This window comes from Physcomitrium patens, chromosome 2 (assembly GCF_059467195.1).
Source record: "Physcomitrium patens ecotype Gransden chromosome 2, ASM5946719v1, whole genome shotgun sequence".
Lineage (NCBI taxonomy): Eukaryota > Viridiplantae > Streptophyta > Bryopsida > Funariales > Funariaceae > Physcomitrium > Physcomitrium patens.
Window position 1 is genome coordinate 13,062,728 of NC_143411.1, and position 71,939 is coordinate 13,134,666.

The window sequence follows — 71,939 nt, forward strand, 5'->3', positions numbered from 1 at the left end:
AGATAAGAAATTATGGAATTAAATTAATATTAATATTATAAAAATATTTAAGGAATTTTTAGAATTTATTTAGAATTTATTTAGAAATTTTAGAGAAATTTTTAAGACTTTGATAAAAATGAGTTTTACTACTTTGGGAGCCATTATGAAGAAATAGAGTAAGATTTGAAGGCCATGCAAGTCTCCTATGCTAATTGGATATTTTTGAATACTACAGTGAAGTCAAAAATGAAAAAATATTGGATCTACTAGTAGAAAATAGAAAGATCAGTAATTAATGTAGTCTTTGTAAAAAAAGAGGTTAACAAATCCCATGTGGATTACAGCACCTTCAAGGTAATTAAGAGGATAAGACTAAGGCCTTGTGGTCTTTTAGGCACCTATACACAATACATGTGAGTCTTAGTGAGGCTCAAAACCTTGATCTATAAATAAATTATCCTTGAGATAAAATATTTTTATTTAATTTTTATTTATTTACTTATTATTTTTAAATCTTTATAAATTATTTATAATAATTCAAATTTATATGTTTCTTACACTATTAAAAATATTAAAAAATTAAATTTCTAAAAACATATTTTTATTTTTTACTTTTTACTTTTTATTGGATGAAAATTTAATGAACAAATTATAGCAACTTTTAGATTGTGTAATTCCTTGATATTTTTTATTTAATTTGTTTTATGTTTGATCTTCTTTTGTTATTGCTATTTACTTCTTTCATTTCACACCACCAATTAAAAGCAACTCTTAATTGAAGCCATCTTGTAATTTGGATTGAAGGATAAAATTTATCTTCACAACTTTCTTCAAAAAAAAATATATATGTTATACCATTAGAAGTTGTTCCTATCTCTAATAAAATCACCAAATATCAAAAGTCTCTTCTAAGATTATGATATCAAATTTTTTGTATCTTATTATATATTCAAAAAAGAACATGTCATTTTTGAAGGCTTTCATCTTGATTATACCATCTTGAAGGCTCCGTTATACTCTCAAAAAAGTTAAGTCTATAAAAAATTTAATCTATTGAAAGATTATATTTTTTTTGGCCATAGTAAAACTAAAATAATTAAATTACAAGAAGATCTAATAATATTAAATATTACAAAGATATTATAACTATTAATTGTTACTTCTACAAGAAGGATTTTTTGAATTACATCTCTAAAAGACAATGAACAACTATCTATAATTTCTACATAAACATATTTAATTTTTTTTTACTAATGGTATACTATGTTTTTTAACAAATTATTTATCTACAAATCAAGCTAAGGTACTTGAGTCTAACAAAACAAAGGCTTTGTGATGTTTAGATCTTAAATTAATATCCATTATAAAACAAGGAGAAAATAAGACCTTTACAAGATGTTGTATAAGATTCCAGCTATATGGTCTCTATTATAACTGGAAAAATTCATTTTTTGATATATTATCTTTTTTGAAAACCATACTTCTCGTTTTATAGATAAGTTGTTTCATTTGAACAATATTAGATAATGTACTTAGATTCTCCACAATATAAATGTAATTCTTTCTAATAACAATGAATCTTTTTTTGATTATTAAATTATTTAAAACATATTGCACTAATTTGCATATCTTCTACTTTTAAATACATGTATTGAAAAGATATTCATGCTGCCGTTAAATTGTAATAACATTGAAGTTCATTTGTGCAACTTTTGGATCAAAATTCAAAGAGTTGATTGTTAAGCTTTATAATAAACTCAATTACTTAACTTAATATTAAAAGATCACTTAAATTGAGCATTTATTTCTTTACTTCATATTGTTATTTCTAAAAAAATTGTCTAATGAGTGCAACATCATCCTACTTGATATTGGTTGCAAGTTATCAAAATTATGAAGGATATAATATTATAGATCAATTGTCTTATCACAAAATAAAAATCCTGATTGTTACAACATGAATTGCATCATATTCTCCATACATAGATCAAAACTCTGCCAAAATAGGCTCTAAATTATTAAATATTGAATCATGTTACTCATAAAAAGATAAAAACTATCATAACATAAAATTTAAAGAAAGTGTATAAATAAACCAAACTTGTGATCCTAGAATTGGATAGCTTTGAAGTTGAAGTGTAATTATTAACTCTATTTGATTGATGAATCTTCAAAATTTTGATCTTGTACCATCAAACTTTTTGAGCAAGGTAATTATTGATTCTTTAGTGCTTGAATAATGTTCTAATATAAAAAGAGTAGCATAATTTGGTGTAGAAATTGAACCAATACCAATTATCTTTATATCTTCACTATGTGCCAATCTTATTACTTCTTATATTAGTAAATTGAGTTGGTACATAATAAACATTAATTTTTTAAATTTTTTTTGCATTTATTCCATTGCACTCTTTATTTCAACAAGTTCTACTATTGTATTACATATTTCCTTGAGAATGCACCAGATACCTAATAGTGGAAGGTAAGTAGAAATGTAATAATAATCCTATTAAGTCTAATAAAGCCTTAAATAAATTTTTAGTAATATTTAATAATCCTAATAAAATTTTAATTAATTCAAAATAAATTTTAAAAAAATTACAAAAGAAACACAAAGCAGTCATAAATTACTTTCAAAACAAATATCAGAAAAATCTTAAAGAAATATAAAAATAAATATTTAAATAAATAATAATAATCTATAAAAAATATTATAAATAGAAAATTTTAAAAAAAGAATGATCCTAAAAAATATTTAAAAATAGATAGTCTAAATAAATTCTAAATGAATCCTAATCAAATCTTAATTTAATCCTAATTAAAATCTTAATAAGCCTTAACTAAATCTTAAGCCAAATCCTAATGAAATCCTAAATTTTAGACCAATCCTAATAAAATCCTAGTGAAATCTTAATCAAATCTTAGACAAATTCTAGACAAATCACAATTAAATCCTAAACAAATATTAATCAAATCTAAGTCAAATCTTAATTAATTTTTAGAAAAATTCTAAATCTTAATTGAATCTTAATTAAATCCTAACCAAATCTTAGATAAATCTTAAATCTTAATCAAATTATAGATCCTAAATTAATCTTAATCAATCTTTAATCAAATTCTAAATCTTAAACAAACTCTTAACAAATCTTATAGCAATTTAAAACTTTATTAACTAATGATTGAACCATTTATTTTGATTCAAAATTTTTATACCTTGCAATAACTAAATTAGCAACAAAAAAAAAAAAAAAAAAAAAAAAAAAAAACAAATTTGAAGAAGATCGTACATTCCAAACAGACAATAATTCCAAATTTTAGCTTGGGAATCAGTTAGCCTCCTTCTCTAATTTAGATGTTGATATTTTCCAGCCATGATCTCTTTATTTTATAATTTAATTTATTCCAAATTTATTATATTTTTTAGAAATTAAGTTAGCTAACTTTGAGCAAAATTTTATTTCAATCTAATTGGTAGATTGTCAAATATCTTAGAAATCTTCACTAATCTTTTTAACCTCAATTTTTGAAACCATAACCTATAAAAACCCTCACATGCTTCAATTTAATTGCTTGATTGACCTTAAATTCTATACATACATTCACAACTAGCAAAAGAATAAACTATTTAATTTTCATTTATAAATACACTACAAAATTTATAAAATCCTAAAATTTGTAAACTTATTTTTATTTCTCAAAATCCAAACCTATTAACTATATTACTACTTTAGAATATCATTCAAAATCTCAATATTAATCCAAATGATATGAAATTAATACTTAAAAATCTTTCCTTAAGTTTGCTCTCATATCTCGCTCTCCAATTGATAAATGAACCTTGGAGTTGCAATAGATGTATAGTTTTGTACCTTAGGATCTGATTTCAATCCAAGTTCATAAGTGGTTCTCTTTTAGTATTATTTTTTGTTAATTTGAGGTAATTTTTTCTTAAGCCTATTATTAGTTCTCTCTTAAAGATGAATTTATTATTTATTTATCTTATCTAATTTAATTTGAGGCTTTTATGCTCATACAAAATAAATAAAAATTTCTTCTACAAAAGACAATATTAAGATTAAGATTTTTACTATCTTTCTATCATTTATCATTATTTTTGTACTACATCTTTCAACTAGGCTCTTTTTTTAATAATATCCATATTTTTATTTTTTATCATATAATTGTATCACTACATGATACTTCTATGATTACACAATAGAAAAATAGATTTCTAATATCTCTTAAGATAAGTAGAAGAGAGGACTTCAGAATAAAAGAAATTCTAAGAATAATATCAATTTAGAAGTAGATAATTCACAATTTCTAATATGCTTATGTCTTATAAAAAAAAAACAAAAAAAAAAAAAAAAAAAAAAAAAATCTACTTTAAATCAAGAAGAAACAAAGCTATGATATAATAAGTATACTCTTATCAATTTGTCAGGGACAAAAATTTGACAAAGGCAAATAAACAAGTGAGACTTTTCTCAAAAAAAAAATGTCAAAATAGAAATAAGAAAGTATGTTTATTTGAAAAGAAACTAGAATGGCTATTGCCAAAAGACAATAAAATAAGAAATCCTTGAAACTAGACTAAAAGCAAGAAAGAAGTTGACAAGAGTGAAGAAGGCTTCACTCTTACCTCTATATATACTATCTATCTAAGAGCTACTTGGTGACATTCCATAGAACCTCCAACATGTGTTGAATATACAAGACTCATGTCTTATTTTGCAAGATAGGTTTCTTATATGTGTGCTTATATTAGTCTTTTATATGTATGTATTATTTATAAAAATTCCATAAATTTTGGTTAGTATTTAGAAGTAGCATAAAAAAAACTTTATATCTTTTAATTATTTATATAAAATATATGATTTCTAATTGATTTTAATTTATTTTATTAGAAAAAAATAATAAAATATAAGATTAAAACTATATTGGCATTTCAAAAGCATTTTATGACTTTTAAATGTTTTTAGAATTTATTTATAATTTTTTAGGAATTTTTAGAGCAATTTTCAAGTCTTTGATAAAAAAATAATTTACCACATTGAGAGCCATTGTAAAGAAATGGAGTAAGTTTTAAATGCCATGCAAAGTATTCAAACTAATTGGTTGTTGTTAAATTCTGTAATAAAGTAAAAAAAAAAATATACAAATATTAATTCTACTAGTACAAAATTAAGGACTATCACCTAATTTAGTCCTTGAAGAAAAAGAAGTACACAAGTCTAGTATGGATTGTAGTACTTTGGATGTAGTTTGGAGAATAAGACCAAGACCTTGTGGCATTTCTAAGACACCTATATACACTACTTGTGAGCCTTAGTGAAGTTTGAATTCTTGATTTTTTAAGAAAATTATCTTTAAGATAAAATTATTTACTTAATTAATTTATTACTTACATTCCATCTTTAAACTATCATAAGTTATTCATAATAACTTGGATGTATATTTTTTGTATATCATCAAAAAGATAAAAAAAATTACTTTTTTTTTTTTTTTTTTTTACTTTTAATTCTTATTTAGTAAAAAACCAATGAACAAATTGTGACTAGTTTTATAATGCAATTGCTTGATTGTACTTATTTTACTTGTTTTATATTATTCTTCTTTTTTTCTTATTTATTGCTTCTTCTATTTTACACCACCAATTACAAAAAATTCTTAGTTGAAACCATTTTGTAATTTGGAATGAGGGATGAATTTTATCTTCACATAAATAGTGTGTTTGTGGAAAGATAATGCTACTAATGGCATGTGTGAATGTGAGATTAGTATGTTATAATTGATCTCACTTAGTATTGTTGAAAGAAAATTACAATTGGATCTTAATCATTGATATGTATTTTATCTTTTATCTTTGTTGATATTAACAAGGCATTTCTATTTTAATTTCAAAAAGTTAATAAATCATTCTATCAATAAATTTTTAATATTTCTATTTTTAGAAAATAGAATCTATATTCTTTAAATATACCTATTAAGCCAATACATTAATTTTTTATAAAACTAAAATACATCTTTATCATTTTTTTTACTATAATACAACCTTTGATAAATTACTTTATTTTCTATTTTATTTTATTTTATTATTTTATTATTTTAATTTATCTTTTAACTTATGATCTGTTGTTTTATGTCCTTTCAAGATTTAATAAAGATTCCATTTAATATGTTTGTTTAAATAATTTTACTTTATACAACATTTAAGGAATAAATTCAGATATGAATCAAATATATGTCTATTCAAAATATTTTTAAAGAATCTTCAACAACTAAAGTACAAACCATATGATATATAAGAGAAAATATTACTAAATCATAAAATGTCCAGTTGATAACTTTTAAGTAGAATTTAGACTTATGAGATACCACATTTCTTTTTTCTTTTTCTTTTTTACATATAAAACAGACTTTTTATCTAATTTATGCTCTAATTATAATTGTCTTTTCTTTCTAACTTATCTAACAAGATAGAGTATAAATAAGCAACCCACCTTTTACATTGCATGCATGTATTTGTTATATTTCAGTTAATTGTAATACAATTCTATGATGTAAATGCAATGTAAACCTATATATTTTATTCTATCACAAGTATTTTAAGAAGTGCATCTATTGGAATAGGAGTGTATTCAATTGATCAAAATGTAGTATACATCAAAAAAATTGAAATAAAAAAGATCCAAGAATTTATGTTCAGTTATTCATATAGACAGCAGATCTACATCAAAAGTAGGTGCTTGTAGAATTGAAGTGGAAACATATATATATATATATATATATATATATATATCTATATATTTCTAATATAATTAAAAAATTATTCAATTGATAATTTTCAAGTGCTTCAAAATAGAAATAAAAAACAAACAAACTTCCCTTGTCTCTTTGCTTATAATTTTTTAAAAAATGGTTATATCTAAAAACCATGGAAGATCAATCTTCTTCTTCTTTATTTTTTTTTATTTATTATTATTTTTCTTGCATTTCTTTATATATGTCCAATATACTTACTAAAAAATCAATTCCTTGATACTTTGATTAATTACAAGGATAACAATGAACACCAACTTGCAAACTAAATATCACATTACAAAAGAATACTTGTTTGAAAACAAGAATAAGTCTTTTTAGAAGCTCACATCATAATACATATTAAACACAATGCATAATTAGAAACTCTACTTATAATACAGAATAAAATAATTGGTATAATAATTATGTTAATCTTATTCATTTTTTACTATGGCTATTTTAGAATACATAGCATTAGACTTTGTATGATTTCAGCTTACAAGTTACACATTAATGTTCAAATTTTAAAAATAAAATATTTATTTTAACGTTTTAAAAAAAAATAAAAGTGAATATATATAAATATAAATTTCAAATTTTCCCTTTTGAAATGAAGAATTTTAAAAATTAAAAATTTGTAAAAAATGCATTTTCTACAAATTTTTAATTTATATTTTTAATAATTTTTTGATGTACATGTGTACATTTTTTATAATTTTTTGATGTACATGTGTAAAAGCATATCCTGTAATTTGATAATGTATATACACATTTACACCAAAAAAAAAAAAAAACTATAAAAAACTATAAAAACTCTTTTTTACTCTTTCATTTCCTCTCCTCCATTTTTTATTTTTTATTTTTATTTTTTTAAATAGTTCTTAAGATTGTTTACTACCCAACCCATGTGATTGGGATGCATCAAAGCTATCAGAATACATTTTAATAACCATGCCTTAGAATATGATTTTTTAACTATACTTACTAAAAAACAAAATATAAATACAAAGAGCAAAATCACCCAAAAGCCCTTTTTTCAAAATCTGGGGGCAGACTTTCCCCAGAAAGGCAAAAGGCCGAAAAAAGTCGATTCAGGTGCTGGAGAGAAATTCACGGGGGGCCATGGGGATGGATGGAATCTGTACGGGGGATCTGGCGACAAAAAGGATGAGCTGGCGGCTCCGATGTGGCAAGCGCTGACTGATGGAAAGGGGAACGAGTGTAAATGAGGAGGGAGGGAGTGGGGGCGTGTCACCGTGGTCCCACTTCGGCTCCCTATTACCGCGCCAACTTGCTTTTGTTTCTGCTCCGCCGCGGCATCGTTGCTGCTGCAGATGCAGCTCGTGCCGTGTGCCGCGGTTTCAGATCTCGCTGCTCCCCTTCTCTCGTCCCATCGCAGCGCAGCGCGGCGCGACGGGCTCGTTTCGGTCACTGTTTGGTCACGTCGAATCTGCTTGCTCGCTCGCTCGCTCTTTCTCTCTCTCGCTCGCAGTGTTCACATTCTGCATCGCTGCTAGATTCGCTACTAGACCTGAATCGCCAGTCGCTAGTCGCCGACGTACATTCTCTGTTCCGTGAGCTTGGTGATGCATGAAGGCAGATACTGGTGTGGTGACTTAGTTACTCGGCAGGGTGCTCGCTGCATATCATAATCCGCGGATCCCTCCGTGCGTTGCAAGGTGCCTTGCTGGGCTCTTCCGTCGTGTCCTCAAGGTGAGTGGCTTGGCGTCCTAATTCTCATTACACTCGATAGTGTACACTCTAACGAGCTGAGCAGCCCAGAATTGTGCTTCTGAATGTGAGTGTGGTTTGTTATGAATGTAGTCTTCGTTTGGTTTTGTTTTGGTTTGGTTTTTTTGTTTTTTGTTTTTAGTTTTTTTGATGGTTTTGGATGTACAATCTTGACTCGGTGTCCAGTACTAGAAACAATAAATTTGCAGTATCGAATCAAGTCCTGTCTCTGAAAAATTTAGACTGAGTTCGTGGTTCGTGTAGCCGATTGGTTGTTTGACGACTGATTGCTGAACGAGGGATGTGAAGATGGATAGACACATGCGCAAGTGTGTTGCGTGCAAGAAGATGAGTATTGTGGTGATGTATACGTGCTTTCTTCCCGTTTACTGGGTAGATTGCGCCTGGATGTTGCGGAGGCGGCGCTGTTTTCTGGCACTGAAGCACTGTTCGCGCTGCTTTAACTTCGTCAGATTAGATGTCATCTACCGCATCAAACTGATCCAGATTGCTTGTGTCCCACGATTCCACTTTCTAACAATAGTAGTGAGGGATTTTCACATCGTCGAGAATCTTTGAACCTTCGCAGTCATCGATACTTCTAAAGCTTTGGTACTCTCAATCATAAGCTTAGATACTCTTTGGTGCTCGCAACCGCACATTTTTCTTCTCTTGCGAACCACGATCTGCAAATCTAACCAGAGATCACAAGTTTGAGGGCTCAGTTCATAAAGCAGGATTTTTTTTGTCTCACGTTAAGAGCATCTTAAGCTCCTACCTCAATGACGCTTCGAGTGCCTGAGTGTGTCGAAGCATTGGATCTTGTGAACTGGAGTCTGTAGAAAATTGTCCGCTACGCGAATGTACACAGTTCCTGTCATTCTCGGGGGGCTTTGTGTGGATTCAACCGAGTCGATTCTTCACTCTCATCGGATCATGTCTAGGAGCTCGCAAATTCACACCTGTGTGAATATCCTGTACTTGAAGAGTGGCTGCTGATGGTACTCATTGTCAACGAATGTTTGTTACTGGCGTCTCAGTTGCGCATTCTTCTCTAGATTCGTGCTGTGCATTAGCTCCAGTCGCAATTGATTGTTGAGCAGCTGGTGATACGAGCGATTCACTCCTTTGCTCTTTCGCATGATCCTCTAATTAACCAAAAGGAATTAATGTTTACAAATTAGCACGTACACTTCGTCACCATTACATCTTGAGAAGTAGCACACTTTCCACGATGTCCTATGCCTCCCCGAAAGTAAAATACGGGTGTGACCAGGATGCTATCATGTGATTTTATGTTATTTTGTGTATGAATCCATGTTCACGAAGTCCTCCCTGTTTGTTTGTGACAGGTTTTGTAATGGGGAAGCCGAGCTCACCGAAGCTTGCCAGCTTGGACAATGCAAGGAGGCGACGAATAACTTGGATTCTTGTTGTATTAGGTCTTTGCTGCTTCTTCTACACTCTAGGCTCATGGCAAAATGGTGGAGGTTCTGTGGTTAGTGGGAAGAATGCAGATGGAACAGCTTGCGGTACTTCCGCCACTGCACTCGACTTTGGGGCTCACCACGGGACGGCTAGCACCACCAGCGATGGTTCCACAATCGAACAGTTCCCGCCTTGCGACATGAAATACAGCGAGGTCACTCCCTGTGAGGACCCAGAGCGTGCTCTCAAGTTCCCCAGGGACAGGCTGGAGTACCGCGAGCGCCATTGTCCAACGAAAGACGAGCTTCTGAGATGCCTCGTGCCAGCGCCTCCAGGGTATAAGAACCCCTTCCCCTGGCCCAAGAGCCGGGACTATGCATGGTACGCCAACACTCCTCACAAAGAGTTGACAGTGGAGAAAGCCATTCAGAAATGGGTACAGTACCGAGGTGAGAAGCTTTACTTCCCCGGCGGTGGTACGTTTTCAGCTGGAGGTGCGGACAAGTACATTGCCGACATTGCTGCTCTCATTCCATTGGACAATGGATCCATCCGCACTGCCCTCGATACTGGTTGCGGGGTTAGTTTCTACCCTGCGTCCAACTTTGCTGTTAAGCAAAACACCCATACTCGAGTTCCTGACGCCGCGCATTTTCCTTCTCTGTAGTGTAGAAATTTGTCGAGTTCTCATTTCTGATTGTACCAGGTGGCGAGTTGGGGAGCCTACTTGTTGAAGAAGAACATTCTTGCCATGTCATTTGCTCCAAGAGACACCCACGTATCTCAAATCCAGTTTGCTCTCGAGAGAGGAGTACCTGCCATTCTTGGTATTATGGCAACTATTCGGCTGCCCTATCCTGCCCGGGCGTTTGACATGGCACATTGCTCACGATGCCTTATCCCATGGGGTAAAATGGGTAAGCATCTGTGGCACTTGCCGATTGCATCCTAAATGGAAGTGCATGAACTTCTTTTTTTGGAATACTTTTCCTTATTCTCTTTCTAGAAGTATTTATCCATTGTGGCACAGAAACCCCGTCTGTCTATTCCATCATTCCGAGATATGCTAGGTTTTCATCCGTTTCTACTGTAGTGTAGGTGTGTGCAACTCTGACATTTCAACAGAATTACTTCGCTATCAGATTCGTCTCAAACTGGATCCTGTTAAGGCACAAGTTCTGAATGCGACGATGTATGCGTGCAGACAACATTTACCTAATTGAGGTGGATCGCGTGCTGAGACCTGGTGGATACTGGATTCTGTCTGGTCCTCCCATAAACTGGAAGAAATACCACAAGGGCTGGGAGCGAACGGAAGAAGATTTGAAGGCAGAGCAGGACTCAATTGAGGATGGTGCTCGTCGACTGTGCTGGAAGAAGGTGGTCGAGAAAGACAACCTCGCTATCTGGCAAAAGCCCCTCAACCACATGGACTGCACGGCTTATCATAAGAAGAATGCCAATATCTCCCCTCGTATGTGCAGCAAGCAGGAGCACCCTGATCATGCATGGTGCGTTCAATTCTGCTCTCTACTTGTCATGAGCGTGACTAGTTGCCTGTAACTGTTGTGTGTACAACATATTCAGTTTGTATTTTTTTGGTAGTTTCTCTCTTGTGACTATCTTACAACTTGAACATAGCATACTAGAAAGTATTTCATCTTAGCAGCCCTGAGATGTAGATGGTCGGTGAAGCCCAGTTTTCTACTTGTGGCACAGGTACCGCAAATTGGAAGCGTGCATCACTCCACTCCCGGATGTGACGAGTAGAAGCGAAGTTGCTGGCGGCAAATTGGCTAAATTCCCTGCGCGTTCGACTGCCATTCCCCCAAGGATCAGTAGTGGAAGCGTTCCTTTCATGACGGCGCAGAAGTTCAAGGAGGACACGAAGCTGTGGCAGAAGCGAATCAAGTACTACAAAACCCATCTGATCCCCCCACTTACTAACGGTCGGTACAGGAACATTATGGACATGAATGCAGGACTCGGAGGTTTTGCCGCCGCTCTTGTCAAGGAGCCTGTGTGGGTCATGAATGCCATGCCTCCGGAAGCTAAAGTTGACACTCTGGGCGTGATCTTCGAGCGTGGTTTTATTGGAACTTATCAGAACTGGTAACGTCTTCGTCCTCCTCTATACGCTCCTGTTTCCCAACCCGTTTTACACAGTTTTTAACACTACGCTGTACTCCGAAGCTCCTACAAAAGCTCTGACAAAGCGGCGATTAGTTGTGATCAGGTGCGAGGCATTCTCCACGTATCCACGAACCTACGACCTGATCCACGCAGACAAAGTTTTCAGCATGTACCAAGACAGGTACGTCGAGAACGAACGCAAAACCCCCTTTGGCTTTTAGCTTCATAGATCTCCACACTGGATGTGCCTTCAGTGCCCAACGAGTTGCAACCTGATCGTGGATGTGGCACCCGTGCAGGTGTGATATTGTGTACGTGCTGTTGGAAATGGACCGGATCCTTCGACCGGAGGGGGCGGTGTTGATACGCGACGAGGTGGAGATCGTGAACAAGGTCATGGTGATCACGCAAGGCATGCGGTGGGAGTGCCGGCTCGCCGACCACGAGGACGGCCCGTTCGTCAAGGAGAAGATCTTAGTGTGTGTGAAGAATTACTGGGTCGGTGAGATCAAAGCTGCCAATACCACAGCATCGATGGGTGCATCAGACTGACACGATTTTTGCAGGTTATCAGGTGCTGTGGGGTTTGTGAGCAGCAGGATTAGAATCGCAGTCCAGGTTTTTGATCGATCAGGAACCATGTTCATGCCAATTAGTCTTTTTCTTTTTTCCATATTGATGAAAACTCATTTTCCTTATTCACAGAATTTTTCTTTTTCTCTCCCTCGCAGCAGGTTTTCATTGTGTGATGATTAGCTTCTCTGGGTTTGTAACCATCAAATTGCACCGAGATTCTTCGTGTTTTCAGTCCTCTTTCATCTCAGTTTTCGACCTAATGTTGCGTGTTTATTTTAGGTTCTGTGCATTTTTAGGACGAACAACATTTGCCGATTCAATTGATGTTTTCTGGTTTTGTTAATGCCTTTTTCTGAGACTTATTTGGTACAAGCAACATCACTTTTTAAATTCACCTTGAATTTTTGAAACGGTTGTTATGGTCTTAAAAAGTTTAACCATGTTAGAATTGACTTGGAATGTTTTTAGAAATATATTTCAAATAAAGCGATTTTTTCTTTGAACTCTAATTTGATAATTCTATTTCTACTGTTACACAAAATCCAACAGTCGTCCTTGTATTTGTATGTATGTATGTATGTATAAATACGATTTTATAATCATAGTCCTCTAAAAAAATTGTAAAGAAATTATAGTTTTGGGTGCATATCAAGATTATATATTGCTATGTCTTAAACTTGAAAAGAAAATAAAGCTCTCACACATCTTCACATTGTGATTCATATGAGGTCTTTATATTTAGGAGACAACATGATACACAAATTTTTCTGATTTTTTGATTAATTGAGTTGAGAAGTCTTATTCAATTGGTTGGAGTAAGTCTACCTCTAGATTAGACACTTGGAGAAATGAGTTTTGAAAAAATATGTTTTAGTTTAAAGGCTTCAAGTAAAGGAATAGATCTTGGAATCTTAAATTTGTTTGCAATCCTATAGCAAAAGAAATATGAGTATAATTTATGGGCTCAAAGATAGGAGAGATAAAAGAACCATGGATAAAGTCTACTAATCTAAAAAAGGAAGTGCAAAAAAAAAAAAAAAAAAAAAAAAAAAGTACTAACCTCATCACTAAATTTTTACTTATAACATCAGTAACTATCAATGACAAGAACTTGAAGAAAGACAAATAAAATAAATTAGAAACTTTGTAAAAGACAACAAAACAAAGTAAGAAAGTAAGTATTTTTAATAAGAAACTAAAATAGCTATTTCTAAAGTTAAAAAGATTAGAAACTTTTAAAATTAGATTGAAAATTAAAAAGATACTCATAAGAGTAAAAAAGGCCTTATTCTTGTCTCTAAATATAATATCTAACAAAGGAACTACATAGCAACATTTAATAAGTCATCCAATATATATTGAACTTGTGAGAGATATGTCTAATTTGCAAGCCAAGTTCCCAACATGTAAAACATGTGTAACATGTGACCAACTTGTTGGCCAAATTTTTAGCAATTACTTACAAACACCTATAAAGTCAAATCTAGATCAATGAAGCTTCTAAGAAGCTCTTTATAATTAATCTTCTTTATGTACTTCTATCAAACTCATCTCATCTTTCTAATTATTAAGGGCAATATTAATGTCCATGACACTAATGCCAAAGGATTTGAATTCTTAACCTTACAAATCTATTTGCTTGCTTCAAATACATATTGATAATTTCTAAAAATATATATATATATATATATATATATATATATTAGGAGGATTTTAGACATAGTCATTGCTTACTTATTACTCAAATATTTGACCATGTATAGAATCTTGTGCTCCAAATTTTAATCCATAGATGAAATTTTGCTAGAATAGTTTTTATCTATAAATTGAGTATAGTAGCTTATCTTGCAAAGTACAGTTACTTGGCTTTATAATTAGAAATACTATACTAATATTTACAAAATAAAAAATAAAGGTAGAATTCATTTTTTTCCCATATGTAGTAAATAGTGTTGTTTCTAGTAATTTCTATTGGGCCCATTTTAAGAGGTGGTTTATAAAAAAAATTAAGATTTTATACTAGAAAGTACTAAAATTAACCATTAAAAATTAAAAAGTCGTATTTTATTATATTTTTGATAATTATTAGAATGGAAATATATATTGATATATTTAGACTTATAATAAAAAAAATGATGGATCAAATTATAGCCTCATTTTATTTTATATTGCATCCAATGGCTAAGATTTGCAAAAGAGTTTTTTTTTACAAAGTGAAAGAGCTTAATAAAGCTTAAAGAACCATTGCCTTTTAAAGTTGGTTTCTTGTTATAAAAACCTCTATTAAATTTACTACTTAGATATCCAAGGATTTTTTCAATTAGATTTTTTTATCATAAAATTGTATGTATATATATATATATATATATATATATATATATATATGTATATATATTAATATAAATGAAGAGCTTTAAAGAAATCAAAAAAATTAAAAATTAAAAGATATGCTAATTAAAAAAATAACTCAAGAAGTTGACATAACCATAGAGCCTCTTGAAAAGATGCAAAGAATAAGCAATAAAAATCGCCTTCAACTTACAATATAAAAATAATAATTTTTTTCAAAACATATTTTAATTTAAAAATAAATACTACAAAGACTATAAAATATATACACACATATTTATGTATAACTACAATTGAAGTATACACTTTTTAAGTTTAGAATTATAATTTTAAACTAAAACTATATGAACTCTAAATACTAATAAATAAATTTGAGCAATTAAGATCTTGTTATAAATTAATGCTTCAAGGGTTTTTTTTAATATTATTAAAATATTACTTTAGAAGTAGTTTTTAGCATTAGAAAAATATTATGACTTGAAAAATATGATAAAAAAATTAGTAACTATAGATTTTATCTAATCACAAATTCTTAAGATAGATGATGCTTTAAAATCCAGCTAATCAATCATGTTATCAATGTATAAATCAAATTTGAATATGTCATTGATTTACAGTAATCTATCAACTTGATGTATATATTTTTTTGGGTACTAAATATATAATTAAAGATTATTTTAAAAAAATATATTTATCTTCTAATTGTAATATAGATTAAAAAAATAACCTAATAATATTATATATATATAATACTGTATTATGTAATATGATACAGTATTGATACAGTATATATATGTACATACATATATATAGTAGAATCTATGTATGTTGGTCATTCCTCCAACTTATTACTAATTCCTAACTTAAGTTTGATATTTAAAAGAGTTTTGCAAATTAATGAAAATATCCTTACATCATAATCTTAACATAGAATATTGATGTATCTATGCAAGACTACAAGAGATAGTCATATATTATACAAGCAGTTATATTGTCTGAACTACAAAACTAACATTACTTCAAAAGAAATATAAGCTATGATGGAATAGACACTAAGGAAAAGAACCAACATGTTACTACCTACTTTTATTTCAATTTATCTATTTTTATTTTTTTAAGGTAACATAGACATTTGTTATACATTGTGGTTTTATTTTACATTTATTTAATAATGTATAATAAGGTCAATATTGCTTGTACTTTGAACTGTTGTTTTTTTGGTTTGCTTGTCAAAATTATTAGAAATTAAAATAATGTGTTATATATATATGTATGTATATATATATATATATATATATATATATATTAACTTAAGCAATAAATAAGACTTGAGCCATAGGGTTTTAAAAAAAAATTAAGTAAAAATATTATTTTGGTTTAATTTGTAATTTGATAGGCATTGGTTCTTTAAAAGCATAGTCTTGCGATAAGGAAAAAAATTAAACGTTCTTAAATTTTTTTATTTATAAATAATATTTTTCCAAAAATACATGTTGAGTTTGTATGCTCTGTTGTAAAATAGGTTTACATGGTTTAAACATTCAATGTTCTTGAGGTTGCTATTAAGACTAAGATCTATGAATTTCTAATTTTACTTTTATCTGTTAATATTATTTATTAAAATAATTATAATAATAATAATAACAACAAACCGCTAGTATGGCACAAATACTGTCACAAATGTTTTAGGCATTTATTTCCAAGACTAATGGAAAATGTGTTACGAAAACGGTTCAAATTAATCAATCCAGAACACTTGCAACAATCATGCCACAAATGTGAAATAGTTTGTGAAACATGGGAAAGCGCTTGAAGCTTACCGAACGTGCGCATGCTACAGATTCCAAATCAGAGCAGCATTTTCGCCTTGTTCTTCAAATTCCACGAGAAGCTGGCAATCTTTCCACAAAATTCCGCCCTAAAAATATATTCACAGATTACCAGCAAATTGTGACAGGTTTAGCATTTCGATTCTCACAAGAACATGAGCAATTTCTTCTAAACCTTGTTAAAATGCTTCAACAATGACTCTTAAGTGGCAGAATTTCCTCAACGGATACGGAATTTATGTCTCCTACAATAACTATTATCAGTGACAGAATCCCTCCTTGGTGTGGACTCCTGTTAGTTTACGGGCGCTCACCTACCATAAATTCTATTGTTCAAGGCAGCCAAATTTTCCAGCCGACGAAGAGTCACAAATTCCTCACTCGACCTTCAGCTACACTACCCTCTGAGAACCACTGGCCTTAGTTGAAGAATCTAGAAAATCCCTTAACATCGATATAAAACTCGCACGCAGACGCAACTTCCTTCTGCAGCCTAAATGTCACCGAAACGTACTACTTGTGACAACCGATGCGAGCCACCGAACCTTCCGCGATGCTAATTGCTTGCTCCTCAGCGGAAACGAAAGGACGAGATTTCCAAGACTTACACAACGACAATCAGAGCAACCCCGAGCTCCCAATCGACTGCTAGGTCCTCTTGTAAATTTGGAAATTGAATATTCATGATCCACTCTTTACATCACCTCAATCAATACTCAATCACGATTAAGAAATGAAAGCGTGCAGTTTAAAGGACAGCCAACTTGACGCGGGCTTCCAGGTTTCAGCGCCTGCAAACGAAACACCTACAATGAAACGTTTCTTTGCGATAAAACAGAGCCTACGCGTCGATCTCCTCCAGAAGTCTTTTGGCAGCCAGTTGAGAACTGCCTGGTATCTGCAATGAGAGCCTGAGCATCGCACCAGCAGTGGATCCGACTAGCCTCACTGAGCAAAAACTAACATCCTCGGACAACAGCAGCAACAGACTCAAGCAAACAAGCTACAAGGTTCGGAGGTTGAAAGGCTTCCCAATACCCGGTTCCAACTCCAACTTCCTGAATATAGACATCAATAGAATAAGTGCATCGAATTTTGGATCAACGATTCTCCTGCTCCACTTGGGGTTCATCTGCCACCTCCTTTGCCCTATTACTAGAGAACTAGCATTGGCCACGGTCACCAATGCCCACTTCTTTCCCCATGGCTCCACCGTTTAATGCACCTGAAAAAGATAAACATTTTTTTTTTTTTTTTTTCTTTCACTCTTAAAATATATTTCCTTTGATATCTATATGTATATATATTTTAGCTCCCGTAAGTTTAGACTCTCTTGAAGTGTGACAAGATAAGTAATAGTTGTATTGCATAACTGTGAGAGTATGTATTAATTCCTTTTTGCGGTATTTTAAAAAACAATTACTATGCTTTGCGAGTGTTTAGTTGGTGTTGCAGAAATTCTGTCACCACGCACCAATAATGCAAGGAAATTTGTTTAAATCAGTGCAGTTTTGATTGAAATACAAGTATGAGTTTTTCGAATTAAGTAATCAATGCTCTCATAAATAACATGTTTTTCAATCATGGATATAGTTCAGTTTATCTATTTATTTATTGAATAATTTTTTCCACACTGTCATCAAGCAATACAACACGTCGAGAATATGAATGCATGTTTAAAACCTACAAACCATCGTAATTCCTTGGAAAATATGACTCTAGTCGGTGACCTTAACCAGTAGCCTACTAGAAAAAAAATAAATCTAAACAAAAGAAAAATGTAGAACAGGGCACAACTGTAGTAGAAGGCAGGCAGGGAAGTGATATTTGTGCAGCAAATGCGTCAATATTTGAAAGAAACAATTCAATATTTAAATTGGAAGAGAGCAGCATTGGCGGGGAAGTCGAAGTCATAAGAGGGATGTGTGACCACACTCCATGGAGCACGTGTAACTCAGAAATGAGCCCCGTCAACGAGGAGAGCTTCTAGAAGGAGCATAAAAGGATCGAGAAAGGTATCAATTCTGTTGCGAAGGAAAGAATCCTCCTTCATTGGCCCACAGTTCGCAATGGGCCATTGCGGCCCCTCCCGCGTTTCTGCACATTCCGTCGGAAGCTCCTTACGAGGAGTGCGGCTCCACGGCGTCTCCTCCTCGCTCCGTCCCTGCCTCGCTGAATTTAACTAATAGACGCAGAATTCCCGCATGGACACCGGAATGCCGCTGGATGCCTATAGCTCACAGTCACCGTGCCTGGCCGTGCGAGGTAGTGTAGAAGTGATGATTGGCGCCACCACTTCTCCGATTCTTGATCCCACGACTGTGTCGCGCTGACTCTCTTCCTTCACTTCCGAGGACTGTCCGCACCGCGTTTCACTCGCTCGCTTGCTCGACGATTCGTGCTTGCGATCAGCTTCTGCTCCTCTCTGCGGAATCCTCTTTCTGTTAAGTTCATTCCATTTGCGCGGGCCGTTCGTCTCTCCTGGATTAGTTATTACAGTCTAGCTTGGTAAAGACGTATCGGAACGTGGGTGGATGCCTTCAGGTTGTGCATGGGATTGGTTGTGGTTTTAGCAATGCGTGGGCCTGAGGTGCCTTGTCTTGCTTAGATGGAGTTGCTGCACATTGAGTTTGGACTCATGTGCAGGGCATCTGTGGTTTATACTAGGTACTTGCTTTCTGCGCCATTTTCGCCACTTGTTTCGACAGTTGTTTCAGCGTTGGTTCAGATGACTACCAGATGCACCTCCTCATATGCTCCTCGCAATTCATGTATGTTTGCCGCAGCGGATGCTTCGGTTGTTTTATTTCAGGAGTTTGTATGCTCACTGTGCTTGATTGGGAACAATGCAAGACTGCCTCCTCCTATCAACTTCATGGAATAGATTCCTCATAACACGTAATGACTTCTACTTGTAGAATTTATGTTCCGATCCTGTGAACTCAAACCATCGAGGCGCTTACTCCTTTGCGTATCTCTTGAGGATTTTTTTTCGTCACTGGAGTGGTTGCAGGGAAAGTCAAGTTTGCGTTGAACAATTTCTGGAGTAAGGGGGCTGATTATGGATTTGTCTTAGTGCTAATCAACGGGAGTTGTAATGAGTTAAGGTCAGTCAAAGCTTGTTTTGGCTGAAATGAGTAAAGCTTGATGATAAGCACATGCTTGTGGACACAGAATCACAGCCGCCTGCTAGAGAACCGAAGACATGCTTTTATGACGGTGAAGACAAGTCTGTGATATTTCGGATTCGCAACTTAACCAGTGATCCGAGAGTGCAGCTGGACGAGGTGAATCTTTTACTAAGAAGTCCTGATGTTTGCAGCAAATAATTGTTGTAAATGGGATGTATGGAACCATGCAGCCTGCAATCGAGTTGCAAGGGTTTTGGCTCTTACTCATGGATACCACATTGAGCGGGTATTGAGACACTATCAGTTGTCTTGCGATGACAACGATGAAATGTAGTGTGCGCTTGTGCTACAAAAAGGGAGCGGGATTGATCATGCGTTTCTTTTCTCGCAAAAGAAACCCTGTGCGACATGTTGCAGGACTGGTGGTGTTCATTTTCGTGGGTTGGGTATTGGCTTCCATAATTGGGGTGGTACTCTATAACAGCTCTTTGAAGTCTAGGAACAGGGAATTCAGCCTCAAGTGCGACAATCACAAGGAGGTGATTGCCCCATCTCATTTCTCTCGACCACTACCAATCTAATACCTGAATCCCTCGTCAGCCACCTTGCCTCATATTCTATCTGAAGTCATAATTAGGGCTGGGCCAGAATGTTAGGGCTTGTGTGAATCTAGATTCAACAATGTGGTTAATCGGAAGCCTTACATGTGACGTACAGTTTCCTTTTCCCCCCCTCCCTCCCTTCCTTTTCCCAACCACTTGTTGTTCATGCAGATCCTCAGGTCCGAAGTGGAGAATAACCTGAATGCATCATTTGTGGCACTGGGACTGATTGCCGGTGTTCCTTATGTTAACGATTCTATCTGGAAGAATTTTACACGGCGAACATTGTTTCTACGACCTAACGTAAGAACGCTGGTGTATTGTGAGCGTGTGCTGGCCAGCCAGCGTTCGGAGTTTGAGCGCAAGTACAATGCGACAATCGTGACAATTCTTCCAAATGGGACACGTTGGAAACGGGGACCAGCAGACGAATATGCGCCCGTTGTCTTTCAGACTGAAGATGTGGACCTTTATATGTATGACGCTGGGTCCTCTCCTATTCTAGACGAAGCACTTGTTAAAGCGCGTAAGTGACACTTTTGTGGTCCATGATCTGTTTCTGATGCTTGGGATCCTCTTATCTTGGTTAGAATAATCGTACATGTTTGTAGTTGGAATACCTTCGGGCCAATCTGGAAATGGTATGGTATTCAGGTGATACAGGTCTGTTTACCCTGTCGCCACCGAGCCCAAGGCAAAGCACATTTCAAATGGGAGCTTATTTAGCCTACTATGGCCCTGGCAAAGACTCAAGAAGTTTTCTCAGTGCTGCTGCAAGGAAAAGTGCATGCGTGGGCTATGTGGCAACAGTACTCGATATCGTCGAAGTGTTTGGTGCCGTCCTTTCCAGGTAGATACTCAGGTTCAGACCTAATTCTGCTAGGAGATCTATGTAGATAATTGTGGATCAAGAATTTGAACGTATTGTGATCTCATAATTGGAAAGGGATTGTTAGGTTCATCGCCAATGAGGACATGGATGTTGTGGCTGTGTACAACGTGGACCCTAATACAACACCCCACGTATCTTACAACTGTAGTACAACTCTCAAACCTTGTGTCCTTCCATTATTTGATCCAGCAAATCGGTCAAAGGAGCATAGTGATGTATTCGTCGCATGGGAGGTCGGGTCACAGAACTTTGAACTCCGATGTTTGCCCAGGAGCAACATGAAGCTCTTAGCTTTTCGGAGTGTCGTAGCATGGCCTCTTCTGCTGGCCATGGTGGTCCTCTTCTGTGCAATTATCGTGTATCTTGTGTTGAAGCGGATGCTGGTGATTGAGAAAGACGTGTCTCTTATGGAGAAAGTGAATGCCAAACTCACGGCTGCAACCATGGCGGCTGAAGCTGCTGAGAAGGCCAAGTCAAGTTTTCTAGCTACAGTTTCTCACGAGATAAGGTAAGAATTGCTTGCACCCTTTCCTTAAGTTCCAAAGCTTGAAAGGGTTATACAGTAGGAGAACATTGTCTTTTATTTGATAGGTTTATGTTGGGGTTGGCGCTGTTTGGGCATACCACTCTTTTCTCCCTCTCTGAAGATTGGTGACTACTGTATTAGTTGGTTGCTTACTTTTCAAGTTGTCATAATATGTAACGTGAACGACGAAGCGGTACATTTTCTTCCTACTTATTATCTAATGGGTTTGATAGTGAACAAATTGTATTGATGATATTTTTCTCTTGTTTGTTGCTCTTTTTATGCAGGACCCCTATGAATGGAGTTATCGGTAAGCTACGCTTCTGTGACATTTAGCAAGGGCATGATATAGTTAGATGTGTTTCAAGAACTATTGTGTTCCTCGGTAATTTACACAGTAGTTATTTGTAAGATTATCTGGTTTTGTATTTGGGGGATATGTACTCGAAACAATTGTATAGGCATGCTTGTCATTGGACTATTGATGGACTTAATTTCTTGAAAGACGTATTGCGGCAACTACTTGTAAGCAATTGCCTTAGTGTTTACATGGGTTTGGGGTCCAGGAATGACAAACCTGCTGATGGGGACAGAGCTCAATGCACAGCAACGTGAGTACGTGAAAATTGCACAAGCTAGTGGAAAGGCTCTACTGTAAGTTATTTTACGCCTTTTAATCACTTTATTCGATTCCAAACTATTTCCCTTGAAAGAGTTTTTGTAGGCCAGAGTATGATTTCTTGAAATCATGAAATTAACCATTTCATGTGGATTTCATGTGCAGAGCACTTATCAATGACGTTCTGGATTTATCCAAGATTGAAGCGGGAAAGATGGAAGTTGAGTCAGTTAAGTTGGACATTCGGAATGAATTCGATGAAATCTTCTCATTTCTTGACGAGAAAGATTCCAACAATCATCTTGAGATGGTAGCTTTGATTCACGATGCAGTGCCATCTTGCTTAATGGGAGACCCGACCCGCATTCGTCAGGTTTGGTTTACTTTCTAAAACTTTGGATTCTACGACATAATAGTAAATGCATTTGCATATATGTTAATACACACACACATGTTACTTTAATGTTTTCCAGGGTGATTTTCTCATGAGATGAATTTTTATATTGAAATGCGGTGGATGGAAGTGCCTAAGAATTTGATATTCTAGGAATGGAAGTACATGATTGTTCAAAAGTTTTTAATTCTACGAAGTGGTTCTGTTTCTTGTGAAGGCCCAGGTTTCTTGTGCCTATTTTTGGGAATCTGTTTTTACTTAGCTTTGTCTGGTTATCGTGTGCAGATCCTTTTCAACCTTGTCAGCAATTCCATGAAGGTGAGCTTTAACGTCTGTATTTGGTCTTCCTTTTTCGAGCTTGTTGTAATTTATGAACATGTACAGTCTATTTTTTTATTTTTCGAGTTATTTGTTGAAGGCCGTGCTTTACCTACTATTCGTTCTTGCTTGTTACACCAATTACCTTAGTAGTTTCAGGTAACTTTTTGCATTAGAGGGGGGAATATCACAGTTCATACATTTGAATTTGGTCTACCTTTGCAGTTCACAAAGCAGGGAAGTATCTTCATATGCGTTCGGATGCTCGACTCATGCCATTCTGATCGCCTGCACCCACCTCCGGAAGTGATCTATGACCTTTCTCGGTCAAAGCTTTTTTTTCTAGGGAGTGTAAACAATACACAAGTGGTGCCCAAGTCTCCCAGTGGAAGTGACACGACCGGTATGGTAGGAAGTGATCGGGACACAATATGTAGAGGAGGATCCACGAGGCTATCTGAGATGCATCTGGTGGCACCCAGGCTGAGCATGGTACCAGGCCCATTGAGTTCACGGGAAGCTGTTGCAGCATGGAGGAGATGGGAGCCCAAGAGATCGGTTGAGACCACCGAGTCAAACCCGGTCACTCTTGTTATCTCTGTCGAAGACACAGGTGCCCCTTCATTCTTTTGTATTCACGTGTTTTTTCCTGTCGGATTTTGATCCTCTGCTTGGATCTGTCTTGGTTCTTGTTATTGTATATCCTCGGCCAGTAGGCTCTTATTCTTCCTGGTGGTGTAGGTATCGATGTTCCACTTCATTTACACAATCGCCTATTCCAACCTTTTCTTCAAGCTGACAGTAGCAGCTCGAGGGAATATGGAGGCACTGGTGTTGGTTTATCGATATGTAAGGTACACTAATAGAAGATGGTTTGCATATAAGGAGACGAAATAATTGGTGCCTCGAAGTTTCTGGAACACCATCGGTTTAACATTTCTGTTTGAGTAGTGGATACATTAGTTCACATGTATACTGGTTTTACCTGTAAACTAAAACCACTCCAGTTTTTCAAGGTTACTGATTGATGTCAAATTTTTGCCAATTAAATTACCTCAAAATATTTATGCAAAAAATATTATTTAAAGAATTTGTTAAAGTAATCCTTGGTAAACACGAAGATACGAATTATTTGCATAGATATTATTGTGCTACTGATGTAGTCTATTCTCATTGCACAAGATAAATTGCTGAGAATGGTTCATTTCTTCATTCTTCATTGGCGATTCTTAATGGATGTGGAGATGCGTTGCAGAAACTGGCAATGTTGATGAAAGGAGATCTGACGGTGAGCAGCAACCCTGGAGAAGGTAGTGTTTTTGAGTTAACGGTTACTCTAGGGCGGGCTCCACAGCCAAAGTGTTCAAACTCGTCGGGATGTTGTACAACTCCTGACCAGCGACCTCCCTTGGAATCTGAAAAATTGAGGGGATTTAGGGTTATTTTGGTTGATACCCATCCTGTACGGCAGGTATTCCACAATGTCCACCTCTTCTATCCAATACATAAATGAAGGGATTTAATAACCTAAAAATTTAGTGAAACAGTAAATATTAAAGTGATCACGAATGGAAAGGTTCACTTTAGAGACATATACCAGGCTGTGGGGTTGTATATCTCGCTTGGAAGTTAACTTTGTTATGTGGGGTGCTGGAACCTGACGTTTAGGAAGCATATGCGAGCTACTTAAGGAGACTAGGTGTGGTGGTTGAAGAGACGGAAGACTTAGATGGGACTCTAGAGTTGGTCAGGAGGTATTCATTGTGGCTCAACTCTCCACTAACTTCACTGGTTCTATACGTATGAAATTTGTATTTTCTTTTTGTTTATTTGTGTCTTTTCTAATAAAAAGATCGTCTTAATTCTTTTCCTATCTTGTAAATTATTGATTATAGTTGTTGGAAGTGGTGTACTGCTTAAGTTCATATATGTATATACATATATATATATATATATATATATATATATATACAAACACTTGTGACATTTTAAGGTTTGGAACTACAAAATCCTTTGGCGGACCCTTCTAGCTGGAAGAATTATTCCTCTTTTATCTGATGACAGCTTAGGTATTATTTGAACATGAAATTTGACGTGTTCTGATTGAAAGTAAAACGCAGGGCACTCATCTGTTGTGGGTTTCTTGTGAAGGAAAGAGAATTCATCCTCAGCACAAGCAATCATTGTAGTTTTGCAAGGAGTAGATAGAGAATTAACCATGGAAATAGGCCAACGTGTGAGGACAGAACCTGGTTATGAGACTCTACCGATAATAGCGCTCACCTGCACACCACTACCTGATGAGCTGAAAACAGCTGGATATTCGTCTACTATCTTCAAGCCTTTACGCCATGCTACAGTTGCCACGATATTGTTGCAAGCTTTAGGAGTTCGATTTCAAATGTCTACTAAGAAAGTGGCTCCAAATCCTAAACTATTAACCGGGAAACGCCTTCTAGTGGTACATTTTGCGACCTATAACTTCTTTTGATTCTATTATCGTATCAACGTGGAGTTTGGTTATGATGCATTGCTTTTGGCGGAGAGTCGTTGTGTATTCGTGGGTTCGAAGTTTTACCTGATTGATTTCAGATAGTATAATTGTTTGAAGCGTTGATTTTCGTAAGTATGGTTCTGCACTGAGGTATGACCGGTTTTTTATTACAAATTTTTATGTTAAATTTCATAAGTAGAATCGTTTTGGCGCAATGTAGGTTGATGACAATATGGTCAACCGAAGAGTTGCTACCTCAATGCTAGCCCGGTACGGTGCCACCGTTGTTAAAGTTAATGGAGGAATGGAAGCAGTCAACGCAGTACGCAATCAGAAGCCTGACGAGGCATATGATCTTGTCTTGATGGACATTCAGATGCCAGAGGTAAAGGCTGATTCCATTACATTCCTAGTTGACGGTTGAGGTGCAGAAACATTATTTCTGTTTTCTGTATAAAAATAACACTAAAATTTGTTGTGAACATCTGAGAACTGTTGTATTTGTTCAATGTGAAAACAGATGGATGGTTATGAAGCCACTCGACAAATTCGAAAGTTGGAAATTGAGAACTGTGAGCAGTGCGCTGACAGTGAGGCTTCTGAAGAGCTTTTTAAGTGCTTTCATCACCATCTTCCCATCGTAGCAGTCACAGCAGATGTCATGAATGGAACTCACGAACTTTGTTTTGATGCTGGCATGGATGACTACATTTCCAAGGTGAGATTTAATGTTTCTTCTGCATTGATATTATCCATCAATATAAACACTATCGGTTCTTCGATCTTTTATTTATTTCTTTCTTTCTTTTTTCTTTTTTCTTCTTCTTCTTCTTTCTTACAGTTAGCAATTTCGTTAGACGCTTGTAACATCTGGATTCGCAATTTTTGTATTTTAGAGTGAATATTTTGCAAAGTTTTCTAAGTTGTTTTGATAGATAACCTAATTCAATATGAACTTTTATGTACATACATCTTACCTGTTAAATTTAGTCATCATTGCAATTGTTTGTGGTCAGGTTTGTATGCCTATTTTTTTATGTATTCTATTCCCTTTTGTACACTTGCGATAATTTGTAGGTCTACTTGTCTTGATTGGATCTTTTGTACTAACTTGGTATAGAAATTTTGTATCCCACCTTGTGTCGAGGGGAAACTTCTGGCATTTGTAGACGGTTTTTAAGATGGAAAACTAACTGTGCTGTGGCTGTGTGATAGCCTTTGGACCAGAAGCAACTTTATTCTCTACTGGAACACTTCGTACAAGGAGAGCTAGGAGGCCAATTGAAGAGTAGGTCACAATGACAACCGAGGATAACAGGGTCTTCTCTGAGATACTGAATGTCCAGTTCAGAATCTTTTTCAAAAAAAATGCGTGTTAGTGGCGGTTTCCGACAAATACTCTCGGAGCATCTCCTAGCGCTGGAGTGGATATTGTTGAATCTTGCCAGAGTAATAGTTCGGCAGCTTTATTCCTTGATTGTACGTTGGTGGTTGAGGAGGAAACTTTTGACTTGTGTTTGCAATCAGAAGAGAAAATTCTAGATGACCATTGACACTCACAGTAGTGAATTCTGTAGCTGAACTGGTTGGTTCCAATTCGTGTCTTGTTAATCTTAATAAAGTAAATCCAACCTTGTACATTATCCTTTTATTACATCAAGTTTAAGTACTGTGTCGAGTATTGAAGGGTTAAGTTTATAGAATCTATGTTAAGTGATTGGAATACTTGCCAAAGAATTCAAGGGTGTTCAAGGCCTAGTGGCAAATGTTTACACTCTCCTTTATGCAGCACGTGCTATTTCCGAATCCTGTGCGAAGTGCATTACGAGGTGTCAGACAATTTGGAAGTTGATAAGTAGATGTATGTGAAAAAGAAATGGTCCAATCCCCTTTGGAGGATTACTGCCACTGTGAACATCAAATTTGATTAGCTGAAGTTGGTAAGAAGCATGCGGATATGATCTTGTTACTGCTCTGTTGCCGAAGAGCGTTGAAATAGCACTGCAGGAGGTCAAACTTCTGCCTCCTTGGATGAGATTTCATAAGATCTGTGGAATATATTTGTGCTCTCGCCTGTTTCTACTTGTTTGACGCTGCCTGTTGTGTCAAATGTTGATTGAATGCAAAACACACCATTCTGGACTGCCTGGTAGATAAATGGTTTATTTTACTCATTTTCACCAAACCATAACGTGAATCATAAAAGCATTTCGACTTAAATGCTACAGTTCAATATGTTCACAACTATACAGTGTTCAACATTATTGTTCGCCAACTACTATTTCACAGAGTATTATCCTTGCAGATATTTTGCCAGTATTAAACAAGTATAAGTAATCAACTGATAGATAATTAACACCCTTCGATTTAAGATCCGATTCATAATGCCATCAACATTATGATACAAATCTATTTTAGGACCTGATCTTGTGAATTTTAAGGGCAGAGATCGGCACACTAGCAGCAAGAGCCACCTTCTCAACAGTAGCCGGGGCACTTAAGGAGCACCATGAGTTATCACCCCATTGCTCTTTCGCAGATGCCACTGCTTGACGTACTGCAAAAATGACACTGCAACACCAAATCCTTGTCAGTAAATTGTCTACTCAATTTAAGGGCCAATACGGTATATTTATGAAAATCATCAGCCTCCAGCAAGCTTAGCAGCATGTGTTGTTATCATTGGTTGAGTGAGAGCAGAGAAATATCGAGATCTTGGTATCTGATTCCATGGGTTGGACACTAGGCATAACTAGGCAGGTCTAGGTATGTTCTGCTTAAATGCGAGTCTAATGCCAAGAGATTATATTCGTTACCTGCACGCAAGGCCGTAAGGAGGTTCTCCAGAAAACTGCGGCCAACAAAACGGGACTAGGTCACGAGGGTATCTTTAGTTGCAAGAGTTTTACACGTATAGTTTTGGTTCTACACATCCAAGGGAATCAATCTAATCTCATAGGTGGAATTCTGAATGCAAATGAAATTGAATATTCCTCTCATTTGTGTGTTCAGTAACACCAATAAACAGATTCAACGATGACTAAAACCCGATACAGAAGGGTTAGTCTCTGCAGAATGAATGTACAAACTCCACGTCATACATCCAAATCAACCAAAAAATGTGAAAAAAGGGCAGGTGGTCCTTAGGAAAGAGAAACCAATCATGCCTTTGATCGCAGGAAGCCTGATGGATTACTGCTGTTGGGCAACAAGGCAGCACGGAAGTCGTGAGGGATGTCCTTAGAAGATGGAATCTTGTATTCCCAAGTACTATCCGTAACAAGCTGCACCATAAGAAATAACAAGAAATACGATTCAATTACACTTGACCATCCATCCTTCAAATTCTGGCTCTAAAATACAGGTTACTTAATCTCAGTATTAATAAGTGTGCAATGCACGGAGATTTGTCCAAGAAACTCGATGAAGTAAAATTTCGAAAATAAACCGTGTTCTACGTCTTCAGAACTTGCAGATGCTGTGGAATCTCACATTAATTCGTTACAGTTCTCATAATTTTAGAAAGTTTAGTTGATAGCTGATTTGGTATGAGCACCAAAGCTTTTACTAGTGAATGAAATTAGATGCAAATTTCATATGTTTCAACACATAAGTCCGCACTAATTAAAAGGAGCAAGAGACACCGCACCTTGCCATTATCGGTATTGTATCGGTATTCCTCAGACAAGTAATACCCAAGTCCTTGGATGAAAGCTCCTTGAATCTGTCAACAGAATTTCGTGTTAGCTGTCTTACATTGTAAAATCCACTATTCCATGATCTATTGATGAGGAACAACTTTCCATATCACATGCTTATATACTCTCTTAGCCTTCAAGCTCCGTACCAGGATTTTAGATGCGTGTTAGAAAACCAAATATAAAGGAATCTCACCTGTCCAATGTCAACTGCAGGATTCAAGCTCTTTCCACAATCTAATAGAATATCAACCCTCAAAACTCGAGTGTCCCCTGCGGAGGATGTAACGTATGTGGTCAAAATTTGTTCAACTTGGCGTACAGCAATATAACATGCAGCTTCGAAGAAACGTTTTTCAAACTCAGTGTCTAATTCCTCAAGACGCAACGTATGACACAAAAAATAAAATAAAATAAAATAAAATAAAATCAAGGCTTTGATTGACAAGCATAAAATTAAGATGCAAGATGTAACACCAAAGTTGATACAGGATAAGTTGAAATTCTTGCTTTCAAAACGAAGCAGTAGAATCAGTGCCCTTGCTTCTACATAAGCCAAAGAAGTGTAATTAAATACAGTTACATCATGAGAGTTAACTACAAGTAATAATAATCTACATAGTTTTGAAATAATCTAGATGTTTAGAGCATTGAAACCTGTCAAAACGTCCACTTCCACTTCGGAAACACCCGCCCCAAAAGATACATATCTGGAAAGACATCCAATCCGTACATCAACTTCGGTGTTCCATTGCTCAGGTTGTGATCTGATCTCTTTGTAAAGTTGGGTGTGTGTGTGTGTGTGTGTGTAAGTGTGTTAGAAAGCGAGAGAGAGAGAGAGAGAGAGAGAGAGAGAGAGAGAGAGAGAGTACACTATTGAGACAACTGAACTTCAAAAGAGAGATATGACCTATTCAGGCACATGTAACTTACTGATATGGACCGCATTTGCTAGCTGCAGGATTGACACGCCCACGAGCTTGAAGATCAACACCATTATCTACTCCTGATTGGATGAGATCCCCCCATCCTGGTTTCCCTTTTGAAGTTGTAAGCATCTTGCTTGTGGATTGTAACCGGGAGACAATTCTCTCGCATGCCCGCTGAAAAAGTGAACAGCATGCCACCAGAGTCAATGCACCTCAACTAACTGTATCAAAACATCTCGCTGAAAAATTAAAATAATCAAGAACTGTCAATAATCTGCGGGAGGCATCGCATAGAGCATGCCAGGAACCCTATGAAAACTATTGTTCTTCTCATCCTTCATGGACAACAGAAATTAGATCGCTTATCTTTGGATGTGAATGAGCTATATAAGGTTCTAATATTATATCAGACATTGCTGCACATCCCACATTATTGCAATCCTTCCAAATCTTTTCTGTATTGCATGAGGTACGTTTCTGAGTCACGTAGACAATTTCCAGCCAAAAAGTGTCAAAACAGTTCTCTGTGACAACCTGCACAGCCATTGCAGCAAGTTCTGAGGTAACTGAGCCTCCGGATTCCGAACAGTTATTCGCCACAATCGTTGTAACACTATTCACCCGTATGCTGGTTAAATCCAAACCATCTTTTACCAAACTTCCCAAAGTCATGGCCGCAACCTGACAGGCAAAGTAGAATAAAAATTGTCAAATCGAAATGAGATGCAAGTATTGTCACGGCAAAGATGCTTGTAAACTTTGATACATTCCAACGTAAAAGGATTCATTCATTCAACATTCTCGAAAAATTCAAAGATCGTTTGCAAAAAAAAGAAGAATAAACATCAACAATACAGACAAATGAGAAGAGTATCTACCTGGGCAACTTTGACATCGAGCCCCTGCCCCATTTCACAGCCTGAAGTATGAATGCCAACACTACCGTCGGGATAAACATTCACAAGAGCAATTTGCTGTTGAGCTTCCCAAGATGCATTAAATTTTACGGGTACTATTGAAATACCCCTTTTGATGAAATGATTGGCAGAGTTGAAATTCTTTATGCTTTTTAGACGGCTTTCGTAGTTGCTTGATTTCTGCAAAACTCAGCACTGGATCTCAATTCTAATCGAACTTGACAACCACCACCCAACCAAGATTGCCCACAATTGAACAAAGTATTGTACTTGGAAGTATAGTACGTAATCTTCTGAAGTCGCTTTCGATTAATCACCTTGAGAGTACTGAATACTTCTCTGGCGTTGCAGTAATCGAGCTTCTGCCCGCAAGGTGTGATGTCCCCAGGTTTATACATATTAGTCTCACGTACAATATCCGCTGGGATTTGAAGTGCAGATGCCACATGCTCCACCATCGTCTCGATCATGAAAACAGTCTCAACAAACACTCCATAACCCAACCACAATCACTCTAAATCAATGAGTTCTTTTCTAGTCACGAATCAGAAAAAAATAGTAAGATAAACCAATTAAGTAAATAATGATCTTAAAAATTAGGATTCAATCGTAAAACAAAAAAGAGATGACATATCAAGTTTAAGTACAAACAAGATATCATGAAATACTTGGAATGTAATCCAGTGAACTAAAACAAGCACAAAACATGGGAAACACGTGGAGAGATGGTTTACCAGGGCCACGCATGTATGTACATCCAGGAAGATTGGTGCGAGCAACATTTCCCTTGATATTCCAGTGCGGAATATTATAAGTGTTGTCAATGAAAGATGCTATCATATACATGTCTGGGTATTCAAAGTCAAAATGAGAGCCCTGTAACAAAAAGCAACTGGATAAGCTTTTCCCTTTACATTCGTTCGGTTCAGACAAATGAAGCATCTTGAACAAAAGACATATCCAGGTAGGCTCAAGTGATTCATGGCTCTGGAAAAAAAATATAAGTTCCGTTATCAGAATCATGGTGGGTACAAAGAAATGAAGAGGATGTCACTCCCATGTCTGATTGATTTTAGAGTCACGAAAATTTTCTCAAGCACTTATAAAATGGTGGTGATTATCACCCAAAGCCCCTACAATAGGATTATTTAGATGAAAATGGATGCTATTAAATAAAAATTGGTATCATCTTTATTGAAAAGAGAAACCTATAAGGCCAATTCGTTTAGGTGAGAAGGTTTCTTTCATATTTGAAACGATTGAACGCTGGGAAAAAGAATTCATGAACTTCAGCCCTTGAGGTTTATGTCATCAAACCCGGACACTGAAGGCTATGGAGGGACAACAAAGTTAGGTATTTTAGATTGAAACTGAAAGTAAATCAGTGTATTCGTCAAAAATGCTTTGGTTTATGCGGAGGTTGGCATCACAATTTATAAGAAAACAGGATAGATGGAGCTGGGTCAACGGACTAACATGATTATTCACTATCTTCAAATCCAAAGACTCAATGCGCCCATTTTTGTTAACGCCAATCTTGTAATCACATCTATAGGGACTCCGTGCTCCAACACTCTGGTTCAAATCCCACATCCATAACCTCAACAAGAAGTTATAGTGTATCACATACTATTTGTGGTCATGTCGCTGAAGACACTTAAAATTTGATCCATACATTTGTAAAACCCAATAAAATTTTCATACTTTTTCATGACGATATTAATAGGAGATAATGATAACAATAATAATAAGAATATTGTTTACAATGCTAACTGATAAGAAGAATAATAAACAAATAAAATAAAAATAAAAATAAAAATAAAAAGAAAAATCGTAAGCCATACAACCTATACAACTTAATTATAAATCAAAGAAAATCGGCACACATGATATCCAACCTGGGAAAAAACAAGTGTACAGACCTGCATATTAGTAGCCATATCAAGAACAAGGCGAACGGGCCTCTTGAGCTTAGCAGCAGCAATAGAACATGCCATGGCATGACTTGCTGAGCGATTAAGCTTTGCTCCATACGCACCTCCAATTCTTTTGACATTTACCTGCACGATCACTCTCACACAATTACCTTGTTGCAGTAGCTGAATCACCGCCAAGTCAATGGCAAGAATCAGATAAAAAAACAATTCTAACAATATTGACTCCGATTTTCGGCAACATGGAAGATTATTCAAACATTTCGTGATGCAGAAAACTGCAATAAATGTACTTCAGGCAAATCATTACTTACAGTGATTTTGTGCTGGGGTTGATTGAGGGCAACCGCCACACAATGCTGGACCTGCAAACCTCAGTGCAGCAAGGTAAGATCAGAAATGAGTGTTGGAACATGTGCTGTAATGACATGCATACACCACAAATAACACACAAGGAACGTAGCTTTTCTAAAAAGGTCCTCCAGAAACGCATACTTCGTAAGCCACACCTGAGCTGGGTCCTGTGTAGATGAAAAGACATCCATGGTGCTATCCTCTCCAGGAATGCATAGAGTTCGTTGTGTTTCAAGGTGATGGTGATACTGGTGTCCAGTGTTCACCTGCTTCAAAAATTGGCATAATAAGTCTTAAATTTAAACTAATCGGCCATAGCCCGAATTTATACCATGAAAAGGTTGCCAACATACACAAGGAGGACGATTGCAGACTGCGAAGAAAGACCAGCAACTCACTTGTCCTTCAATAACAGTGTCTGCCATCTGAAATCCTCGCTTCGTATCACCTGCACATATAAAGTAGATGAAAATTGATGATTCAGTTATTCTTACCAACCTGAACATTATAGCATGTTAATTAAGAAGACATTAAAACTGAGAAGAGATAATCATTTGTTCCAACAGATATGCAAGACCATATCCTGTCGAAACAAAACTCTTCGGCGCTTGCATCACAAATCAGAGAAGGCAACTCCATGGTCTATGACGGCCTGCATCCAAAAGATTAGACAATATGTATCTTTGAAAAACACATTAAGAGCAAGAATCTAATTTACAGCAGCATATGACACACTGTTCAATCATTCTTACCATGCTGCCAGTCAACTCCACGGTCTAGATAAAAGGAGTTCTTCGCAATCGCATCATCTATGGTTAGTATGGGCTTCTGGATACCAGCGTAATCGACCTTCACAAGCTTGGCTGCTTCATCTGCAACCCTCTGATGGTGCGAAAACAGAGCTTGTGATCAGCTTTTAATTAGAAGAAGATAAATATCGAAACGAACGTACAAAAAGGGACTTTTGAATCCCATAAAGCTGGAACACAATGAAGATGCTTGTAGTTCTTGCTACACTACAATCAGGATGGTGAAACTCCCAAGCAGGAAAATAATAAATATATAAATTGTAAGGATCACACCTTTGAATCTGCTACAATGAGACCAAGAGGTTGACCAAAGTAAAGCACCCGTTCAGTGGAAAAAAGTTCCTCGTACTCACTGCCCCAAGAAATGCGAAATCAAATTGAAGATAGAGAAGAGAAGTTCTCCATTTTAGATCATAGGAACCACCAGTGTAAAATCTAGCGCAGCAACATCAAAGACATGGCTAATCAAATCACTTCATTTGCAGTGCTACATAATATCACTTGAGCAAGTGTCGTAAGTACCTCACTAAGTTACAATATCCGTCGTCTTTCACAGTAGCAGCGGAAATGAACGTGAGTACACCCCGTTTTGAAAGAGCTTCGGAAGGATCAATTGACTTTATAACAGCATTGGCAACATCCGAAGTAACGTACGTTGCAAACAATCCGCCACCTACGACCATATCATCCATGTACTGCGCTTCTCCAGTGACCTGATAAGGCCCCACATGTGGTCAGAGCTACTCTAAGCCTTTTCCAAAGTCAAGTTGAACTCTTCGTTCTATATTTTATAATAGTCAAAATAAGAATAAAACCATGAAACGGTGATTTCGATCCGGTCACATACTTCAAAATTATGCGTGCAAACAAGATACACTATCAACAGACGTTAGGGGTGATACAGCAGGGTACAACCTAAACAGATTAAACTGCAGGGTAAAGCTTCAGGTTATTTATCCCGTCACAAGCCCAATTACCTGGAGGGAGGCCGATAACTTTGGAATTGGTAGTGACACAGGGTACTCTGCTGGATCACCCTGCCACACACAATATACATGCTTAAGCCGAGAAACATATTCCGCTGAAACGTAGTCAACGTGCGAGTTTGAAAGAGTGATCTAAAACCTCCAAGAGACAACCTCGGATCAACAACAGGATTCCTAGCAGAAGCCTCAAAAACTTCATCTGCAACTCGTGCGCGAACCAAAGACCGTACCTTATCAAAGTTAACCTCACCAGTAGAAATGGGTCGCTCGTACTGCAAAAGGAAACATCAAAACTTAGTAGCACTCGATACTGTAACATACAAGTTTTCAGATTGCACATATTAAAGGTAAAACTAAAACCGTATTAAAATTGAGCGGCAAACATAGCGTAATCAACTTAATTCTTCTCACCCTGAGATTTCTCAGTACTTCAAAAACACCTGATAAGGACGTAGAAAATCTTTGAAAAGCGTACTCATTCCCATGTTTCGAGGAAACTGTCAGGTGAAAATTAAGAGGTCCCTTCAAATAAAATCTAAGTATCAATGACAAGACTCTTCGCAACAATGTTTTTCGAGTACAACTAGTGCTATTGAAAAATACCTCCATGATTGAAGAACGCAAAGAAGCTGGAACTGCATCTTCAGGTAACAGAGACAAAAGCGCCTTATACAAAAATGCACCCAACAAAGTAGAGCGGTATTCGGTTCGTCCAAAAGCATGATCCAGTATCAGTTCCTCCCTTAGGATATCCAACGCCATTCCGCAAACCTACTCAACACTCTCGAGTCACTTCTCAGTGTAATCCACTTAACAACGGTGTAATCCACTTAACAGTGTTATCATAACAACGTGTAATCCACAGGCTAGGGTACTCTACATTACCTTCTCATCATAAATAGACTTGCCCTTCAGAAAATCCTCGGTGTTTCTTGCACGTTGCGGATTCTTGCGCACTCCACCATAAACAATTACTGGATTGCCTTCAATGATACCTGGAAAACTTGCAACTTGTAAGTCACACCAAAAATTCTCACAGTTGCTATTCCTAAACCTACAGACGATCATAGTCACAAACCATAACGAGATGAACGATAATGTTTTCTTACAGTGACGGTTCTGGTTTACTGATTACATGTCAACCACTAATCCAAAAAAAAACAAATTTTCACACACACAAATCTTATTTATCTGTTGTTACATGTGCACACGCAACCATAGACTAACAGTATTATAGCAATTTCAAAAGAGCTTCCTCGCAAATATTTTTAGTGATGTCATCTCCTTAAAAATTTCCATTGAACAAAATTCTAGGATGTTCTTGAAATGAGTCTATCAAGTACGTCTTGGAAGTACCTTGATTCTCTTGACTGTAAATTTTTTCTTACTTCAGCGAAAAACACTCTTACCAACAACACATAGAAATGAACCTAGTCCTGTCCGCACAATACGTACCTTTCACTGTGTCCACTTCCATATTGAATCCAGCATTCATCAAAGCGTGAGCATTTACTCTTCGTAGAGCAATTTTATATGTTGATACACGAGCATTTTTACCAAGAACAGGAATCACTATATCTAAAATCACTAGGCCGTCCAAGGATATCTTATAAAACTCCTCTAAGCTTAGAATACGCTCTTGTCCATTGTTATATGCAGAACCCACTTTGATCTTTGCCTTTGCTGTCATTAGAATGGCAGCTACATCTGATACGAAATCTCCATGCCCATGCGCCATTACCAGATTTCCAGCAACACTGCCTACATTACGTACTTGGTCGTGAGCCACCTGCAAGGAAACATTGATAAGTTCAACAATCCAACAATTTAGTTATTTCATTATAAAATAACATTCTCCACCTCAATAAGATATCTGAAACGTGCAATCTGAGGCGGCAAATAATGTACTAAATATATAACTCATTACAAGCTGGGTGTGGTTTACAATTCTCCAAAGTGAACACCAGACATGCTAAACATTTCTGAATCTCGGACTCGCTCCAAAACGAAGTTCGATGATGAGCACAACAAGGAAGAGCATCAACATCAGTTTCAAATTATATTAATATGGCCAGCTCAAAAAATAACAGCCAACCAACCCAAACAAAACCATTCCCAAGAATAACCAAACAAGTAAAAAGTGAAAGAGACAGAGGGTTTTTGATGTTTTGTGTTATGTATCAATAAATAACAATCTACTCTACTGCATCTCTCATCTGCAAGATACGGAAACAAAAATCAAACCATCTATACGACTCTTGCTAATATTGAACAGTACATGAGAACTCTCGCCCAATACCCACGTCATGATACCCATATAGTAATGAAACTATAGTAACAATTGCAGTCCAAATGGACTTTGGATCTGAAGAAGGCTAAAGAAAAAAATTAAAATTAAAATACACCTCAATGAGTGAAAAGTTCAAGGGGATAATAGCAACAAATAGGAAAAACAAAATTGAAAAATCAAGTCGTTAAAAAGGTACGGTAATGGAGATAATCTAACTTACTCGTTTGAGATGTTTATGAAGAGGCGCGTAACTTGGGGAGAGATCTTTGTGTAAATCTAGAAGGTCCATAAAATCCGTTATGGTTACAGCACCTCCAAGAGTAATGCCGTTTTCATCAACAGACACTTTTTTCAAATCAGGGATCTCAGAAATATCTGCAATAAAATCTGCAGAAGGTGGCTTGTAGACGCCGGTTGAAGTATTTCCTCTCACCACCCGCACTTTGTCTCCTCTATTTTTCGCACCATGAAGAAGGCCATATAACTCCTGAAGAGAGGTCAATCTCGCCCATGTAACACCTTCCTTCGAGAAGACCAACGTCCTTGGCTTCTTCATGCAAGACGTGCTCTTGCCTAGTTCTTCAATATCTTCCTGACATGCAGCTGCAGTGCAATTGACAGCTTTGCTACAATGAATGTTGTCGGTGGTCCTCTTCGCAAAAGTTTGAAACCCGTCGAAAATAGGACGATAGCCTGTGCATCTGAACCAGAAAAGACGCCCGAAGAACGAAAGCTTTTTTAGCACAACGATTTGCGCTTTCCCATACTGCATGTAATCCTGCATCTATCGCAATTATTCCACACAGAATCCCAACTATCACTTTAAGGTATTGGTATCATGGAATAAGTCTTCAGCTTGAGTTAAACCCCCAGTGGACGAACACCAGCGCTGACCAATTAATCACTTCAATTAATGGCCTCTCAAAAAGGGATCAAATTAGGATTCAAAAGGTTTGACAAAAAATTTAGAACAAGGTAACAAGGATTTAAAACACGGTTAAATAACCTGCAAAGATTGCCATCAAGCTGGTCCTCCACTTGCTGAGCTGTGGGCTCTGGATTGCTCTTGAGTAAACCATACATGCTCATTACCTGCAACCCCAATTCAGTTTTAGAATCTCCCACTCTCATGTTTAGCTACTTATTTGCCTCTAAATGTGCACGTAAGATACTCTAGAGAAACCCAGGTTAATTTACGCGATATTACTAAAACCGACCTGCAACTATGAAACTCGATAAGGAGACCAGACAATCGCTATATACCCACGCTAAACCTTAGACGATCACCAATTCAAAGCACACTCTAAAAGAAAGCAAGAGAAGTGGGAATTGAGGAGCGTACAAATCCTGGTGTACAAAATCCACATTGCGTTCCATGGTGATCGACAATGGCGGATTGAACAGGATGCAACCCCTCCTTCACGTTGCCCACCCCTTCCACGGTGGTCACCTTCTTCCCATCCACGGAGCACAGAGGAACCAAGCACGAACTGACAGGAACCCCTCCACACATGGAATCGGGACCTTCTAGAACCACCGTGCAAGATCCGCATCCTCCTTGCTTACACGGCAGCTGAAGCCCCGAGAGCCCCTTCCCGTATCTCAAATACTCCCCTAATGACGAATTCGGATCCGGGTGCTCCACCACCACCGCTTCACCATTCACCTCAAACTCCACACAATCCCGCGAGCTCGACATGGCGGCAGAGTCTCGTCTCGTCTCCTCTACTCTCCTCTCCTCTACTCTCCCCTAGCCACTCAGTCGGCTCTAAATTCAGCTCTGTTACTGCGCTAACGAAAACGGCAACGGCACTGACGAAGCCCAAACATGAACATCAGTACCTGTGAAATCGCAATTCAGGACTAAGAACACCTCCAAAGCAAACAAAGTGGAGTAATAAGGATTGGAGAAAGAATGAGAGGGAGGGAGGGAAGAAAAGAAAAGTATAGATAAGACAAGACAAGCAACGAGAGAGATTGAGCCATAGAGAGAACGGGAATGAGAGCGAGAGATTGAGAGATTGAGATTGAGACAGAGATACACAAAGAGCGACGCCCTTTTCCAGCGAGAGTCGTGTCTCCCACCACCGCCTTCCTTCCTCTCCCTTTTCGACGCCGTTGTCTTAATCTTCGTCGCCTTCTTCATCGTCGTCTCCGTCCGTCCATTCGTCCGTTCGTCCGTTCGTCCATCGCCATGCCCAAGTTCTCTATGAGCACACACAAGAGAGAGCATGTTGGAAATTCTTCATTACCCCTAAGCTGTGTAAATGTATCTACTTTGCTAAAAGGAATCCTCAACAATTATTTATTTATTTATTTATTTTCCTGTCTTTGTAAGTTGGTTGTTGTTAAATATTTTTTGGAACGATCAATTGAATCAACTTTTGAATCAATTGTGTGAATATCTGCATATATGTGTGTGTGTATATGTATATGCATGCAACTAATCCATCAGGGTGAAGTATTAAAAAATTAAGTATTAGAATTCTAAACTTTCAGCATGAATTAGTAGCACCAATGAAACTAAAAGAACAACAAAAAGAATGATTAACAATAATAACTAATATAAAGTAGATCTAGCATGTCTGTGGTATCTTAATATTAATAGTAAAATATTAATTTAGATTTTTTTTTCATTGATATGTTACATAGAATTAATTTTTATATAGTGATTCTAAAAAAAAATTACATCAAGAAAATAAATAGGTAGTTAACAAAAAATTATATCTTTGACCCCAAAAATTGATTTGTCCTTATAATGTGAACTAGGTTGTGGTTGTTGTTGCAATACATAGTAGATGTGATTATTTATGGAATGTAAAATATTTATAGGATTAACTTTATAAGAGATTTGTTTAAAGAATTTCATATGTTGTTGGAGTCACATAATAATTTTGTAATTTTGGTGTTGTTCAAAATTCATGTTGCAATTTTGTAACTATTTGCAAGTATTAAGTTGCTACAAGAAAGAGATTATATTATTTGCAATGGGAAATGTATTGTCAATAATGTGAACACATATTGTCTTGCAGAATGTATACTATAATTATATTTTGGCCAAAGACTTCTATTATTTATTTTGTAGTTATATGAAACTTATATTGATGTCAATTGTAATCAACAATGTTATTTAGAACCAACATATTTTAATTTTTTAGTTTTAAATTTATTGATCTAAAACCATTTGTAATGTGCATGTGGTTATTATACAATCCTAAATGTCTTGTAGAATTTATTATCTAGAGTTGAAATTTTTATTTACAAAAGTGGTTTATAGTTAAAGTTTGTATATTTATTTATTTATTTATTTATTTATTTATACTACATTGACTTTTAAATAAAAGATATAAACTTTGTGGTCATAACGGTGTTATTGTTGATAAAAGACAAGAGCTCTAAAGATGTTTAAGCAAAACTGATGTTGAATTTAAGATAATTATTGTAAAAATATAATCTTTTTATTATACAAAATTCTTTTTTTAATTGAATAAATTTAAGTATTGGCTATGTTGACATAAAAAAAAAATTATTGAAAATGTAATGTGTACATTGTTAATACAAATTAAGAAGTAGATAATATATTCCATATTAGAGATTACAACAATAATTGATAATATAGTCATTATGTTCTTTTACCCTTTTCAACTTTATAATTAATATTACAGAATTTATGCAATCTACACCAAATTTTAGTAGTATAATTGGAAATATTATATACATATATACACACATATATATCAAATTAACTTTAATTTAAACAATGTTTTTATTTTTAGTAGAATTTAAAAATATATTGTTAAATCTGTTATTTTCATGCTTTGTAAAATAGAAAAAAACAATCATGTAAACAATACCATAAATAATTCTACATTCTAACAATATATATATATATATATATATATATATATATATTTATTTAATATTTAAATCTCTACTAATACTTTTTATCCTTATAAATCTTCTCACAAAATAATTTAATCTAATATTATTAAATTTTAATTTTTAATTTTTTACATAATAATAATATTTATTATACATTGTAATCTTTGAAAAAAGAAGAAACTTATTTGAAGTCTAAAATTCTTTTTATAATCCAAAAAAAAATGATTTGTTTAGAAACACTACTCTTGTCAATCTTGATATTCTTAGAAATCTTCAACCTAACCAATTCTAAACTTAATACCTCTAAAACTCAAATTCTATTAATCTTGAATTTTAGTTCCAACCATATCTAAACATTTTTAATAAATCTTAAGAAAACTCTGAAAAACCTTAAACAAGCCCTAAACATATCCTAAAAAAGCCTAATTAACCTTGCCAAATCCCAAAGAATCCTCTCTTTACCATACATATATGTTATTATGGCTTGAAGTTTGATTTTGGCCCTTTCTGTCAAACGGTCTTTCTTGAGAGTTAATTTAATCTTGTTTAAAATAATTTTTGTTAAACAAAATACTCCTATTTTTAACTTTAAGGTGATTTCATTTATTTTACATCTATTTCTTTATATCTTTATATCTTTTTATTTATAACCATGTAAAGTAAGTAGAAAACCTTATTTTATCAATAAAAGTAGCATAAAATATTAAATTTTCAACTATCTTCATTCTATTAATCATGATTTTTTTAAAAAAATCTTTGTTAATATTATAGTAAAGATCTTTTATATGTATGTATATATATTAACAAATTTGTTTTTAAAAAAATTATGATTAAATTAACCGTTTCACTTAATAATTGTGTTATAGCACTAGAATAGTTTTTACAATATCAAATATAAAGAAAATTTACAAATTGAATCTTTCTTGACACACATCAAATTCTATACTATATAAATTTCATCAATAAATAAAAGAAGGTGTGGAAATATTCTTAAAAGATTTAACCTTAATTTACATGTCTTTATTGTGTAATTTATAGATATTATGAACTTTACTACTTTATTTCAATAGTTTTTTCTTGCCAATATTTCTTTTAGAATATAGAAAAAACATGAGTTTTTGTATCTCATAATTTTTATTTTTTATTTTTTTATTTTTTTATTTTTTTGTTATTTATTTATTTATTTTAATATAGTGCTTAGCATACTAATATTTTTTCTAGTATATTTTTTTCCATGTTATCTATATGTTGTCTAAATTGCCCTACTAAGTTGCTATATAAAAAAATAAAAAAAATATTAAAGAGTCACAAGCACCATGTTAGCATCCTAAATCCCATCTCTATCTAATATCTTTTTTTGATTCAACATTATATACATGTATTAAAATTAGTGGTATTAGCACATTTTACTAAAAATTATAGAAAATATTTTTTATTATTTAGAATTAGAATAAATTTAATTCTAATTTTGAAGCTTTTCTTAAATTTTTCATTTTACATTTATTTTGGTTATAACTTTTAAAAATTAGTTTGTACCATCCATACTATACAAAACTAAATGTAACTTTCTGGCATATTGAATAAGAAAGTTTGGAATTTCTTATTCTTTAGTATAAAAATAATAAACTAATTGTGTGTATTATGTTTTTTTTGTCCATTTGGTTCTTTACATAAGGAGATGCATAAAACAAAATAATAATTTAAGAAGCCTTATAAATTGTACTTTAACTATTTATTTAAAGACCTATTTTTTTGTTTTTAAAATCTATTTAAAAAAAATGAAGAAGATAAGTCAGATTTTTTAGAATTGAACATTTAAAAACACCATACAATTATATATTAATTTTGTTTAAATATATATTTTAAGTTTTTTATTTTTTTATTTTTTATTTATTTTTTGAATACATAATTGGTCTTTAAGTTTGATCTTTATTATATATATATATATATATATATATATATGCATTCCTATAATTTTTCTTTTTCATATATATGCATTTCTTCTAACAAATATAAATCATTGAAATTTTGATTGGTGTGATGACAATTAAATTTATGATTATTAAATTTTAATCATTTTGTTTTAAAGAAGTTTTTAATATTCATATTAAGTAAATTATATATCAATTTTTGATTAAAAAATTAAGCAAATTAAGCTTTTTGTAGTTATTGAAAAGAATTATTATATGTCTTCTATTTTGCCACTAATCCTTTTTACTAAAGTATATTACTTGTGTCATTTGAAGGTTAATAGACAATAAATTAGAGAGATGTCTTATGATCTTTCAATTTAGTATATAACTAATTTTTGAATTTAATCAACCTGTATTTCTACGTGTATTATATTCAAAAAAGTTAGCTTAATTTTTCTTGTAAGAATAACATAATTGTACGGGATATCCTTTCAATTTTAATTAAATAATTCAAATTTTAAAATTTAAAGATCATCACATTAAGATTTATAAAATTATGATCATTTGGGGATTATAAATGATATATATATATATATATATATATATATATAAATATATATAGAGAGAGAAGGAATTGCTAAAAGCCTCACCCCAAAAGGTGTTGTGGTTGCTTGCATCATAATTCTTTTTGAGATACTTTGGAAGAGATTGGTGAGCATAGCAACTTGCATTTGGATAGAGAAAGCATTGGAAGTGAAGATTTAGTGTATGTGGACAAGTAGAGAGCAATAGGAGAGAGCCAGATTAGATACAAGTAAAGAATAATAGAGGAGAGCAAGATTGGACACAAATAAAGAGTAATAGAGGAGAGCTAGAATAGACACAAGTAGAGAGTGTCAAGAAAGAAAAGTGACATGGAAGGGAGTTTGGAAGGGAGTTTGGAGAGCATGGAAGGGAGTTTGGAGAGCAAGAATAGAAGGGAGAGCAAGGATATACCTACATGGGATGTGGCTTTAATAATATGAAGGTGTTGCTTTAGCAACTTTATATATATATATATATATATATTTGATTATTTTATCGCACTAATTTATTTTTTATTTTTATTTTTATTTATTGAAGTTGGTAGAACTTAAAATAAGATGGACAAACAACATTTAGATGTATGATATTTTAAAAATATATTCCAGTTTCACTATCTCCTCTTAACTGTAGTATTATTACATGAAGATTTGTTTTGATAAAACGTTGACTATCAGAGCATATGGTCTCATGTACAAGACATTGAGAATTTGTGAAGTGTGTTAGTTTCTTCAGATATGTCATGAAAAGATAAATCAAATACCTGGAGCCACTGTATACACTTTTTCAAATGCATTTTTTGTACGCCTCTTCGACTGTATTTGAGCACGTTGTGTTGCTCAACTTTCCTTCTAGTTGGGGAAGACAGAAGTGCAATAAAATGCCAAAAGAATCTCGAAATTTATCAGTGAGATGGGAAAAGGAAATGAAAAGGAAGTGATATATGTATCTTGCTCAAGTGCAACAACAGATTTATGTGACGCCATAATTTAAATTTCGAAACCGGGGAAAAAGGATTGGGCGGGGTTAGCGCAGTCGAACCAGGAGCACGCGGTGCCCGCAAGACCTTCAAACAGCGAGTGGCGATGGTCTCCGCCGTGCATCTCCCCAGTCGACAGCAGTCGCTTCGCGTGTTTGTGCAGCCATCCTGCGAACTGACGAGCGCGGAACAGGTGCTTCTTCCCTCCGATGCTCCTGTACATCGCCAGAAACACGTAGGTGTTGCCACTGACGCCGTGGCAGATTCCCAGCCTTCTCAACAGTCCCCTCTCCCACACCACATCCGCCGCTGCCTCTGCCGCCTCCCCCAAGCAATTGTCCACGGGAAACACCTGTGTGAGTCTTGCCAAGTTCTTTTAGTGAAATTCCTTCGTGAAAATTCTAGATGAAGTAATAGGAGGAATGTGAGTGATGTGGTGAGGATGAGAAAGTGACCTCTAGTGCTTTGCAGAGCGTCATCGTGATTCCAGGTGCTCCTTGGCACCAGTGTACGAGTCGGTCGCCCCTTTCGTCCTCTACACTGACCCTGTAATTACCGCGGGAATACCGCTTCTTCACAATGTAGTGTAGCGTACCTTTGATGTCCTTATTATCTTGCTCCGTCAAAGGAAAGTGCAGGAGAATTTGGATAATACCTGCCAGCCCATGAGATGCACCAAAGTATCTGCGCGACTTCCATGGATACATTAGAGGACATTCGGGTGTGGCATGAGCACGCCCCGAAGCCAGTACTGCGTCAACCACAGGTCCCTGCACAATCCCAACCCCGCCAGATGCCAAATACTCACCATAAGGTCATGATTATGTAGTACTGCAACGTACACACAAACACTTATTACAGAAGATAGGTTTGAAAATGATTAGATTGCAGTTACGCGATCACGGTTTGGTTTGCAGCATAGGTGATAGTCTTAATTCGTTCTGTCTTCGTTGTATTTTTTATTTTTTTATTTCTAAAAATAACCCCTACCTGGTGTGAGCCATGATAGGGCAGAGGGATAAGCTTTCGTGAATTCTAAACACTTGTGAAAGCATTGTGAAGACTCAACAAAATCTTCAAATTGAAACGTAGGGACATTAGAAAATTCCTCACCGTCATACTCCACAGAACCATTTCCTCGCTGATGTATTTGTTAATGAAAAGTGCAGCATACAAAAATCCGACACGTCCGTTGAGGAGCTCACATGGCAGGCTGGATCCTTCATCAACAGGGCCCATGGATAACACTCTTCGGCCACCAATCTATAACCAAATAATTGGAGGTCCACCTTGAATGAAGTATAGTGAATGCTCTCTTAAATGCAACTAACTTACCTTTTGCCACCATGCCCTAAAATTGCATCGTACAGTGCGGTGTTCAGAGTGTCTGATTAACAAGTCCTGCTGTACGTCAACTCGCGGTAAAATGACCAAATACATACGACCATGATCGAAAGAGGGATTTGCCGGTCAAAGTTACGAATCGACGACATTGACTAACCCGCTTGAAATGATCCAAGAAGAAATCACGACGAGTCTTGTCATCGCCGATTTTCGCAGCAACCGCTCCCATGGCATAGATTCCAGCCTGCCCTCGCAAAAATGTGACGTTGCTGGTCCATTCTCAAACATGCCCCACTAAGATGTGTGAGAACACTCTCATCAACGCACACAACAAGAGGCACACAAAAAACTGAACACACTCAAGTACCTTAATAATACACAACTAGGCAACATTATGTTGTGGATAACACTGAATGGTTTCGTGGGTGAACTTACTCTGGGTGAGTCGGAGCAGCCGCGCAACAGGAATCCACAATTTCGGTGAAGAGCGCAAGATCTTGTGGACTTCCAGTGGCGAGGTACGCTTTGAAGCATAGAAAGGCCGTTCCGAGGACCCCAGTGTACATGGTTGGATCTTTCACTCTTGGACCATTCCTAATCCATGTTGCTTGCACAACCTGGGAGCAGAGCGATCATATCATCCTTATGCTGTATTCGAGACTTTGCCCTCAGAAACAATACTGTCCTTGATGTCTGTGAACTGGCTTGCAATCAGAAGTTGGTCCCAGTGACGTGAAATTCACCTCATTCTTCAGTTCCATTGCAGACTTAATGAACGTCTTAGAGTTTGGAAACGAGTGCTCCAAAAACTCTGGTGGAATCCAAAGGGCCACAAGAGGAGCAGTCGTTTCAGTTAACGGAACTCGCTGAGACTTGTCAATTTCTTCGTCGGAGCCCCGCCATGCCACCTTGTAATCATTCATATTGTTCGGAAAATTCCGTATTTCAATCGAGGGAGTTGTGGAGTTGTGTCTGTCAGTTTTTTTCTTCTTGTTAAAGATGAGCTCCAGAGGCTCCTCATTTTTCGACATCTCAGGGAATTCATACAGTTTTGCTGTTGTTCCGTTGTTCCTTTTTTGCTTGTCTGCAGTTTGATGTACTAGAAGGGTTTGGCCTGTAATCTGACAGTGAATTTCTGTAGGGGGATTGCAATTCAGCCGTTCCTTAACACGATGAGAAACTTCATGTGAAAGATTCGGTTAGTTTGTTTCCAGCATATTATCTTCGTCTTCGTTTTCGTCCGTCTGATATTGATGCATTCAACGAGCAATTCACATCTATTATGCTATCTATTCGGAGGACTATCTCATATTGTTTGCCCAGCGTTCAACATTGAATGAAGGCAAGCTTATTTTGTGGACTCATCAGAAAATATCAACAAGAACTCAATTCGTGGCAAGAAAGACATGCCTACTGTTGGTTGAGCTGCACGACTTCAAGTGTAACCAGTTGTATTCCGAAGTTTTACGATCTCGCCTTCGAAACAGCAGAAAGATGTATCTGAACTGACGTTTCCAACTTGTATTTTTATCCTGAATATAAAACAACTCCACCACGTCCAGAGTCATATTTGGTGGTTGCAACATTCAAGCCGGCGAAACTGAAGAAGCTAATGGCCTGGAGGAAACTGGCGGCAACTTCGGTGACAAGAGTATGAAGTTGCACTGAGTAGGCATCTTGGCGTCCAAAAGGTGCAATGAAGATCGGAAAGTCGTTGGAAGATGGTTCAATGTACACGCGCCATGCATATGCTAGCTAAGCATTCAATAGTTCCTGAGACTTCCATAAAGATAGAGAAGCTCCACCTGGTTAGCCTGAATGAAACAACCTTCCTCTAACGGTTGGTATATCACAATCTAACTGCGTTCGAGTGAAAGTGAAGTAACATGTGCGGGTGAAGCAGCCCCGAAGCGTTACATCTCGAGGTGGAGTCGATTCAATCCCTATATAGGTTACTGTCTTAACTGTTAAGGATTGGTTCTGAATGATGAAATCTCGCTCAAACCAACTAAATAATGGTAAAAGACATCAACGGGTTCGCAAGTAGTACCTAACGTGTTTGTTGTTTCCAAGTTGCTAGGTCAGCTGTTACCAGCAACACACAGCCAGGGTGGTTATGGATGGTGAGTTCCTTGAAGAACCTGACCGTACACCTCCAGGTGTAGTTAAATTGCAACGACGAGCGTCGGACCAGATCAACGTGCTCCACACTGAACGTCTTACCTATCATTAGTCCTCTTCAAGAGTTGGAATCAACAGCATCATGTGAATCAACTTCTGTGCAATTCCTTCTATGGAATGTCATGATATGCCAACAGCCTGGTTGTCAGCGCGTATGAGATAACAGAATCTGCATACTTCAGAAGTAAGATAAGTTCTGAGATTAGCAAAAACTTAACGAATGTGGATTTGAATAGAGATGTAACACAATTACATCACAACTAGTTCGTTCAGTGTATTGGACGAGGTTTATCTCGTGCACATTATTATGCTCCTGTACGAGCTGTATTGATTCTGCTCAAGTACGGCACTCAATTACCGAAAGTTGATTAATAATTGCGTTTTGCTCACTTCAACTTGGCGTGGGTACGTTGGAACGATAACCCGAAGAAAAACTCCATTGAGGGTCATTCAGACAACAATAGATAATAAAGCTACTCTGTCGATATACGCAGAATCCTTAACCTTTACAAAAATGAAGAAGAAATTAATGCCTCTGACAGAATATTTTGTGAGCAATGACCTCCGGAACAGTAGTCGCTTAAATTATGCTTAGATTTATTACGTATAGGTATTAATTCGGCAGCAACCCTGAGAGACCACATGGTGATGTCGAGGCATGATCTGTCTACAAAATTCAGCTAATTTAAGGTACCTACACGCCTAACTTCAGAGTTCGATTAGCCTGGTGCAATATTTCGAGACAGCAGATGCTTTCTCCGATAAATCATGTGCTGCAATGATCAGGAGTATGACAGAGCATCGGACGCGACGAAACTTTGAGGGAATACATATATTGGAAGGTTTCAAGCATGCGGTTGACAACAAGACAAGGGAGGAGAGGGTGAGTTTCATCGCGCAAGAACCTGTCGGCGGATGGAGAAAGCCCTCCCTCGATTTGCTTCTCAAATTTTTCATAACATGTGCAGGATGGACGGAGCCAATCGTAACCACATAACAGCTTCAACTCCACGCTCACGCCAAATTCGTTCTTACGTCATTCAATCTAGACTTACCGAACTTCTTCAGCAGAGAAATATGCGACGCAATCGATGAAACATAAATGATCATGCGGGATTGTTATGCAAAGGCTTTTCGAAGACCACGACTTAAGATAATATCTTCGACGTGAGCCAGTAGTTGCGATGGTCATGAAGTTTTGCGGAGGCCTACAATCCAACCAGACTGAAGCACAACAAACCACGTAGTGTCCGCGGCAGCCGCATAATAGAGTCTGCTTGAATTGCAAGGCGTCTACAAAACTCATGGCAGAAAAAAACCTCGTCCGACGTTGTCCACGGCGAACCTCGGATGCCGATCGAAGGGGTGAAACCTGTGCTGGGAAAGGGGTAGTCCACTCGATCCCAGGAAAGGAAGAAGGGAGAGAAGGGCAAGGCAAGAAAGGAATATTGAGCTAGACACGAGAGGCTGAGGCGGGTGACAGTGAAGTAGGGGAGCCCTTATTATAAGGTGAGACAAAGGGACGAGGCGGGGCCCAGAGGAAGCCACCACGGCAGACAAGGCACCGAATCTAGAACCACAGAGCCGGAGTTGCATTGTTTATTGGCGATAAACGAATCCTCCCCTTCTTGAAGTATTCCCTGTCTACTCTTCTGGTTGACTTGGTGATCCTCAGCTCGTGCCACTCGATGCGCTGCTTTGGTTGCATCCTCGATTTAGACTCCTTGCAGACTCATCGTGCTCTGCGACCCGTACTCCCTTCCCTCTTGTGCTTCGCATTCGCATCATGGTCATGATGCGCAGCACTCTGGAGCACTGGCTACGTTGACATGAACAACCCCCTCCGCATCCGGCCCCTCCTTCATCCTGCTCCCCCTCCTGCATTGCCACCTTCAATCCGCTCCACCTCTCATGTATCTTCGCATCATGCAGCAAGTACCGTCAATCAGATCACTGCGAGCATCTCGCCTGTCTGTACGAGCTGGCCCAAAAATTTGAGCCTCCAGCTCCATGGCGAGCTCTACTGTGAGAGAAGGTGCGTTCTCCCCTTCTCCCTTGCTACACAACGCGACTGGCTGGCTGGCCCACTTCGCTTAACCTTATCCCCCTGTGAATGAAACGACACAAACCTTTCCATGTTTGTGAATGAATCCATGTTTTCTATGCTCGGGGTCAGTCATCCTTGTGTACTTTAAAACTATTGATTCGTTTTTTTCTTTTCTTTTCTTTTTCTTTTTTCTTTTCTTTTCTTTCCTTTTTTGATTAAAGGAGAAAATTCAACTCTTTTTTTATCCATTTATTTCTGGTGATTTTTAAAACCTGATTTTCATAGCAGTCAAACAACCTTTGAACCAGTAAAAAGAAGTTTTTTAAGTACAATAAGATGGTGCATCTATTTGTAATATCATGAGGATTGATTTCACAAATATGTGGGTCAAATCTTAAGATGATCATTCACTTTGAAATTAGTGCTCCAGTGTCTAGAATTTGAAAGCTTGTGAATTCTCCACATTCTTGTATACTAGATGTGATGTAGTGTTTGGCTTTACCATCTGTTTTTGATGCCACACTTACATTAGACTATAAGTGATGTTGGAAAATTCAAATATCTAAATATCTTTAATGATTGCTGTGGTAATATTATTAATAATAAACAATCAAATTACACACGAAAAAATAGGAAAGAGAAAAATAAATAATACATGGAAGAAACCATTTCAAACATAGAGCTGCAAAGTAAAGAGAAAGAAGAAGAAAAAAAAGCACTTGGGGGACAAGATTGGGGTACTTAGGGGTCTTTGTACTTAGGGGACCAGATTTTATTTAGGAGGTCACAAATCTTTAGATTCTTTAATTGGCCCAAATTGAAAAACTTAGTGATTTTAGTCAATCATTAGATTTAATAGTTGTGGCTTTCATCTTGTATAAAGACCTCCTAAATAGCTAAAAGAAACTTGAGTTTTAATAATAGATGCTTAACTATAAATAAATTCACAATTAGATAATTAGCTATGTATTTTTTTTTGGACATTTTTTCCTTAAACTACTACTTAGTAAGTATACAATTTTTTAATCCTACAAAACATATATATTAAATAACATTAAAATTTGATAAAAACTTTAATAAAATATAAATAATTTTTTTCTTTTATTAAAAATAATAAATTAGAAACTAAGATTTTTTTAATTAATTAAAAATTATAATCAAATATATCAATCTTTATATATTTTTGGTATTTGATATAATTTTTAATAATAATTTTTTTTAATAAATATGATTATAATAGAAAAAATTAAATAGCCACCTATGTACTAGATACTAAAAAATAAATAAAATAAATTATAATAAATAAAATAAATTATAATATATAAAATTAAATTTATATATGTATAAATTCAAGATTTATATATTTAAAAGACCACAATCATTGAAATAATCAAAGAATGAGTTTTTTAAAGGATAGATCTATTCTGCATCTATCTATATATAAAATTAAATAGAAAAAGTATTACCGATTTTTTCTAAGATTGTTTGTTAAATTTTCTAAGTTAGATGATGTATATAATTTTTTTTTATCAAAACTTAATATTTAAAGTAATAAAAAAGGTTAAAAAAATATTATTTAAAAAATATTTAAAAACTTAAATTGAATTAAATTTAATAAAAATATTTATAAAGTATTATAGAATATAAATATATTTACTTCTTTCTACTTTTAATTATGCATTAATTTATTCTAAGCCAATTAATCATTCTATATAAGCTATTTATTTTCAAGCCACTTATTTATTCTTTATAAGTTGGTTGTATTACACCTCAGCTTAGTTTTAATTTTTTGACTTCTTTATTTTTAGCAATTTATTTTAAATAAATTTGATAAGATTCTTATAGAAAATGGCAATAGATTAGCCACCTTTTATATTAATTGACAATATTTTATAATAAAATTTAATTTCTATTTCCATCAAAATAAAATATATATATATATATACTTTTTTTGTATATATCACTAAATAAAAAATTAACAATTTTATCTATCAAAATCTCATACAATATACATTGGATGTTGAATACATGTCCAAAAATTATACCTTTGAAAATTGCAAATCTTGCATTTCTTAGATATGCAAGACCTAACATTATTAGGGATTAATGATAAGACTTCAATTATTTCAAATTGTAAAGGTTCTTGGTATATCAATATTTGATTTCAAGCAACTCATTAGATTAGCTATTATTGCTTGATCCTAATTTCCTAATAATAGATGGTTTTTATACCTAAGTGACATATCTATTAAGCCAAATAAATAACTTATGAATATTTTCTTGTTGATAGTAGACTACTAGCTGATATGTATTATTTACAATGACAAGAAGGGCTTCAAGTATTTGTAGTGACATTGTGTAAATATCCTAAGCATCTTACAACATGTTTGTTATACCAAAATCTTGAGCTTTTTTGTCTTGTTCCTTTGAAATAATATAGTATTGTGATAATTGTACAATTTCTATGAGATGCTAAAGTAGATTTTTTTTTTTTTTTTTTTTTTTTTTTTTTTTCAGAATAAATGTGCCTAAAGATTTTTATTCATTGATTGCATATAAGGCAATTACGCTGTTTGAATAAAAATCTTAAAATAAAGCCTATCCATTTTATATACCTTTAAAAATTATTTTTATACTTTATTAAATAAAAATTCAACAATATTTAAAATCATATTCTCATAAAATTATTAGCTATAATTATGATAAATATATATGTACTTCTTTTTTATTTTAATTTAAATTTAATTTATCCAAGTCACAAATGTTTATGCCAAACTAACTTGAATCTAAAAAAACTCTTAGGTTGATTTTATAGATAATCCTTCAACATAAAGTGAGCATCTTCTAAAGGTAATTAGTTTACATTTCTAAATTAGAAGTATCTATTTGATAAGATCGCACTTGTAATCTTTAATTCAAGTATTTTTGAAATAATTAAAAAGTATTTACATAGCTTGGTACTTGGCTTTTGACTTACTTTAATGCATTTTAATTACATGCATGATATGATAGTAGAATACATTCTATTAAATTTTTTCAAATTCCTTTTAATCTTTTTTAGTGCTATGGTATATTTAAATAATGTGCCAAAGACAAAGAAGTAATTGCAAGTTAAAAAAATAATCTTGTATAAGTATATGGATTAATGCAAGCTTGCTATTTGATATTTTTATAATTAATTTCTAACAAAGAAATAGTTGGGCTAGCTACTCCAACGCTCATGTACAATATGCTTTGCTTTTTTCATGCAAAAAATCTACTACAATAATAAATATAATATTAAAACTTGTCATGCCAAAAATATAAATCATCAATATCTTAAATTTTTTGTTTTATACATACAATAAATTACAAGAATTTATAGATATCTCTTTATTAACTTGATTAAACTTTGGATTGATATGAAATAAATATTTAATCTTATTGAAATTATTCCATTAATAATTGAAATGATGTCTATTTTTTTAGATGGTATTTATAAGAAAAAAAAGTAAGGATCAATTTTGCAACTTAGGTTTGAAAAAGGACATTTATTTATTGTAGATTGTCTAATTGATTGTGCATAAGCTAAAATTTTCTATTTGTAAGGAGGTCCATATGCATTTTAGAGCTATTCTAAAATTAAAAATTTATGCAATGGACACCAACTTCATAGCTTCAAGCTTGTATAAAACTATATTATTATTGGTATCTACAAGCTTTTAATTATGTTTATTGCTGCAAATTAAAATTTACTAAAAATTATTAGCCTTGAACAATCTCATGTAGAATGTTAAGGACATAAAATTCAAAGAAAGAAAAACTCAATACACTCTTGTATCACTTGAAAAGATTAAAAAGTTACTCAAAGATAGTAATATATTAAACTAAAATGGCTATTTCCAACAATAAAAAGATTAGAAAGTCTTAAAACAAGACTAAAGAATAGAAAGGCATTGGCAAGAATAAAGAAGGCTTTATTCTTACCTCTACATATACTATTTGATTAGGAGCTACATGACAATGTTCTATAGGACTTCCAATATATGTTGACTTTACAAGACATATATCTTAACTTGTAATGTAAGTTTTTTATATGTGTGCCACATAATTAATTTGTTCCATAAACTACAAATATATGTGAGATATGGCTAACTTGTTGATTAACTTTCCAACTTACTAATCAATTACAAAAACATGTAAAGTCAAGGCAATATCTATGAAGCTTCTATGAAGCTTTTATAAAAGATATCATGAAATTAATCTACTTTTATTTATTTCTAAATAAATACATACGTAATTATTAAAATAAATATGTATATGCTTGACATTATCTTCCTTCTAGAGATGAATTCCATGGAAAGTAATCATCATATGTTGAAAGAATTCAAGATGTAGTAAATTGTGTTTGCTACACATTCTCATCTTTCTTCTCTTTAAAGATGATTGATATGTGCTCTTAACCATTGATAGTGTTTCATACCAAGGCAAAAAGACCACCTTATTATTTAATCATTTTTGATGCCTTTATAACTTTCTTCAAATAAAATATTTAAAATACTATCTAGAATTATTTCTATTTGTAATAATATTACCAAATATCAAGAGTCTCTTTTAAGATCATAACATTAAATATGTTATATCTTACCATCTATTTAATAATAGACATGTTATTTTTAAATATTTTTATTTTGATTATATTGTCTCAAAGGTTCTAACAATTGAAATTTCTTGTCTAGTTAGTCAGAATAAGATAGCTCTTGAATTGAATTTATTATAGCTCAGATAAATAATTTACTAAATCTTTTGTCATAAGATTATCAACTTTTAAAAATTCAAAAATATCAAATTATGGATAATAACCATAATTAATAAAAAAAAAGATGTTTGTTGCTTCAAAGAATATATTATATTATTATAAATAAATTCTAGCAATGAAAAAAGAGTTGTCCAATCATCTTATTGATAATACTTAGACATACAAAGTATATATAAATCAAGTTTTAGATCAATATTTAAGATATACTATCAACTATCAATAAGATGATTGAAAAAAGCCAAAGATAGTTTTATGTCTATCTTTAAAATCTTAAAAATGGTTCTCCAAAATCTTAATACAAATTAAATTTTCCTATCTGATACAATATCCTTTGATAAATCATCATAGGAATAGATATTGTTAAGAAAAAACTTAGATGTTTCTTCACTTATGATAGATTTTGTACATTATATAAAATGATCTACTATCACAAATATAGAATCATACAAAATTTTGACTTAAAGATCCATAATAAAATCTATAGAAATAGGAGACCATGGTTGTTCTAAAATAGGTAATGGTTAAAGAAATCCATAAGGTCAATGACAAGGAATTTTTAATCTTGAACAAACATCACATAATTGTATAAAGTCTTTGATTGCCTTCTACATTTGAGGCTACTAAAAATCTTTAGATATTACATCCAAATTCTTATTATATCCATAATATTTGGTTGTTTAAAAGTAGTGATAAGCTTAAAAAATATATAATTATACTTCATTTTTTAAAATATATAATTGTCCCTTGAAATATAATAGATTTTTCTTGAATTTGAATTTAAAAGTATGATGAGAATTAGAAGAATTATTCTTAATATCATGAACAAGATGATTAGAGGACATATTTTATTGAACTTGCTTGAAAAAGATTGAATTAACAGCCAATATTGATTTCATAGCTAAAAAATGAAAATACTCAAACTTTAAGAGAATCATTTTTTATTGATCAAATGCTCCATTTCTTTCTTTTGATATAAGATAAGAATGTTTAAAAAGGACGTCTAATAATTTTTGTTGTTTTTTGGATTAATAAGTAATCTTAATAAAGACATGCTTCAATTAGCTTGGCAATAACTCAAAATATTTATCAACATAAAGTAATTTAGATTCTTGTAATCCATATATATTGACTTGAGGTGACTAGACTTGAGGTGCCTTCTAGATAATGATGAAATTTTTAGAATGAATCCATGATTCTAAGTTTTTATTTTTTTTATTTTTATTTTTTTTGGATTACATAATTAATCTTAGTTATTGAATTTTTTTGGAATGAAAAGCTATTAAGAGGAGCTTATCGTCTATGCCAATTTATAATAAAATTACACGTGTAACAAAGTCTATTACATCTGTTTCTACAAAGAATATAATATAAGATTGGTATAAAAATAAATATTATCTTCAAAGCTTTGAGAGATGTTTTAACTTTTGTATATTATTTAATTTATTTTTATATTTTATAAAAATATTGTATAAAAGGAGTTGCAACTTGAAAAAAGTTCTTGAAAAAGATCCAATTATAATTGACAAATTTCAAAAAACATTGCACATTTGGCAAAGAGAATAATTCAATGAAAGCAAATAAATAACTAAGAATTTTTCAAAGAAGTATAATAAAATAAAAATAAAGAAGTATGTATATTAAAAAAAAATTAAAATGGCTATTGGCAAAAGTTAAAAAAAATTAAAAAATTCTTGAAACTAGACTAGAAGCAAGAAAGAAATTGACAAGAGTGAAGAAGGCTTCAGTCTTATCTCTATATATACTATCTACATAGGAGCTATATGACAACATTCTATAGGACTTTTAAAATGTATTCACTTTATACAACTTATAACTTAACTTACAAGGCAAGTTTTCTATATGAATACCACATGATTAGCTTGTTTTGTAAGTTACTAATACATGCAAAATCAAGGAAGTTATTTGATTATTTTGGAGCAGCCATACATCACTGCAACAAGGATGGAGACCAAGGTATTAAATGATGGCTCACAGTATGCCAAAATTTGAAGCTATGATAGAAAAAGATCAGTTCAGTTTCTTACAATGAGACCAAATCATAAGAGGCATAGAGATCAGCTTAGAGAAACTCCTATGGATTATGAGCATGATGATTTCTTAGATTTTTAGATTGCACATGTCGAATATGGGGTGCCATGGGTGCAAAGAAATAATCTACTATTGCATGCCCCAATGTACAAAGGAATGGTTGTAGGATTTGGAATTTAACCAAAGAAGGATTTGTAAGTTTTAACAAGGTTGAGGATTTGAATTTTAAATATAAAGGATCACTTAAGAAAATTGAAAGAAAATTAAAAATAATGGGTGTAATTTTGAGTGATGAATTTATTTTTGGAGTTGTTGAAGAAAAAAGATTTTCAAATGATATTTTACAAGTTTTAGAGACTTTATGAGGGAAGAAGACTGCATCTACTAATGTGATGGTAGAGATTCATTCAAGAAGCCTATATAAAAAAATATTAAAGATAATTTTTAATGCAAGGTTGGTTGAAAGTTATGGCTTAAAAACTGATGCTGTAGTGAATATCAAGTATAAGACTGTGGCAAAGAAGGTGAGACCAGTGGCAACTCAACTACCGCTAGACTATAAAGATCATATTAAAGAGGCTGAAAAAGAGCCTAGATTAAGGAAAACTAGAGAGATTAGACACAATTTCATAGAAGAAACATTGGCCAAACTAAAAATTGGAGGGGGTGAATTTTTGAAAGAACTTGAAAAGAAAAGGTTTTAAAAAATGATCTCCAAGCATGGTAAGGCTTTTGCTTCTTCACCAAATGAAATTAGATGTGTTAATCCAAAGATTATTGTACTAATGGTCATTTTTATTGTTCCACATGTGCCTTGGAATTTGAAGCCAATTCCTGTACCAAAAGCCTTACTACATAAGTTAGTGAGTTTATTGAAAGAAAAGTTGAAAATGAGAATACTTAAGCCATCAATGGCTCCATATTCTAATCAATAGTTCATAGTACCTAAGAAGTCTGGAGCTTTGAGATTCATTCAAGACATGCAGCCAGCCAACAAAGTGATAATTCAAAATAAGAGATTAGGGCTAATTATAGATGAGGTTGCTAAGGCTTTTGTAAAACATGCCATTTATTCTATTGGAGATCTTTATTTTGGTTATGATCAGTTTTAACTTGCATCAGAAAGTAGAGATTTGACAACTATAAAAACTCCTTTAGGACTTGTAAAGATGTACACCTTGCTTCAAGGTGCGACAAATTTAGTAGCTTATATGCAAAATACTATGAATAAAAACTTAAGGGATTTTTTGCCTGAGAAGACCATTCCATTTGTAGATGATATTCCTATCAAAGGCTGCAAAGAAGAAGCAAAAGACTTGACTCTGGATGCTGATGGATGCAAAAAGTTTGTTATGGATCACATTAAAGATGTAGAGAGAATTTGAAGATGTGGACTTAACATTATCAATTGACAAGTCCAAATTTGAAATCGATGAGATTGTAGTAGTTGGACACTTATGTGAGAGATATGGCAGGAAACCTAATCTTGAAAAAGTTGATGCCATTGCTAGGATAAAGGCATGTAATAGCATCATTGAAATAAGAAGGTTTTTAGGTACTTGTGTCTTCTATCAAATTTGGATTCTTCATTTTGTTCACATAGCTGAGCCATTGTATAATCTCTCGAGAAAAAGAACCAAGTTCAGATGGAAACAAAAGCAAAAAATGGCCATGGAAGGTCTAAAAGAGATTTTAAAATCACTCCCAATCTTGAGACAAGTTGACTATGATTGTGGAAGGCCAATTATTGTTACTGTTGATACAAGCCCAATTACTATTGGTTGGGCTATTGATCAAGATGAGACTGAAGAAAAAAGGTTTGCTATTAGATTTGGAGCAAAGATTTTCACAGAGAGACAAAAAAAATATCCAGAAGTGAAGCGAGAACTTTTGGGAGTACTCATGTCTATGAAGGCAAACAAAAACTATTTGATTGGAACCAATGTGGTATTGGAAACCAATTGCTTATCATTATTAGGTATGATTGCTAATTGTTCTACTCTTGATATTGCTATGTTAAGATAGATAGCGTACATCAAATCTCATATGGGATATAGATAAAGTTTACTTATATTAATATGATATATTTTTCTATACAACAAATACCTATCTTTATTCATTATGATTATCATCCACAACTTGATACTTTTTTATTTTTCAAAAGTTGATAATTCTACAAAAAAATATTTAGTAAATTATTTATTTGAGCTACATACAATAATAAAGGTATGACTAAAAGAGGCTCAAGAACAACAAAAGAACAATGTAGATACTTATTACAAAGAACAACTTCATTTCCAATTTGGTGATAAGGTATGATTACTTCATTATAATATTAAAACTATTTACATTTGTGATAAGTTGGATTATTGTAGACTTGGACCATTTCTTATTTGTGAAGAAGTCAATGTAATCGCTTATTGATTACAACTACCAGAGTCTATGAAAATCCATCCCATATTTCACATGTCTCTTTTAAAGCCATATGAGACAATGAATATTTTAGGAAGAAGATAAATACCACCGCCTTCTGTAGAAGTAGATAATAATTAAGAATTAAAAGTAGAAGAATTTTTAGATTCAAGGCAGCCCTAATATAGGTTGGAATATCTTATTCATTAGCATGGATATGATATCAACAAATGTACATGGGAGCTAGCAAAAAATCTACAAATGTATTAGAGAAGATTAAGGCTTTTTATCAATGACATCCATCAAAATCAAGTTGAAAGATAGCAAATTTTTGCTATAAAAGAAAAAAAATTTAAGAAAGATTATATTTTATCTTTTATCTTTGTTTGTAGTTTTTCTATAATTGTAGTATTAAGAAGATGGAGAATCATCAGCTAGCGGATTCAACTCAAGTGCCATTATTTGCTGACTTATTGGACAAGACATTACGATTATCACACCCTTCAAGATGATATAATAGGCATAAAGACCTTCAAAAATAACATGTCCTTTCTTGAATAGATGACAAGATACAACATATATGGTATCATGACCTGGGAAAAGACTCTTGATGTTTGGTGATTTTATTTGAAGTAAAAATGACTCTTGATGGTATTATAAATATTTTGTTTGAAGGAAGTTATGAAGGTTTGAACAATGATCAAATAATAAGGTGGTCTTTTTATCTTAGAATTAGACATTATTGATAGTTGAGAGGATGTATCAACTACCTTCAAAGGAAATAAAGATCAAAAGATGTATCAACTACCTTCAAAGGAAATAAAGATCAGAGGATGTATCAATTACTTTCAAAGGAAATAAAGATCAGAGTATGTAATAAATATAATTTGCGGCATCTTAGACTACTTCAAGATGTGATTATCGCTTCTTTTAGAACTTGTCCCTAAAAGGACAGGTAATGTCATGGATATATATTTACTATAATTATTACTTAAATAATATGAATAAATAGAAGTAAGTAAAAATAATTAATTTCAAAGTATCTTCTAAAAAAGCTTCCTAAAAACTTTTTAGATGTTGTTTTGATTTTATATGTATTTGTAGTTGATTGATAGGTTAGTTACTTGATCAACAAGTTAATCACAAGTCATATGTATTGATAGCTTATAGAAAAAGCTAATTATGTGGCATTTATATAAAAAAACTTGCCTTGCAAATTAAAATACATTTCATGCAAAGTCAACATATTTTTGGAGGTCCTATAGAATGTTGCTATATAGATTCTAGGTAGATAACATATATAGAGGCAAGAGTGAAGACCTCTTTATTTTTTTTCAATTCCTTTCTTATTTATAGTCTAGTTTCAAGACTTTCTAGTTTCCTTCTTTTTTGGCAATAGCCATTCCAGTTTTTTTTTACTATACATACTTCTTTATTTCTATTTTTTCATATTTTTTTGAAAGAATCTCACTTGTTTATTTGTGTTAGGGACATAGTCCTTAGAACCTTCTAGAGACAAGTTTCTAGAACCTTCTAGAGACAAGCTTCTAGAACCTTCTAGAAGCAAGTCTCTGGAACCTTCTAGAAGGTTCTTAGTTGGTAGAAAATGTTAGGGAGATAGTCCTTAGAACCTTCTAGAGATAAGTTTCTAAAACCTTCTAGAAGCAAGTCTCTAGAACCTTCTAGAAGCTTCCTAGTTGGTAGAAGTTGCTTGAGAAGCTTCCTAAATAGGAGTATATATTGGGATCGAGGCTGAAGAGTTCTTCAGTCTCGACAACACATCTCTTGGAGCTCTAGCTCACCTCTCTGGTGTTGTTCTTGTATTCATCTGATTAATCTAGTTCTTGCCAGTTCTTCTTGAACTTCTTGGTAGATATCAAGTCTGTATTCTGTGTCCATGACAGTTTGTCGAGACTGCACTCACCTCAGATATCAGAGTTAGTTTCTTCTTTGTTAGAGTGTGGATTACCCCTCTGCTTGGAAGTGTACTAGCACTTTAGAGGTTGCGGATTACCCTCCTCTAAACTGACACTTCTTTTGTTACAATATTGGAGTCTTATTCTTCTTGGAGAGAGTGGATTACCCCTTTTCTTGAAGCTCTTAAGGCATTTTAGAGGTTGCGGAGTACCCTCCTCTAAACCAATATTGTCTTTTTGTAGAGTCATTTCTGTCCTTCTCTTAGAATGGTCGGGGGCCAAGACATTAGTATGACGGAAAGTTGAGAGTCCAAGTTAGATGCTATCATGAATGCCTTCACTACGTTATCGCAAAGAACTGCAGAGATTGAAGGAGTCATGGCAAGGCTTCATAATGATGGAGCATCTGGGATGGCACAATCTAGGTTGCACCAGCCTCAAACTTCTACACTTGGAGAAGCAACTTTGCCTCAGGTTCGACAAGCACCGCTGGTTCTACAATATAAAGAACCCCGAGTTAGCCTTCCGGACAAGTTTGATGGTACATGTTCCAAGTTTCGAGGATTCGTCAACCAAATCGGGTTGATAACAGTTTTACAGCCCAAACGCTATCCAACGGAGGAGTCACGTGTTGGGCTTGTTGGAACCTTACTTACAAGACAAGCTCTATCATGGTTTGCTCCTTTGTTTGAAAAACGATTGTCCATACTAAACAACTTTGAAACCTTTTTGGAGGCATTGGCGGAAGCATTTGGTGAACACGACAAGGTTCGATGGGCTACAACAAAGATCCGGTTACTACGACAAGGGGTACGTTCTACATCAATCTATGCATCGGACTTCAGGCAATTAGCATGCGACATCAATTGGGACGAAGAAGCGTTGATGAGTCAATTCTATTGGGGTTTAAGGGACGATGTGAAGGATTTGTTGTTAACTCTTCCTGATCTGCAAATGCTCAACGAAGCTATTAGCCAAGCTGTGAAGTGCGATAACCGCCTATTCCAACGTCGCCAAGACCAACGTTCAAGACAACATACGGTTTGCCACACCCCAACTATGTCGGCAAGCAGCGTGAATTCACATTCAGAGGTAGAAGACATGCAAATTGATGCGGTACGTGTCAAATCTCTTACTCTAGAAGAAAAAAAGCGGCGTATGGAGGAAGGTCTATGCTTGTATTGCGGTGAAGAAGGCCACAAAGTTGGAAACTGCCCCAAGAAGCAAAATCGACGTATTATCAAGACTAGAGGTGTGTTTATTCAGGAAAACGAGGATGCCCAGCCACAATAGGAACCGTGCGACTGGACAGTGAAATATCGCAACAACAACCAGGTTCCTTTCTTTTCGCTCAACCTGCCCTTTGTTTTACAATCCCTTTGCTTATTGGCCCTCAGAAACTTAGAACCTTAGCATTATTAGATTCAGGAGCATCTGCTTGTTTTTTAGACGAAGAATTTGTAAAGCGTCATAAGATTCCTTTAGTACAAAAATCCAAACATGTTCACGTTGAGGTCATAGATGGACGACCTTTATTGTCTGGTAGTGTCACCCATGAATCAGAACCTATAGAAGTGACGTTTAAGGACCATAGTAGTCAAATTATTTTCAATATTAATAGAACCCCATCAAATCCTGTTATTCTTGGTCTTTCCTGGTTGGAAAAGCATAACCCATCCATAGATTGGAAGTTGCAGAAGATGACCTTTCCCACAAAACCACCTAAGAGCAAGCCTAGTAAAAAACCCCGAATAGAGAAATCCTTATTTATTGGAGCAAGAGTATTTATAAGATTGTCCAAGGGAGGCACACCGTTTGTCATTTATGCGGCTCCAACTACCGGGGAGAAGATCTCGACAGCAAGTATACCGGAGCAATATAAGGATTTTAAAGACGTGTTTCAAAAGAAAAATGCCGACATGCTACTGAAACACAGATCATATGATTGCGCCATAGACTTATAGAAAGGAGCACAACCGCCTTTTGGCCTAATCTACAATCTATCGTAGATGGAGTTGGCAGAGTTGCGGAAGTACATTGACGAGAATCTAGCCAAGAACTTCATCCGTCATTCAAAATCGTCAACTGGAGCACCCATCTTATTTGTGAAGAAGAAAGATGGCTCGTTGCGGATGTGCGTGGACTATCGAGGCTTCAACAAGGTAACAAAGAAGAATCGTTACCCGTTACCCTTGATTTCTAGTCTCTTAGAACAACTTGGACGTGCAAGGATCTTTACAAAAATTGATCTAAGGGGAGCTTACAACCTCGTACGAATCAAGGAAGGAGATGAGTGGAAGACAGCGTTTCGTACAAGGTATGGCCATTTTGAGTATAATGTCATGCCTTTTGGTCTTACCAATGCTCCAGCGGTCTTTCAACATATGATTAATGACATTTTTTGAGAGTACCTTGACGATTTTGTTGTCATCTATTTGGATGATATTTTGATATTCTCCAAAAATGAGGAAGTACATAAAAAACACGTTCGTTTGGTATTAGAGAAACTACGCGAGCGAGGACTATATGCCAAGTTGGAGAAGTGTTTATTTCACGAAATAGAGATGGAGTTTTTGGGGTTCGTTGCGACTACGAAACGCTTGAAGATGGATCCCAAGAAGGTGGAAGCAATCGTGTCGTGGGAGTTTTCGAAGACGGTTAGAGATGTACAATGCTTTCTTGGTTTTGCCAACTTCTATTGGATCTTTATCAAGAATTATTCTCAAGTTGCTGCTCCTCTCACTCGATTGACATGCAAGGATAAGCTGGAATGGGGACCTCTAGTAGAGAAGGCGTTTCAAAACTTGAAGACCGCATTTACTACGGCTCCAATCTTGATACATCCAGACTTTACAAAGGCCTTCTATTTAGAAATTGATGCTTCGGATTTTGCTTTGGGAGCTGTACATTCACAAATGGGAGAAGATAAGAAGCTCCATCTGGTTGCATTCTATTCTCGAAAGTTCTCTGCTGCTGAAATCAATTATGAGATCCACGATAAAGAACTTCTTGCTATAGTGGATTCTTTCCAGGAATGGCATCACTTTCTTGAAGGAGCTGCACATCCAGTGACCGTATATACAGATCACAAGAATTTGGAGTATTTCATGTCGGCTCGAGTTCTAAATCGACGTCAAGCTCGATGGAGTATGTTGCTATCTAGGTTCGATTTTATTATCACTTATCGACCTGGAAAGTAGCAAGGACTATCTGATGCCTTATCGAGGAGATCGTATCTTGTATCAAAGGCTGGAGAAGCAGCATTTGATCAACAATGTATGACATTGTTGAAGCCAGAGCAATTTCAGCTTTGCGCTACTATTATGCCAATTGATGCTGACTTCCTGAATCAGGTACGTGCCGTAATCATTGAAGATTCAATAGCCATTGATATTAAGCAACGTGCCAATGACGACAAGTTCAAGGTGGAGGGAGATCTTTTATACTTTGAAGAGCGGTTATATATCCCAAAAGGACCAACACGACTCCGAGTTCTTCAATCTCGCCACGATTTTCCAACTGCGGGACATTTTGGATTCAACAAGACCTTGGAGCTTATTTCTCGAGATTTTTGGTGGCCCCAAATGTGGAAGGATGTGAAAGATTTTTTCCTCTCCTGCGACATCTGTTCAAGATCCAAGAATCCTCGGCATCGCCTTTATGGATTCCTACAGCCATTGTCGATTCCACGTCGGCCATGGTCTTCAATTTCCATGGACTTCATCATGGACCTGCCATCATTGAACTCATTTGACAGCATCTTTGTCGTGGTAGATCGGCTTACAAAAATGGCACACTTTGTCCCTTGCAAGAAGACATCGTCCAGTGAAGTCACAATAAGGCTCTTTCTCGATAATGTGTATCGATATCATGGACTACCAGATGATATCGTATTAGATCGAGGAACCCAATTCGTATCAAAGTTTTGGAGATCTCTCTTTAAGATACTGAAGGTGGATATCAAGCTTTCTTCGGCTTTTCATCCTCAAACTGACGGTCAAACGGAACGGGTGAACCAAGTCTTGGAACAATACTTACGATGCAGCATCAACTATCAGCAAGACGATTGGACCACATATCTGCCGCTAGTCGAGTTTGCATATAACAACACCCTCCATGCGTCGACTCAATACACACCATTCTTTTCCAGCTATGAGTATCATCCAAAGCTTGATTTATTGAGTCCATCAACAAATAACAATCCAGCAGCTGAAAGATTTGCGAAATAACTATCAGAGCTTCAAAATACGTTGAAGCTTCAATTACAATCCGCTCAAGAATCCTACAAGGCGTCTGCAGATAGATTTCGGAATCAAGCACCTACTTTCAAAATTGGAGATAAAGCATGGCTTCTTCGATGGAATATCAAGACCAAGTGAGCATGTGATAAGTTGGACTATCGAAGATTGAGACCATTTATCATCCAAAAGCAAATCAATCCAGTGGCGTACCGTCTGGAATTACCGGCTTCTATGAAGGTACATCCAGTCTTTCATGTTTCTTTGTTAGAGCCTTATCGAGAGTCATCTTTTCCTAGAAGAGTGCAATGTCCGCCACCTAGTATTGAGATCGAGAACCACGAGGAATACGAGGTTGAAAAGGTGCTGGATTCTCGGCGAAGGTGGGGCAAGTTGGAGTATCTTATTCATTGGTGCGGCTACGACATTAATGAGCGAATGTGGGAGCCAGCTGAAAATCTCACCAATGAGCCGCAAAAGGTACAGGAGTTTCATCAACAACATCCTCATAAACCTAAGCCGGTTCGACAATAGCTTCTTTCTGAAGCTTGCTCACCCAAGAATATAAGAAAGGGAGAGAGCACCACTAAAATTCGTAGTTGATGTAGTTATTTTCTCCAAGTTAAAATAGAATTTTTTCAGTAGCCATAGTTTGGTCTTCTGATATGGATAGCCAAGAGATAGATACTATGCCAGTCAGATTATCTCAACCAACTAGTTCACGAAGGCGACCCCGAAATGAAGAACCACTTGCACCACGACGACGACGGAGGATACCAAGTAACCGATCATTGGTGATTGTATTTGAGTCCGAGCCTGCTTACGATGGTCAACCAGAAGGCATATTTACAGGACAATTTCACAATGAAGACATGGAAGTTCATGCTTGGTCAGAAGTTGAAAGAGTGGGCCACTACCGTTGGCTTCAAGGGCCGATGAACCACTTACCTCGTGAATAACAGTTGGAGTTCATAGCAGACGTTATGCGACAGATCTTCATTTTCTTACGTTGGTACTGATTGACAACAACATTGCTTCTCAAAGACCTCGAAGCTAAAGGAGGGGGTGATGTTAGAGACATAGTCCTTAGAACCTTCTAGAGACAAGTTTCTAGAACCTTCTAGAGACAAGCTTCTAGAACCTTCTAGAAGCAAGTCTTTGGATCCTTCTAGAAGCTTCTTAGTTGGTAGAAGATGTTAGGGACATAGTCCTTAGAACCTTCTAGAGATAAGTTTCTAAAACCTTCTAGAAGCAAGTCTCTAGAACCTTCTAGAAGCTTCCTAGTTGATAGAAGTTGCTTGAGAAGCTTCTTAAATAGGAGTATATATTGGGATCAAGGCTGAAGAGTTCTTCAGTCTCGACAACACATCTCTTGGAGCTCTAGCTCACCTCTCTGGTGTTGTTCTTGTATTCATCTGATTAATCTAGTTCTTGCCAGTTCTTCTTGAACTTCTTGGTAGATATCAAGTCTGTATTCTGTGTCCGTGATAATTTGTTTTTATTAAGTTCTTTTCTTTGATACAAGCTTGAAGAATACATAATCAAGCTTCACCTTTAGAACATATAATTACCTTTCTAAATATAATAAATTGTTCTTGAATTCAAACTTAGAAGTATCATGAGACTTTCAAAGATTTTTTTTTAATATCTCAAATAAGAGGATTAGAAGACATATTTGATTAAACTTGCTTAATATAAGTTGAATCAACAATTATTATTGATTTCATTGCTTGAAAATGAAGATGCTCTAGTTTCAAGTGAATTATCTATTGTTAGTCAAAAGCAACAATTTTTTTGTTTGGTGTAAGATAAAATTGTATAAAAAATATATTTAATTTTTTTTTTCTTAGATAATAAGTAATCTTAAATTTAAATCTTGACAAGGATACCCTCTAGCAAGCTTAGCAACAATTCAAAATGCATATTGACATAAAATACTTAAGGTTTGTATGATCTATATATATGATGACTAGACTAGGAGTAGCTTTTAGATAATGGTACCATTCTTGAAACAAATTTATAATTACATGAAGTTCTTTATCATAGATTTCATAGTTAAACTTGGCTATTGAAATTTTTTTGGAATAAAAAGCTATTGTATAAAATTTATCATTTATTTCTATTTATGATAATTCAATATTCAAAACAAAGTCTTATGTATCTATTTCTATAAAAAAATAATTTAGAATAGTTGATGCAATATAAAATTGGTGCACAAATAAAGGCTATTTTCAAAATTTCAAATGCTACTTCTATTTTTTGATTTTATTGAAATTTAACATTATAAGTTAAATATATAAGCGGAGCTGCAACTTAAAAGAAGTCCTTCATGAAGATCTGATAGTAATTGACAAATCTCAAAAAATATTAGAAAACTCTTATTATTTTTGAAATCTTCCAATCTATAATAGTTTGAACTTTTTTAGGATCCATTATAAGTCTATTATTTGAAATACTATATCTTAAAAAGTCGATTTGAATAGTGTAAAATACACACTTTTTTAACTTAGCATAGAATCTTGCATCTTTTGGTTTTTGTAATACACAATAAACATAAAGTTTATATTTTTTTGTATTCTTAAAATAGATTAAGATATCATCTAAATAACAAACAATAAATCTGTCTAAAATTTTTCAAAAGATATCATTCATTACATGTTAAAAAGTTGCTGGTATATTTGTAAGTCTATAAAACATGACATTATAATGTGACATTCAAAATGTTTATACCTCATTTGAAATATAGTCTTCCATTCATCTCTTTTTTTAATATATATCAGATTGTATGTCCGTCATAGATCTATTTTTGTATAAATCTTAGCTTGATTCAATTAATCAAGAAGTTTAGATATCAAAGATAGCGGATATCTATTCTAGATGGTGATCTTGTTGAGTCCTCGATAATTAATACATATCCACAATGATCCATCTTTTATCTTCACAAATAAAATTTGAGCTTTTACTAGAGATTTAGAATGGCATATAAAGTTCTTAGCCAAATTTTCTTCAATATTTTTTTTATCTTTACAAATAAAATTTGAGCTTTTACTAGAGATTTAGAATAGCATATAAAGTTCTTAGCCAAATTTTCTTCAATATTTTCTTTGATTTCAGCCAATTCATTTTGTGATAAACTATAGATTGGTTCAAATGGCAATTGAGCTCTTTCTTGAAGGTCAATTGAGTAGTCATAGGAACAATGTTTTAAAAGAATATTTGCATTTTTCTTCTCAAATACATTTTAAAAATCTTGATATTAATTAGGAATGCCATTTAAAGTCTTTCCACTATTAGAAACAAATGTGGTATAATACAAGGTGATCTTTCTTTTACAACATGCAAGAAAGCTCTTACATCTACAAATATAGGTTTGATTGTATTAGATTTATGACTTTTTACTTAATTAATTATACTCTTATTTATACTTTAAAAAAATTTGAGAGTACAAGAAATCTAATCTATTTAAAGATTATATTTTTTTAATTATGATAAATCTAAAATGATTGAATTAAAAGAAGATTTAATGATATTAAATACTACAAAGATATTATGACCATTAGTTACTACTACTATTAGAAGAAATGTTTGATGAATAATATTTCTAAAGGACAATGGATGACTATCTATGATTTCTACATGAACAAATTTTGTTTTCTTTATTAAAATTAAGTTATAACTTTTAACAAATTTTTTATCTAAAAAATAAGTTGATACTTCTAAATCTAACAAGGCAGAGGCTTTGTGATGATTAGGTCATAAACTAACATCTATTATAAAATAAAGAGAGGATTTTGAAGAAAAAATAAGATCTTTATTAGGTATTGTACAAGATTCTAGCCACATAGTCCCTATTGTAGTTGAATCAACTTTTTTTTTGATATATTGTCTTCTTAAACAATTCTACTTCTCATTTTATGATTATATTGCTTTTTTGGATAACATTAAATAATGTACTTTGATTCTCTATAATATAAATACAGTCCTTCTTGACGACAACAAGTCTTTTCTTACTCAATAAGAGATTTAAAATATATTGCATTAATTTGCATATCTTCTACTTTAAAAGATATATATTAAAAAGGCATTGGTATTGCCATTAAATTGTAATAATTTTGAGGCTTACTTATGCGATTTTCACATCAAAATTTAAAAAATTAATTATGACACTTTATAAAAAAATTAATTACTTGATTCAAGATCACATAAAGTAAGCATCAATTTTTTTACATCAATTGTAATCTATAAAAAAAAATTGGATAATGAGTGCATCATCTACTTGATATCAATTGCAAGTTATTTAAATTGTGAAGCATATAATGTTACAAATTGATTTTTTTGTTGCAAAATATAGATCTTATTTGTTTAAATATAAATTACATCATTTTTTTCATATATAGATAAAAAATCTACTAAAAAATCTTTTAAATTATTCAATACTGGATCATATTATTTAAAAAAAGATAAAAACCATGATAATATAAAATTAAAAAATAATATTTGAATAAATTTGACTTGTGATTCGAAAGTTAGATAGTTTTGGAATTAAAATTCAATTGCCAATTCTAATTGATTGATGAATTTTCAAAACTTTAATTTTGTACCCATCAAACTTCTCAAGTAAGGCAATTTTTGGTTCTGTAGTGCTTGAATGGTATTCCACCATAGGAGAAGGGATATGATTTGGTATAGATATTAAAACAACTTTAATCATCTGTATATCTCTACTTCTTATCATTTTCATTCTTTTTTATAGTAGTAAATTCAATTAATGCCTTGCAAGCATTAATTTCCTCAATTGTTTTTGTATTTGTGTCATTCTACTCTTCATTTTAACAAGCTCTACAATAATAGCACTTAAAAAAAAAAAAAAAAAAAAAAAAAAAAAAAAAAATCTTCAATAGCTTAAGATATGTAAAAGAAAAGATTTGAGAACAAAAAAAATAATATCAATTTAGATGAAGGTAATCTATAACTTCTAATATGCCTATGTCTCATAAAAAAAATAATCCACTCTTAATCTCAGAAAGACATAGCTCTAAAATTATGAATATATTCTTGTCAATTTGTCAATGACAAGAATTTGATGAAAGTAAATAAATAAGTGAAGCTTCTTCAAAAAAGTATGATAAAGTAGAAATAAAGAAGTATGTATATTAAAAAAAAATTGAAATGGCTATTTTCAAAAGACAAGAAAACTAAATTTTTTTTGAAAGTAGATTAAAAACAAGAAAGGACTTGACAAGAATTAAAAAGACTTTACTCTTGCCTTTATATATACTATCTACCTAGGAACTATGTGGCAATATCCTATAGGACCTCCAAAACAAATTGACTTTGTACGACACGTATCATAACTTGAAAGGCAAGTTTTCTATATAGGTGCCACATAATTAGCTTTTTTTCTAAGCTATTAACATATGTGGCACGTGGTTAACTTATTGACTAAGTTTTTAACCTATTAATCAATTACAAATACATATAAAGTCAAAGTAACATCTATAAAGCTTCTAAGAAGCTTTTATAAAAGATATTATAAAATTAATATATTTTTATTTATTTTTATTGATTCATATTATCTAAATAAAAATTATAATAAATATATATTTATAATAAAATCTTTAACTATTTTTAGAATCTTCTAATCTATGATAGTTTGAACTTCTTAAGATTGATCATAAGACCATTATTTGAAATGATGTATCCTAGGAAGTTAATTTAAGTAGTGTGAAGTATACAAAATATATCATTTATCAAATGTTAAAAAGAAATAAGTGCATTTGTAAGTCTAAAAGGCATGACATTATATTTGAAATATCCATATTTGGTTCAAAACATAATTTTTCATTCATCTATTTCTTTAATGCATACAAGAT

At 34.4% G+C, this 71,939-nt stretch overlaps 4 protein-coding genes and 1 long non-coding RNA gene across 18 annotated transcripts; 2 read left to right on the forward strand and 3 right to left on the reverse strand.

Annotated features, from left to right (window-relative positions):
* Positions 1–8,122: 8,122 nt before the first annotated feature.
* On the forward strand, positions 8,123–12,799 carry LOC112278997 (putative methyltransferase PMT18). The gene is made up of 7 exons (XM_024513008.3): positions 8,123–8,499; positions 9,870–10,525; positions 10,652–10,862; positions 11,150–11,456; positions 11,665–12,057; positions 12,182–12,259; positions 12,378–12,799. The coding sequence occupies exons 2-7, from the start codon at positions 9,878–9,880 to the stop codon at positions 12,628–12,630; spliced, it is 1,890 nt and encodes a 629-aa protein (XP_024368776.1). The 5' UTR covers positions 8,123–8,499; positions 9,870–9,877; the 3' UTR covers positions 12,631–12,799.
* A 3,647-nt stretch (positions 12,800–16,446) lies between these two features.
* LOC149989749 (uncharacterized) lies at positions 16,447–17,866 on the reverse strand. 3 transcript variants are annotated; one of them, XR_016500648.1, is made up of 2 exons: positions 17,643–17,866; positions 16,447–16,921 (listed from the first exon to the last, which is right to left on the reverse strand). It is a non-coding gene; the product is annotated as an uncharacterized LOC149989749 (long non-coding RNA). The 3 variants fall into 3 exon arrangements; XR_016500649.1 differs by having other exon boundaries at positions 17,151–17,866; XR_016500650.1 differs by having other exon boundaries at positions 17,147–17,866.
* A 1,076-nt stretch (positions 17,867–18,942) lies between these two features.
* Positions 18,943–27,462, forward strand: LOC112278907 (putative histidine kinase 4). 5 transcript variants are annotated; one of them, XM_090247126.1, is made up of 17 exons: positions 18,943–19,499; positions 20,007–20,502; positions 20,737–21,091; positions 21,220–21,415; positions 21,647–21,965; positions 22,271–22,293; positions 22,550–22,637; positions 22,768–22,975; positions 23,282–23,314; positions 23,540–23,927; positions 24,056–24,168; positions 24,570–24,785; positions 24,983–25,068; positions 25,466–25,775; positions 26,029–26,193; positions 26,329–26,526; positions 27,024–27,462. In XM_090247126.1, exons 4-17 carry the CDS (start codon positions 21,298–21,300, stop codon positions 27,108–27,110), a joined length of 2,352 nt encoding a protein of 783 aa, XP_090103252.1. In that variant the 5' UTR covers positions 18,943–19,499; positions 20,007–20,502; positions 20,737–21,091; positions 21,220–21,297; the 3' UTR covers positions 27,111–27,462. The 5 variants fall into 5 exon arrangements, with proteins under 5 accessions (XP_090103252.1, XP_024368571.1, XP_024368575.1 ...); XM_024512803.3 differs by having other exon boundaries at positions 18,955–19,499; positions 21,522–21,965; XM_024512807.3 differs by having other exon boundaries at positions 19,051–19,499; positions 20,907–21,091.
* A 496-nt stretch (positions 27,463–27,958) lies between these two features.
* Positions 27,959–39,753, reverse strand: LOC112278906 (uncharacterized). The gene is made up of 27 exons (XM_024512800.2): positions 39,068–39,753; positions 38,732–38,817; positions 37,946–38,426; positions 36,891–37,224; positions 36,321–36,430; positions 36,039–36,206; positions 35,666–35,707; positions 35,427–35,486; positions 34,972–35,162; positions 34,723–34,801; positions 34,393–34,522; positions 34,039–34,088; positions 33,796–33,906; positions 33,601–33,651; positions 33,275–33,412; positions 32,829–32,927; positions 32,087–32,228; positions 31,670–31,842; positions 31,314–31,532; positions 30,970–31,116; positions 30,440–30,609; positions 30,164–30,216; positions 29,703–29,779; positions 29,458–29,532; positions 28,976–29,092; positions 28,625–28,659; positions 27,959–28,379 (listed from the first exon to the last, which is right to left on the reverse strand). The coding sequence occupies exons 1-27, from the start codon at positions 39,422–39,424 to the stop codon at positions 28,223–28,225; spliced, it is 3,852 nt and encodes a 1,283-aa protein (XP_024368568.1). The 5' UTR covers positions 39,425–39,753; the 3' UTR covers positions 27,959–28,222.
* A 4,908-nt stretch (positions 39,754–44,661) lies between these two features.
* On the reverse strand, positions 44,662–49,893 carry LOC112294007 (lanC-like protein GCL2). 8 transcript variants are annotated; one of them, XM_073540646.2, is made up of 8 exons: positions 48,476–49,893; positions 47,169–48,198; positions 46,861–47,042; positions 46,583–46,694; positions 46,195–46,344; positions 45,537–45,851; positions 45,144–45,433; positions 44,662–44,950 (listed from the first exon to the last, which is right to left on the reverse strand). In XM_073540646.2, the coding sequence occupies exons 2-8, from the start codon at positions 47,454–47,456 to the stop codon at positions 44,791–44,793; spliced, it is 1,497 nt and encodes a 498-aa protein (XP_073396747.1). In that variant the 5' UTR covers positions 47,457–48,198; positions 48,476–49,893; the 3' UTR covers positions 44,662–44,790. The 8 variants fall into 8 exon arrangements, with proteins under 8 accessions (XP_073396747.1, XP_073396736.1, XP_073396748.1 ...); XM_073540635.2 differs by having other exon boundaries at positions 47,169–48,204; XM_073540647.2 differs by having other exon boundaries at positions 47,169–47,560; positions 47,836–49,893.
* Between the last annotated feature and the right edge of the window lie 22,046 nt (positions 49,894–71,939).

Bases quoted from the DNA above. Each gene is read 5' to 3' on its own strand.
- LOC112278997 (XM_024513008.3), top strand. From the start codon at position 9,878: ATGGGGAAGCCGAGCTCACCGAAGCTTGCCAGCTTGGACAATGCAAGG. The intron at 10,526-10,651 runs GTTAGTTTCTAC...TGATTGTACCAG, and splicing joins CCCTCGATACTGGTTGCGGG to GTGGCGAGTTGGGGAGCCTA. The intron at 12,260-12,377 runs GTACGTCGAGAA...GCACCCGTGCAG, and splicing joins TTCAGCATGTACCAAGACAG to GTGTGATATTGTGTACGTGC.
- LOC112278907 (XM_024512803.3), top strand. From the start codon at position 20,278: ATGACAACGATGAAATGTAGTGTGCGCTTGTGCTACAAAAAGGGAGCG. The intron at 21,092-21,219 runs GTAAGTGACACT...TATGGTATTCAG, and splicing joins CGAAGCACTTGTTAAAGCGC to GTGATACAGGTCTGTTTACC. The intron at 26,194-26,328 runs GTAAAGGCTGAT...ATGTGAAAACAG, and splicing joins TGGACATTCAGATGCCAGAG to ATGGATGGTTATGAAGCCAC.
- LOC112278906 (XM_024512800.2), bottom strand. From the start codon at position 39,424: ATGTCGAGCTCGCGGGATTGTGTGGAGTTTGAGGTGAATGGTGAAGCG. The intron at 38,818-39,067 runs GTACGCTCCTCA...TTGGGGTTGCAG, and splicing joins GATTTTGTACACCAGGATTT to GTAATGAGCATGTATGGTTT. The intron at 31,533-31,669 runs GTGATTAATCGA...TGAGTTTTGCAG, and splicing joins AAGTATTCAGTACTCTCAAG to AAATCAAGCAACTACGAAAG.
- LOC112294007 (XM_073540646.2), bottom strand. From the start codon at position 47,456: ATGTCGAAAAATGAGGAGCCTCTGGAGCTCATCTTTAACAAGAAGAAA. The intron at 46,345-46,582 runs GTTAGTCAATGT...ATTTGGTTATAG, and splicing joins TCTTGGATCATTTCAAGCGG to ATTGGTGGCCGAAGAGTGTT. The intron at 45,434-45,536 runs GTCACTTTCTCA...AGACTCACACAG, and splicing joins CGCTCTGCAAAGCACTAGAG to GTGTTTCCCGTGGACAATTG.